This window comes from Pelodiscus sinensis, chromosome 5 (assembly GCF_049634645.1).
Source record: "Pelodiscus sinensis isolate JC-2024 chromosome 5, ASM4963464v1, whole genome shotgun sequence".
In the NCBI taxonomy this organism is placed as follows: domain Eukaryota; kingdom Metazoa; phylum Chordata; order Testudines; family Trionychidae; genus Pelodiscus; species Pelodiscus sinensis.
The window spans coordinates 71,246,195-71,318,283 of record NC_134715.1 but is presented as its reverse complement, the minus strand read 5'-3'; the positions used below and the strand labels follow the sequence as shown (position 1 = coordinate 71,318,283).

The window sequence follows — 72,089 nt, the reverse complement described above, 5'->3', positions numbered from 1 at the left end:
TAGGATAATTCATTAATCACATTATGCATATAGCATGTGCAAAATCCACTAGCATATTCAAGGCAGATTAATCTCTAAAATATGGGATTTTATAAAATATAATAATAGTCATACCTTGACAAAGAAGCGGTGTAAGAGGTATTTGCTCTGGGAGCTACTTGTGCCACCCATAAGTTTTTATGGAAAAATTAACTCCTGTTCACGTTGGATGGAATATTACCATACGTAAGATTTTTACAGTCTTCAAAAACTAGCAGTATAAACTTTGGAAATGCCACTTACTTCTCTCTCAAAAAAATAAAAAAGCCCCAAGCAGCAGAAGTACCCCTCATGGAATGGTGAATCCCTGCTGTAGCACTTCACTTCCCTTCTTTCAGGTGGACCCAGCTGTAGCAACTTGCTTTAATGCCCACTAACATGTGCCTAGTAATAAGCCAAACTAGCCATCTGCACCAGGTCTATTCTCCCACAGTTAAACTCCTGCCACTGTCTTTAGTCTTAATGACATAGCTGTGCAGGATTAATTGAAGCAACAGAAACTTAAACCTTCTTAGAGTTGGATTCATATAGCCCATCATACTAAAAGTAATACAAAGGAATTTCAGAAAGAGGTTAAAAAATTGTATACAAATTAAAAAAAAAACATTAAAAGACAGACTCATAATATATAGGAAGAGGTAGGGCTAGGCCAAAACTTGATGAGAGAGAAATAATAGGAGAGAAATACTGAGCAATTTAAATGGGAGAAAATAAACTGTTCATCTCTCCTCGTATAGATTTAATGGAAATTGTGAATAAAATAAAGTAAGCAGGATTTGATCCATAATGTTGGGCTAATCCTTCCCCCATTGAATTTAGTAGGGTTCCATTAGAAGCAGTATTGGTCCCTGCCAGGAGTAATTGAAATTAGTTTCTGGAAGTAGTTCAAGTGAGAGAGAACAAAAACAGGGTCTGAAATTCAATATTATGAAAGGAACAGAATATTAGACAAGCAATAAATTGATAGGATATAAAATACATCTAAGAGGTTGTGGAAAAGTAAAATGCCCTAAAGGCCATGATAGATTTTAAGTAGCTCCCCATACTGTGACGTTAGAAACATTAAGTGAACGGAATAAATCAGTCAGTAAAATACCTTACACAGAATGTGATAGGAAAACTGGAAAAGGAGCAAAGCTTCGTGTTAATTCTGAGTAACACAGATGACATGCTTGGAGAGTACAGCGGAAGTGAAGGAGTAGTTCAGCAACAGCAACCATAAACAAGTAATGTTTGTAATTAGGACTAAAATTACAGTACATAAGTAGAAATAAAGGGACTAAATGAATAGAGCAAATTTTGTAAAAATAGAGAAAATGCTGAGTGGAACTGGATGAGATAAAGTGAAAAGATACAGAAGGGCAGTGAGAAATATTCAAGGATAACGAATATAGGCCCAAGAGTTATGTGGCTCACCTAGCAATGAATAAACTACAAGTGAAAATTAACTAGCTGATGAACAAGGAAGCAGAAAAGTAATCAAGAATAAAATATGATATTAGGGAGACCTGGAAAGATTACAGCGTTAACTGAGAGCACACATAAATGGAGGGGAGGGAGATCACAGAAGAGGTTAACACAATACCTTTTAAATTTAATTATAGCAGGCTGGTAAGTTTGCCTTGTATGCACTATCCTCTTTACAGGTATTGAGCCTGATAAGAAAGGATTCAATGGATTTTACTGACTGAAGCAGGTGACTCATTAGTCCATACAGATAAAAAGGGAAGGATGGTTCTAGGTTATGAGCTAAGTATTTTTGAGGTAGGAACTGTTAAAATGCAATCACACAAAAAGAAAAAAAATCTCAATTTTTTCATTTGTTTATTCTGCATAGGACAGCATTTGAATAATCTACTTCATTGATTTATTAGCAGTAAACACCCTTTCCCAGGCTCTGAAAAAAGGGTATTTTTCAACAATGGCAGCAGCAAAGATGAAACTGAAGAGGAAGCAGGCAAAGTGCATAATATAATGAAGTTTTAATGATATTTGTTGAGAAAATGCAAGTTATCCTGCAAGCTGAGCACCATGTCATTACTGACTGACATGTCATGACATCACTTTGATTTTAGATGGTATGATCTCACCGAGACAACCGGTATAAGCTGAAAAGTTTTCACTTGTGAAAAGTTAGAAAACAAGTGCCACTGGAAAAATGTTGATAAACTCAGGAAAGGCCCAAACTGGCTGGTGTTGGAAAGGGAGAGGAAAAGTATGCCCTGCAAGGGCAGAGGGTTCCAGAGCCCAGGCTCCAGCCCAAGCTTGAATGGCTACACTGAAATTAAACCAGCCCTTAGCCTGAACCCAAGTCAGCTGGCAGAGGCAGCCACAGATGTCTAAGTGAAGTGTAGACATAATTCTATGTGGCTGTTTGCTGCATTAATTTTGCTCTGGTTTCAAATACAGCTCACCATCCTGGTCATTTAAGACAAGGGAGACTCATTTCCTACCCAAGAGGGTGCTCTCTTCCTTGCCTCTCTCTTCCCTACCCCATTTAATATTGGCCCTTTTTGGTTGATGGCATGGCATTTTTAACTTGCATCTTCAAGAATTGTAATATTTCAGCCTTTAGAACATATGGTTGTTTATCCTAAGGGCCACGGACTTAACAGGCTCTGACGATGCACAGAGCCCCATCACACATGATATATCATGCAGTAATTTTCAAGTTAACTTGCTCATGTAAAAAGACTGAGGTAAAAAGCAAGATTATAGTCAGTGATCTAGGGTAAAACCCCTAAAGCCACTAGCACAGAGCTTAATAGACTTGAAAACATGTAATACATAAGCTAAGGAATTAAATATAAAACCGAGAAACAGCTCTAGTGTAAATAAGGTACATTTTGGCTAATGGGAATAGTTCTGGTCACCTTATTATAGCAGTGGACAGACCCCATTGTCTAACATCCAACACAAGATGTTTTCAGATATCCACCTATTTCTTCCATTATTAATTCTGTGCCTGAGGGCAAATGCCAGTAGTGTTCATTTTAGTTTTTGCCTCCTGCTGCCATTTCAGGTGTCAGAGAGGCTGCAAGAATCAAAAGTGAAAAGAGCCACCTTAAAGAAATGTGGTGCCACTATGCCATTTTTAAACTGACAGCTCAGAGAAAGAAAAAAGGACTTTCATTTTAACCTCCCACCGCTGCTTTGACAAAGAAAGATATTCACCCATGTTTGAATGTTGGTGGGAGGCAAAAATGTAAAACTGCGGCACAGTGTTTGTAAGTCAGCTTTGCCTGCCCTAAGGAAGTATAAGCTGATTTAAAACAACTGGAAATCTAACCTTTGTTTACCATGTGGCAAAAAAAAAGAAAAATGCATCCACCTGACCAGAAGTAAATTATGTCATAGAATATAAGTGAATGCAGTGATACAAAAATTCAAAAATGTTAGTTCATCAGAAGTATGAAGCAGTTAGAGCAGGCCTGCACTGAATAAGAAAATGGTAGTTAAGAAGAAATGTCATTAAGCAATTACAATAAATAGATGGGGGAGAGGAGATTCTCATTTTGTTAATGCAAATATAAAAAAAAATCCTCAAAACAAGGAATCAGAAATTAAGCTAAAAATGAGTAAACAATATTTCTTCCACAGAGAGTAATTAATATAATAATAGGCTATCAAAGACAAAATATTTATGCTAGTAGAAGGAAAAATATTATGGAATGAAGAAACTTACTGAAAGGAAGGTATGTACCTAAGAAAGATTCTTCCTCACACATGCAGTCTTGATCTTATGTAATATTTATAAGAGACAGAAATTATCCATTACCTTACTTCTTTATCCAGTGCTTCATTTTGTGATTATCCCTTATATAAAGCTATCGTGCATGGATTATAGATTAATTGGAAGCTACAATATTATTTATGCAGAAGAAGCTAAGCTAGTATGATTTAAAACTATTGTTAATCTTGTATTCTTGTTTTGGGTGTTTGTTTCAAATGATGCTCATGACCTTGCATACAAAATATTTGGCTTCCAAGGACAGCATTGTAAAATGGGAAAAATATTGCCAAATGTGTTGTTAATTGAGATTGGACAGTTACAAAGCAGTCCTCTGAGAAATATGTATATTTACAAAAGGAAAGAGGCTGAGTTTTTTTTTGTATGAGAGTTCAGAAAACTGTGGCCTATAATTAAAGTGCTTCTTCAGCTATAATTTTAGTACAGAGCTCCTATCATGATTTAATTAATATTAGAGCATACCTCTAAGTGATGTTTTTTCATTTTTAAGAGCAATAGGCTATCCTTCTTGAAATGAGTATCTGGCAGTACGGGACAAGAAAGAAAACTGGCAGCATGTAATCTCTAGAAGAAGAAGAAGGCCAACTCAGGTTTCCCCCATTCATGTAGAGGCAAGTAACTGCTTTCAGGGTCTCTCCACAGGTACTGCGGTGAAGAATGCTGTGGCAGGGTTCTTTCAGGGAAGAAATCAGAAGGGAACACTATCTACCGGAAGGCATGGGATGCGTAGTCCTAGGGATGGGGGTTCCATGACCACCACCCGCAAAAGAAGAAGATGGGTGGTGGTGATCAGGGACTCCTTCCTAAGAGGGACTGAGTCATCCATCTGCTGTCCAGACCTGCAATCTCGAGAAATGTGCTGTTTACAAGGAGCTCGCATTCAGGATGTGACTGAGAATCTTCCAAAAGTGATTAAACCTTCAGATCACTACCCCTTCCTGCTTCTCCATGTAGGAACTAACCATACAGCCAAGAATGACCTTGAGAGGGTCACAGCAGATTATATAACGCTGGGAAGAAGGATCAAGGAATTTGAAGATCAAGTAGTATTCTCGTCCATCCTTTTGGTTGAAGGAAAGGGTCCAGGTAGGGATAGAGAAAGTAAATGCATGATTGCACTGGTGGTGTCAAAGAGAGGGCTTTGCTTTCTTCAACAATGGGACTCTGTTCCGGGCACAAGGATTGTTAGGAAGAGATGGGATCCACTTAGCCAAGAGAGGAAAGAGAATCTTTGCGGGCAGGCTTGCAAACCTAGTGAGGAAGGCTTTAAACTTGGTTCGTTGGGGGACAGTGACCAAAGTCCTGAGGTAAGTGAAGAAGTCGGATACAGGGAAGAAACACAAGGAGGAACAAGCAACAAAGGAGAACCCCTGACTCTAATGGAGAAGGTAGGGCGATCAACTGGCTATCTAAGGTGTTTGTACACAAATGCAAGAAGCCTGGGAAACAAACAGGAAAAATTAGAAGCGCTGGCCCAGTCAAAGAACTATGATTTGATTGGAATAACAGAGACTTGGTGGGATGACTCGCATGACTGGAGCACTGTCATAGAAGGGTACAAACTGTTCAGGAAGAACAGGCAGGGGAGAAAAAGAGCAGGAGTTGCACTGTATGTAAGAGAGCAGTACAATTGCTTGGAGCTCCAGTAGTTAGAGGGAGAAAAGTCTGTTGAGTGTGTATGGGTTACGTTTAAAGATGGAAGCAACACGATTGGTGTTGTGCTTGGTGCTATAGACCACCGGATCAGGTGAATGAGCTACGTGAGGCTTTCTTCGGACAACTGAGAGAAGCTTCCAGATCACAGGCCCTGGTTCTCATGGGGGACTTTAATCACCCTATCATCTGTTGGGAGACCAAAACAGCAGTTCAAAGACAATCCAGGAAATTTTTGGAGAATGTTGGGGATAACTTCTTGGTACAAGTGCTGAAGGAACTGACCAGGGGCCATGCACAGCTTGACCTGCTGCTCACAAACCGGGAGGAACTAGTAGGGGAAATAGAGGTGGGTGACAACCTGGGAAGCAGTGATCATGAGATGGTAGATTTCAGGATCCTGACCAAAGGAAGAAAGGAGAACAACAAAATACACACTCTGACTTCAGAAGAGCAGACTTTGACTCCCTCAGGGAACTGATGGGAAGGATTCCCTGGGATGCCTACATGAAGGGGAAAAGGAGTCCAGAAGAGCTGGAGGTATTTTAAAGAAGCTTTATTAAAGGCAAAGGAAGAAACCATCCCGATGCGCAGCAAGAAAAAAAAATATGGTAGGCAACCAGATTAGCTTGACAGGGACATCCTTGGTGATCTAAAACAGAAAAAGGAAGCTTACAAAAAGTGGAAACTTGGACAGATGACTAGGGAGGAGTATAAATATATTGCTCGAGAATGCAGGGGACTTATCAGGAAGGCAAAAGCGCAATTGGAATTGCTGCTAGCAAGGGATGTGAAGGGTAACAAGAAAGATTTCTACAGGCATGTTAGCAATAAGAGGGTGATCAAGAGAGTGTGGGGCCCTGATGAAGGAGGTAACCTAGTGACAGATGATGTGGGAAAAGCTGAAGTACTCAATGCTTTCTTTGCCTCTGTCTTTACGGACAAGGTCAACTCCCAGACAAATGCACTAGGCAACGCAGTATGGGAAGGAGGTGGACAGCCCTCGGTGGAGAAAGGACAAGTTAGGAACTATTTAGAAAAGCTAAACATACAAAAATCCATGAGCCCAGATTTAATGCATCCGAGGGTACTGAGGAAGTTGGCAAATGTCATTGTGGAGCCTTTGGCCATTATCTTTGAAAACTCATGGAGATCAGGAGAGATCCCAGATGATTGGAAAAAGGCAAATGTAGTGCCCATCTTTTAAAAAAAGGGAAGACGGACAATCCAGAGAACTACAGACCAGTCAGCCTTACCTCAGTCCCCAGAAAAATCATGGAGGGAATCCTCATGGAATCCATTTTGAAGCACTTGGAAGAGGGGAAAGTCATCAGGAATAGTCAACATGGATTCACAAAGGGCAAGTCCAATGCCTTACCAATCTGACTAGTTTCTATGATGGAGGTGGTGGAATTTCCATCCCTAGAGGTTTTTAAGTCTCGGCTTGACAAAGCCCTGGCTGGGTTGATTTAGTTGGGATTGGTCCTGCCTTAGGCAGGGGGCTGGACTTGATTACCTCCTGAGTCCTCTTCCAGGTATATGATTCAGGATTCATTTTTTTGCTTATAGTGATTCTGAAAGCTCAGTTATGTTAAGAATGTTTTATTTATTTACTTTTGAATTTTTTTTATTCCTTACCTTTGATGGCTTAACATGCAAAGCAAACCTCCTACAAACTGAACTCTCCCTACTATTCCCCAAGATATTCAATTGCTACCATGAGGTCAATCATCCTAAAACTATGCCCAAGGTCAGTCCTTTGCACTGGTCTGTCTTTCAAGTCTCATTTTTAACTAGTATTTCAAGACAAATAGCTACTTCACAACTTTATCTAACTGTGCTGGCTTTCTGCCTGGATAGTCTCTTGCTTTCAGTGCTCCTGGGCAAGGAACTGATCCAATCCCATTGAAATTAATAGAAGATTTTCCCTGGATAAGGCCTCAAAGGCCTATTTATGGCAACTGTTCATTATTACCACATTTAGCCTACAATTAGGCATCTTTGGTTCCTTGTTTGATCCCTGATGCATAGAGTAAGTGCCCCAAGTATTCCACAGCTGCAGCATTTGCTATTGAATTCATTGCTTCCTGCAGAATTGTGCTCCACAACCTTAGCTTGCATTAATACATATATTTTTCTAGCCCTTGTTGCAAGGAAAAGCCTAATGACACAAACCAAGCATAAACAGATATAATAGCTTTTTTACAGGTTTGCCGACAGTCTGAAACAGCAATTTCTTTCAAGCCTTAAGATGACAATAGGGAGCATATGAAACTAAAATATGTAGGACTGTGTTAAATAAACTTTAATATAACAATAAGTTATATGATGGCTATTGTATTGATTTCAATATTCACTTTCATATTGCATTCAATCACCTATTTCAAGACCATTTAACTGAAGCTAATTAATAATTTTCAATTTTTTTACCAGAATGCAACAGCATCTAGGGGCCTTGTGCTGCAGAATTAGGTACAGCTTGCTGTCTGTACATAGGAACTTGTATACAGTAAAGAATGCTACTGAAGGGCTTGTATTCAGCCTGTAAGCTCCATTAATAGCTACCTCGTTCATGATATTTTCTTATTCTACCTCCTTCATGATACTTTCTTATTCTGCAGAATCTAAAACTTTCATTTAAAAAGTCTCTATGGGTATGTCTACACTATCCTCCTAGTTCGAACTAGGAGGGTAATGTAGGCATACTGCACTTGCAAATGAAGCATACTGCACCGTGAAATGAGGAGTAATGGTAGTTCAAACTAGGAAGCCTAGTTCGAACTACCTAGTTCGGGCCCCGTGTAGCCGCGCTGCACGGGGTTCAAACCAGCGGGGTTTTAAAAATGGCGGCTCCCTGCTTATGCTAATGAAGCCCGGGAAATTCAAATCCCGGGCTTCATTTGCAAGTGCGGTATGCCTACATTACCCCGCTAGTTCGAACTAGCGGGGTAGTGTAGACATACCCTATGGTTGCTGAGGTAGCTTTGAACCTCAGTAACTCAATGGTGGTGGCTGTCCTATTCATCTCAAAGGGTACCAAAGCTTAGATTCTTTAAATGATCCATATGTCATTACGTATAGACTATTTCATTATTCAAAACATGTGAGAAAGAAGAGGGAGGACTATATTATTTTCACACCACAAGTTAGCAGACTTCAGCTGGAGTACCGTGAGGGTATTCTGGGTACTTGAGGAAGGATGTGCCTAATATGAAGGGAGTTCAAAGGAGAGCAATAAAAATGACCAGAAGTTTAGAAAATTTGACCGAGTCATGAGAAAAGACTGAGGGAGGATCTGATAACAGTCTCGTAAATTAACTGTGACTAACTCTAGAGGACAGTTCTCAATGTCTACTCAAGATAGGATAAGGAGCAATCAGCTTAATCTCCAGCAAGGGAGATTTAGGTTTGATATTAGGAAAAAAAATACCCCTATAGCGAGAAAGTTAATTACTGGAATAGGTTTCCAAGTGAGATTGTAGAATCCCGATCACTGCAGCTTTTTAAGAACAGGTTGGACAGCCACCCATCATGGTCTATGTTTACATAGTCCTGGCTCAGCATGGGGGGGGCTGGACTTGATTATCTGTCAAAGGCCCTTTCAACTCTACATTTCTGTGGTTTTAATTTGGAGGGATATTCCTGTGAAGAATGTGGAAATTGTCTGCCTTCATTTTATGGTTATGTGATTATATATGGGTGTGATGAACAATGTGTGTTGAGTGTTAAAGTGAGTTCTAGTTCGCTTTCAGGTTGCAGCAATCAAGTTAATGACTGCAGACAGTCTTTATTGACTGGTGCTCAATTGGAAATACCAGAAATACAGCACATGAAACTTGCACCAACCCCACTGCCAAATGCATACACCAATCTGGTCAGATTCCGGTACCCTGTTCCAAACCCCAGGATATCCTAAGCAAGAGATTTTCAGACAAAGAAATTGCAAGCAGTCAAAAAGCTAAGACACTGATTAGAGTGGGATGAAGGGAAGAGAAGTTATACAGGAGAAGGATATAGACTGACTCACTTCTACTCCTTATGTGTAACAAGCTTCCAAAAATAATTCAAAAGCAAGGACCAAATCCCCTAGGACCTACTGGAGGTTAATATGGTTGGTAAACAGGAGTAAACCCAGTGATAAACCCAGTGATCTGATCTAAAATGAGGTGAACCATAGGGTTTGACCCAGAGAAGTAAACATTGAGGATTTTCAATTTATTTAAGCATCCACAGAAACTGACAGATGCAGCTCAACCTTGGGACTTGTAATACTAACACTTGTCCTCAACCCCATTAAAGAAAAAGCCAAACTCCAGAAACAGAGCAAAGAATCAGAGTTCCCCCCAAAGTGGGACCAAGTTCAGGAAGCTGAGTGGGAAATAAACATAACCAAGGTGAACACAAACATGTGAAGCCAGCAGAGACCATGAATATATTTTGGAGGAGCCGAACACAAGGGCTGCATCTAGACTGGCATGATTTTGCAGAAATACTTTTAACAGAAAAGTTTTTCTGTTAAAAGTATTTCCGCAAAAGAGCGTCTAGATTGGCACGGATGCTTTTGCGCAAAAAGTGCTTTTGCGCAAACGCATCCATGGCCAGTATAGACGCACTTTTACACAAGAAAGCTCCGATGGCCATTTGAGCCATCAGGCTTTCTTGCACAAAAAATTAAGGTGCCTGCCTACACTGGCCCTCTTGCACAAGTATTCTTGCACAAGAGGGCATATCCCTGAGCGGGAGCATCAAAGAATTTGCGAAAGAAGCACTGAATTCTTACTTTAGAACATCAGTGCTCTTGCGCAAATTCAAGTGGCCAGTGTAGACAGCTGGCACAAAATCTTGCCAGTCTAGATGCACCAAGGAGTCCAGAAAATATGCAAGATCAGATTTGGAACATCTGCTTCTGGGAGCATGGAGCTAGGCCTCTCCCACACACACCTTGCCCAAGAGCCCAACAAGTCTGATGGCTTGCCTGCTTGTAGCTTGCTGGTTTTGGTAAATCCCTTCTTAGGTACTTTACTCTCCTCATGAAAGGTATAGGATCCCCAAAAAGCACGTCTGCATATTTAGATGCTGAAATGCCTTTAAAAATCTAGTTTCAACATCTTGACATGCTGAATGGATCAATATCTTAATACATTTAAGTTTTGGGGCCAAGTCACTAATCAGTCTATGCTCAGCTGTTGGCAATAACAAAAAAAAGAGGAAGAATATAGACACAATTTTTGGTTGCTGAGTTTGCATAGATGTCCCATAATAAGTACTTTAACTCATATTATGCAAAAATTCCGTAATGTTATTGATGCCTAGCAGCAATATTTTGACCAATCAGAAGTTTCTTCTATATATTATTACTGCTGTACGGGGACAAAATGAATCTCTCACAGCAAACAACCAGTAAATTTTTATCACTTTGTTTTCATAATCTTTGTTGAAATTCTAATTCATTATTTTAAATCTTATTTCTAGAGTACTTTTTAAAAATATAAATACCTTCACTATCCACTTAATCTCAGGTAATTTAATCATGCTTTCCAACTCTGGCCCTCATCTTGTAAAGCCTCAAAAGTAGTCCTGCTAATTTTAAGGGGACTATATGTGCAAGTAAGAATTATTTACTTGATTAAGGTTTTCAAGATGTTTGGAAAATTAGTCAGGCTCTATTATTAAAAAAATAAAACTAGCATATCAGGGATGTAAAATAACTTCAGTAATAGTGAGCCAAATTCATCCATGCTATAACTCCTGTGATTAAACTTCAGCAATAGGCTAGCCAAAAGTACTGTGACAACTGTTAAGAGTCAATCAGCTGCTGCTCTTTTCCTCTGGCTAAAGAAAGCAAGACTTGAAGCCAGACGGAGGCAGTTGTGTGGCAGCTGGGAGCGTGTTACAAGTGTGTCCAGGACCCTGAAAGGAGCTATGCTAAAGGCAACTGGGGAGTATGTATTCAAATATATCAGATGTTAAGCTTCGTCTAGACAGCAGGACTATTTCAGGATAGTCTGTTCAATATATTCATCAACAAGTTAGATATTGGCATAAAGAGTTCACTTATTAAGTTTTTAGGTGATACCAAGCTGGGAAGGGTTGCAACTGATTTGTAGGATAGTGTCATAATTCAAAATGATCTGGACAAACTGGAGAAATGGTCTGAGGTAAATAGGATGAAGTTTAATAAGGACAAATGCAAAATACTACACTTGAGAAGGAACAATCAGTTCTACACATACAGAATGGGAAGCAACTGTTTAGGAAGGAGTACTGCAGAAAGGGATCCACAGGTCATACTGGACCACAGGCTAAATATGAGCCAACAGTGTGATGCTGTTGCAAAAAAAGCAAACATGATTCTGGGATGCATTAACAGGAGTGCTGTGAGCAAGACATGAGAAGTCATTCTTCCACTCTACTTTGTGCTGATCAGGCCTCAATTGGAGTATTGTGTCCAGTTCCGGGAACCACATTTCAGAAAGATGTGGAGAAATTGGAGAAGGTCCAGGGAAGAGCAATAAGAATGATTAAAGGTCTAGAGAATATGACCTATGAAGGAAGACTGAAAAAATTGGGCTTGTTTAGTTTGGAAAGGAGAAGACTGAGAGGGGAACATGATAGCGGTTTTCAGGTATCTAAAAGGGTGTCACAAGGAGGAGGGAGAAAAATTGTTCTCCTTAGCCTCTGAGGATAGGACAAGAAGCAATGGGCTTAAACTGCAGCAAGGGAGGTTTAGGTTGGACATTAGGAAAAACTTTCTAATTGTCAGGGTGGTTAAACACTGGAAAAAGTTGCCTAAGGAGGTTGTGGAATCTCCTTCTCTGGTGATATTTAAGAGCAAGTTAGATAGACATCTATCAGGGATGGTCTATTCAGTACTGGGTCCTGCTGTGAGAGCAAGGAACTGGACTCAATGACCTCTTGAGGTCCCTTCCAGTTCTAATGTTCTATCCCAAAATAGCAATTCCATGACTTTAAATGTGCCCATTATTTTGAAATATATTTCAAAATAATGGGGGACCTATTCTGGCACTCTGTAGACAGCGCCAAATTTCGAAATAAGCTATTTTGAGGTAAGGGTGCTATGTGTAGATGCAACCTTAGTGCTCATACACCCTTAGCAGTTGACTGCCTACAACACTTACCTAAGGAAGGTTTATCTATAGCTTTACAGGTGCATCTACACAGCACTCTTACCATAGCCTTCCATATACCACAGGAAGTCAATGATTACACTTAATGTTTTTTTTTTCAAGAACAGGCAATCCGTCCACAACACATACACAGGTCCTATCAAATGCCATCTTTTGAGGGAGAATAGCCACATAATTAGCTTAATTCCCTGGTTTGTAGTAGATATCCAGATAAAGAGGATATTTGGTCTTGCTATGGATGAATTAGTTCCTATAAAATAATTCTGTACTTTCCTGTACTTTGTCCAAAACTGAACCTGAAGCTGAACTAAACATTTGACTGATTGTTAAATATTTTACCATTATTATTCCTTTTAATGTATTGTTCTTTTTCTGGGTTCCTGCTGAGAGCTCTCCTGCCAAAAAAGCAAACACCACTTAGTGAAAGCAGTGTAATATAGACAAAACCTTAGTATCACAAACCTCACTTATTTCTTCTACTTAGTGCTCTAATATGAGCACATAACAATGGGTATATTTAAATAATAAACAAAAAACAATAAAAAACAAGACACTCCACACACTTGTGCCTCTCAGAAAAGGATGAGAAATCAATCATGGGACAAAGAGCAGTAACACTGCTGAATGCAGTACTGAAAGGTGCTCAGATAGCATGGTGATAAACACAGTATAAAAATGGATACAGAATAGATTGGACCTTCCTGAGATCAGTGTAATTACTAGTATACTTGATACAGCAGTCCTTGAATGTGTTGCCATAATAATGTTAATATGGCACCCTCCATTCCAAATGATCCCAGGTTTAGAACTCTGGAACACAAACACATTACACAACAGTTTACAAAATGGTGAGAAGAATGATATCAAGCTGATATTATAGGAAACTTGTTTAGAAAAAAAAGTGAGCAGAATTGAACTATGTATAGAAGTTCTTTTGAGAAGTCCTTCATCTTTAATGATCAAATAAGGATCTCTCTTCAAGAACATCAGTTTTATACATCTTTGTTTGGGCAACAAACTAGTTAATATAACTTCCATAGTAGCAATTAATTTCAAATTTAGCCAGAAAAAACCCTCAACATAATAAATTCTGTAGCATTTACTGGTCACTACCAAAGTTTCCACCCGTGTGCAGATTTTTTTCCATCCATGTGCAGAATACATTTTTCTATGTGCACCATGCATGTGTGGTTGTGTGCCACTAGTAGAAACAAGCCCTACCTGTGGCACTCTGCTAATCAGCTGGGCGGCATTTGAATCTCTCCTGAGCAGCCGCCCAAGTTCACCTATAGGGAACTCTGATCACTATACATGACAGTATACTGAGAAATTACACCAGACACTGACTCCTGAGGCATTTATCTCTGTATGCAGGTCTGGAGTCTGCATAAGTGCTGAAAGCCTCCTTGAAGTGCTTGTGGTCTCAGAATATTTAAAGTCCACTGCATCTTTATTATCCTTTGGGAAAAGAACCTGGGAAACAAGTGATTGTTTATTTAGTAGTATACTCACACCTGACTAATTACATATAAACTTAAAAAACAACAAATGGTCTGGTAGCACTTTATAGACTAACAAAACATGTAGATGGTATCATCAGCTTTCGTGGGCACAGTCCACTTCTTCAGATGTGATAGATTTTCACTCCACATGGCTGAATCAGTGCCTTGCATGTTTGGACGCTTCAGGGGATAGCTTTCTTAATTACATATAGAAAGCATGCACATTCTTGGAGCTATCCAAATGAAGACAGTATTTTTAGAAGCAAATGTTATAAGTAATATTTTTAGGAACTAAAGATATAATTGCTATGCTTATTTTTGGACAGTTTAAATATATGAAGACATAAAGCTGTTGCACAGTTGTTATCTTCCTCTGTGAGGTTTCAGGCAGTGAGACAAAGGCCATGTCTACACTCGCAGATGTAAAGTGCTGGCAGTTACAGCACCACTCATAGAGTACAGCAGTGAAAACACTATTGAGTGTCCACACCATCAAGCACAATAATGTGACCACACTTGTAGCACTTGCAGTGGCTTTCAGAATGGTGCACTCTGGGCAGCTATGCCACAGAGGTTTGTGGGAAGGCAGGGCATCCCGGGTCCTGTCCCCATGCCTGGTGGTTCATTGTTTCACATCACAGAATCCCCTGTGCTTCCCTCCTCATTTTGGAACCATCTTTCAATAATTCCTGTGCTGTGCACTTTGTCTCCTTGGTCTCCTTGGTCTCCTTGGTCCCTCCTTGAGGGAAAGGATCCTCAGCTGTTGACAAAACTGCTGTTAGGTCTCACTAACATGTCACAAATGGTAGCTGAGTTATTCCTGAAGCTGTAAAGTGATGAAGAGAAGCCTATGCAGGAGTCACACAACATGAGATTGCTTGCGGCATTCATCGAGGTGCTGACCGCAATGGAATTGTCACTTTGAGGCTTGGGAAACAAGCACTGAGTCTTGGGATCATGCAAGCCTGGGATGACAATCAGTGGCTGCAAAACTTTCTGATGAGGAAAGCAGCTCTCATGGGACTATCTGTTCAGCTTGCTCCTACCCTATGGCACAAAGTCATGAGAATGAGAGCTGTCCTGCTGGTGGAGAAACATGCAGTGACTGCATTGTGGTGGGCAATAGACGGCACACACATTCCAATTCTGGCACCAGACCATCTAGCTTCCGAGTACATTAACTGCAAGGTGTATTTCTCCATGGTTCTTAAGGTGCCTGTGGATCATTTCATGGACATTAATGAAGGCTGATCTGGAAAGGAAAATGACACTCTCATCTTTCAGAACACTGGCCTTTTCAGGAAGCAGCAAGCAGGGTGTGACGGGGCGAGCCACTTCTACCCCGCAGAAGAGGGCCCGCCCTGCACTGATCCCGGGGTCACCCTCTCGCTCATGGGGGCAGCCCGGAGCGCACGTCGGCGTGTGGTCCTTGTAGCGCCGCCGACGCTCAGCTGAGTGGTGGGGGCAGGGCAGGCATGGGGCATCAGCCGGCGTGTGGGCGGGGGACAGGGGTTACGGAGCGCGGGACGTGCGCCGCGGCTGACGTCATGCGCTCCGGACGCCAGCGCAGGACATTTAAACCTGGAGCAAGGTCATGGGAACGGAGGAGAGACAGGAGAACCAAGGGGAGCAGGAGGAGAGACGGGAGCCGAGGAGAGAAGGAGAGGCAACGGAGCCACGGGAGTCGGGAGAGAGCACGGTGGGGAAAGACGGAGATGGAGTCTGGGTTCACGAGGAGACCGGGGTGTGGTGTAGGGAGGCACAGGTCTGGTAGGAAGTAGCCCAGGGTATGTCTACACTACAGCGCTAATTCGAACTAACTTAGCTAATTCAAACTAACGGATCCAGACTAAAAAACTAGTTTGAATTAGCATTTTGCTAATTCGAACTAGCATGTCCACACAGAGTGGACCCTGAACCGGGGTTAAGGATGGCCAGAAGCAGTGCCGGCAGGGCATCAGATGAGGACTTAGAGCGTGGAGCTGCTGTCTCAGGCTAGCCGAGGGCTGTGCTTAAAGGGACCCGACCCCCACCCCAGACAGACAGTTCTCAGGGTTCCCCACTTGCAAAGCAGTCCTGGCTTGGAGTGCCCTGAGTGCCCACACGCGGAATATCACAGCACTTGGCCATCAGCCAGGCTGCACTTTCCACAGGCTGCCATCCGGGGGCAGGAGGCAATCGGGGGGCTGCAGGAGAACTTCCACTCCAAGAAGCCCGCAGATCCAGCCCAGTCTTCCCCATCGGGGGCACGTACCCCATTCCTCCCTCACCTCCTTCCACTTATCCTTCCCTAGCCCCCCTTCCTGATGTACAAAATAAAGAAAACGTGTGGTCAAAAATAGAATCTCTCTTTATTGAACAAAACTGAGGGAGACTGGGAAAAACAGGTGGGAGAGGGGAAGAGAGAGGCTGGGAGAGGGGTGGGCAACTAAAATGATCAGGGGTTTGGAACAGGTCCCATATGAAGAGAGGCTAAAGAGACTGGGACTTTTCAGCTTAGAGAAGAGGAGACGGAGGGGGGATATGATAGAGGTCTATAAAAGCAAGAGTGGTGTGGAGAGGGTGCATAAAGAAAAGTTCTCCATTAGTTCCCATAATAGAAGGACTAGAGGACACCAAAGGAAAGGAATGGGTAGCAGGCTTCAAACTAATAACAGAAAGTTGTTGTTCACAAAGCAAAGAGTCAACCTGTGGAACTCCTTGCTGCAGGAGGCTGTGAAGGCTAGAACTAGAACAGAGTTTAAAGAGAAGTTAGATCAAGTCATGGAGGTTGGGGCATGGAGTGCTATTAGCCAGGGGTTAGAAATGGTGTCCCTGCCCAAAGTACGGCCATTCTAAGCTCAGGGCTCAGGGTCGGGGGTCTCAGTGGACCACCTTGATTTTCATGCAAACCTGCTCCTGGGTGGCTAGGCTGGCAGCTCTCCTGCCCTAGACGGCCACTTTCCTGTGTCTAGTGCGGATTTCATGGACAAGGTCCATGATGTCTGCACTAGACCAGGTGGGTGCCCGCCTCTTGCGGTCCTGGCCAGGCTCCCGAGAGCCACCAGCCTGGTCCCGGGAAGAGGCGGAGGGCTGGGGGGCATCGGGTGACTGGCTCATGGCATGCCAGGTGCAGGATCTGCTGGCTGGGTGCTGGCAGGCTTGCACCTGGCACGGGCACAGTAGCCAGCCCGTGCCCCTTTAAGGGCTCCGGGGCCGGGAGGAGGGCATACGAGTTTCCCTGGTGGTGCCCAGAGTGGCTACCAGGGAAAGCTGGGGAGGGCTAGCCTCCCACTAGTTCGAATTAAGGGGCTACACACCCCTTAATTCAAACTAGTAAGTTCGAACTAGGCTTAGTCCTCGTAGAATGAGGTTTACCTAGTTCGAACTAAGTGCTCCGCTAGTTCGAATTAAGTTCGAACTAGCGGAGCGCTAGTGTAGCGCCTATCAAAGTTAATTCGAACTAACGTCCGTTAGTTCGAATTAACTTTGTAGTGTAGACATACCCTGAGAGGAGTCACTCACAATTTCATTTCTCTTATGTGACACGGAGTTCATACACGCACAGGATTCTTTGTTTAATGAATTGCAGCAAAATTGCTGTTGCATTGCTAACTTGTTCAGTTAGTCTGGTAAAGAATTGCAATAGATACTGGATACTAACTTTGGGTAAATAGAAACGAGGTGTACCGGTAGTTCGGAATAGGAAGCCTAGTCTGAACTACCTAGTTCGAGCCCCGTGAACCGGGGTTAAGGATGGCCAGAAGCAGTGCCGGCAGGGCATCAGACGAGGACTTAGAGCGTGGAGCTGCTGCCTCAGGCTAGCCAAGGGCTGTGCTTAAAGGGACCCGACCCCCACCCCGGACAGACAGTTCTCAGGGGTTCCCCGCTCGCTTGTCTAACTCGATGAGGGACAGCAAAGGAGTCCTGGCTTGCAGTGCCCTGAATGCCCACACTTGGCACATCACAGCACTCGGCCATCAGGTATGCTAGTTCGAACCCGGGGTTCTTTTCAGAAGAAAAGATGAAGACCATAATACAAAGGTGGGTGCTTGGGTTGGTGGTGGTCTCCCAACAGTGCTCAGGAAAGAGGGGAAACTCCATCCTACCCAGGTAAAACAATGTCTCTTCTTCCCCTTCTTTGGGGTAGGATGATGTTGAGTGGGGGAGAGGAGGCTGAAGACTCCCATTACACTAAAAAACAGATTCTGGAACCTTTTCCACTTCAGAACAAGGAGGCAAAATAGGCTGCAAAAAGGTCTTTAAAACTCTTTTGATTAAGGAGATAATAAAATCTTTCCAGTCTCCTGAGAAGCAGAGTTTGCAATCCCTTTCTTTTTCAGAGAATAGAAAAAGTCAACCTTTTAAACAAATTGGTTTTAAAAAAAGTCTCAGAACAATCTTTAAACAAAGAAAGCTTATTAGAATACTAGCCAATTAGCTCATTATAAAACAGGATTTTCAGGTCTCTCCTCCACGTCCTATTCCCTTTCTATCTTGGTCTTCTCTCCTGAGCCTCCGGTCTCTCACTCCATTCTCTCTTTCTCTCTCCCCTCCTCCTACTGCCCCCCCCAGCTCTCCTCTCCCTCCTGCCTCTCATTCTCTCTTCTCCTTCTCCTGCCTCTCACTTTCTCTTCTTCTCTTCCCCCTACATGGGGAGCGCGGAGCCCAAATGGCTGTTTGCGCTGCTTACTCCCACATGGCAGCCCAGCTGAGCAGTTGCCTATGAGCTCCAGCTGCTCCCCTGCACCATTTCCCTTCACCCCAGCACTGATCCTGCAGCCTCCCAGTTGTCCTCCCCCTCCCCCTCCCTCTCGCTCCCCTTCCCTCCTCCCGGCCAGGATCTGTTCAGCTTGAATGCTGAAGAAAGGGAATTAAAACACCTCATGAGGAGAAAGAATTCCTAGGCTGCCTGAACTCGGATGTGCAAGGATTTCAAAGAATAAGCAGGTAGTCCCCAGTTGTTTTGCTTGGGTTATCTTTTAAGGATATACAATCTGCTCACTATAGAAGTTTCTATTGCCTTTTGAAACTTAATTCATTTGTGTATGTATGCTTACTTGCTTTAACATTGTAAATACTTAATTTCCTTTCCCTAGTTTATAAACCTTTAGTTAGTTTGTTACAGGATTGGGAACAAGTACACAAAGGTGTCTTATCCCAAAGGAACTGCTTTGAATAAATCCACATGTTCTGTGAATTGAAAAACAAAAAGGACTCCTACTAATGTATAGGCATCTCATTGAAGATCACAAAAATTTAGACAAATGAACTAATCTGTTGCTAAGTATGCTGATAGAATCCTTCAAGTATATCTTTCTTGGAATTTCAACATACATATTCACAATGCCAGAAAAATCAGAGCTCCTCATCTTCCATCCTGTATGGAAGCCATTGAGCTTTTACAAGGACTAACATTGTGTCCAACCAAGTCTGTGGGTCCATGCTAGATCCCATCTTGAGCTTAGGAGTAGACATTAGGAATATAACATTCTGATTCTGCATCTACCTTATGTAAGTGATCATAGCCTACCTTCCATCCCACAAAGGAGAAAAGGCTATTTCCCATGTACAGACTATAAATCCATCTAGTTTTCAGTATACCCTAAAATAGCAAATTCTCTTGCTATAAGGCTGCAGTGCTGACAAGACGTCTTAGCACTGTAACACCTGATGTCCATATACACTGACACCTTGACCCCAAACCTTCTGTGAATCATAGAGATCACACTGTGAATCATAGAGATCTTCATAACCAAAGAGCTACGTCAGATAGGCAGAAGAATGGAATGGAGATGGCACAAAATCCATTTTATTGTCACATCTCATAAAGGCATCCTCTGGAGCTTAGCCAAGAAAACAAAGATATCTTTCTTTTCAACCCAGAATCACAGTTTCAAACTCACAAATAGAAACAGGCTTCTGACAGCAGGGGGCAAAGAGGGCAACTGCCCCAGAACCCAGAGAGTCAAAAGGATACGGGGCTCCCAGGTGCCACCACTTCTGCTGGGCAGCACATCTCTGCCCCTTTCAGGAATGCAGAGCCACCTCCCATATCTTGCCCTGGGGCCCAGCAATTCTGTTATCCTCTGCCCCTTACTATAAGTACTGTTTGTCTTAGTGATCAGCATCTGTTTCATCTACTCTCATACTAAATCTTGCTGAAGTGAGACTCTATTTCTTCTTTCTTTTGGAAGCATCTGTCCTATGTTCATCAAAACATAAGCGATGAATTGGTGTAACCTATATATAAGGGAGCAGTGAAAAGACATAAACAAAAATAACATAGGGGTTTCTTAACTTACACTTTCATTCAGTTCCTTGGAATGTAAGTTACTGTCATATGACATTCCAAATAGCTTTATTAAAATATACTTATGATAAGAATGTCATAGCTGAGGTATGCTGTTTGTAAGATGGCTCACATGAGATATCACTGGAAATTATTGAATGTAATTATCCTATTTATATGCATGCATCACTTCTGTTTCTGTATTTAGGAATATGAATTGTAGATTTGTTCATACTGGGTGAAGCCTATTGCCTGCCCTTCAAGTTTTACAATGAAAAAGCCCAATAGTGCAGATGTCCAATTAACATGTAACAATGGCTTATAAAAGCCGTTCTTAGTCTTAGTGTTCTTGTGAATATGTGGCTCAGCCTGTGAAGAATGGCTACTGGGGCCCTACAGAGACATGTGACCATGTCACCTGATACTGGAACCCAGCTTGAATTCTGTACTTTTCCATGGAGGAGTGGGGAATCAAACAATGTGTTTCCTACCTTATGGAAATTCCATATAAGGTGAGGGAAGAAAAAAAAAAGATTATCTTCAGCTGACTTTTCATTAGCCTGCCCACCCAAAGAGATACTTGAAAATACCTGGAAACAGAAGTTCTGTAACTAAAGGGTAAAGGGAAGGAACTGCTGGACCAGGCCAAGAGATACCTGGCCTGTGACAAACTTTAGCTGAAGTAATGACATGGGAGAGAAATTATTATTTAAAATAATTTCTTAGCAAATCTAGCTTAGATTGAATATTTTGTATTATTTTCTTATTAATTTGCTTTGTTCTGTTTTGAGCTCTTAAAATATACCTTTTCATAGAATCACAGAATCAATCATATTTTGGGATAGAACACTAGAACCGGAAGGGGACCTTGAGAGGTCATCAAGTCCAGTCCCCTGCCCTCACGGCAGGACCCAGTACTGTCTAGACCATGCCTGATAGATGTCTATCTAACCTGCTCTTAAATATCACCAGAGATGGAGATTCCACAACCTCCCTAGGCAACTTAATCCAGTGTTTGACCATCCTGACAGTTAGGAACTTTTTCCTAATGTCCAACCTAAACCTTCCTTGCTGCAGTTTAAGACCATTGCTTCTTGTCCTATCCTCAGAGGCTAAGGAGAACAATTTTTCTCTCTCCTCCTTGTGACACCCTTTTAAATACCTGAAAACCACTATCATGTCCCCTCTCAGTCTTCTCCTTTCCAAACTAAACAAGCCCAATTCTTTCAGTCTTCCTTCATAGGTCATATTCTCTAGACCTTTAAACATTCTTATTGCTCTTCTCTGGACCTTCTCCAATTTCTCCACATCTTTCTTGAAATGTGGTGCCCGGAACTGGACACAATACTCCAAGTGAGGCCTAATCAGTGCAAAGTAGAGCAGAAGAATGACTTCTCATGTCTTGCTCACAACACTCCTGTTAATGCATCCCAGAATCATGTTTGCTTTTTTTTCAACAGTGTCACACTTTGACTGATATTTAGCTTGAGGTCCACTATTACCTCTAGATCTCTTTCTGCAGTACTCCTTCCTAGACAGTTGCTTCCCATTCTATATGTGTAACACTGATTGTTCCTTCCTAAGTGGTGTACTTTGCATTTTTCCTTATTAAATGTCATCCTATTTACCTCATAGTTATTCATAGCTAAGCAAAATTATTTCTGGTTTATATAATAATATAATCCAGTTTATGTAATTTCTGAGCGGGGAGGGGAGAGAAGCTGTGCATACCATTCTTCATGTTGAGGAAGAAGCGAAACTCATTTAATTTTAGGTTTATAATCCCAAGGAGATGGTTGAACATCTGAATACTGGAGTAAATTCCTTAAGATGAATCCTCCCAGAGATGATCTCAGTATCTATATTTGCAGCTGATTGTAGCTTTGCCTGTGGGTTGTGCTTGAGGATCTGGGTCATATAAAAGGGGACCTAGGCTGACAGAGAAGGGGGCTCAGTGGTTTCTAAGCACCTCAGGTGACATCCCAGGGGTCTCAACCTGTCACAGTTTCATCGACAGACTGCCTGACACATTAAGGCTATGTCAACACAGCTTCCTTCTTCTGCCTAAGCCAATGCAAATGGAGCATGGATTAGCATATTGCCATGCTTCGTTTGCATAATTAATTAGGAGCCAGTATTGCACAAGAGGTTTTTCTTCCTGAAAAAATGAGGAAGAACAGCTCTTGCGCAAGATGGGGGTTTTGCGCAAAAAGGCACTGTATAGATGGCGCTTTTTTGCGCACTAACCTCTTGCTCAAAACCAGCTCCTAATTAATTATGCAAATGAAGCACAGCAATATGCTAATCCATGCTTCATTTGCATTGGCTTTTGCGAAAGAAGGAAGCTGCATAGCTGTAGCATAAGAGAAATGGTCTAAGTGTATCTAGCAGAGACTGAGTGTAAGGAGGCCAGCGTATATTGGGCTCTAAATAAGTGGAATTGGTTATAACACTCATTGCATAGATCCAGTGCATCAGTAAAGGACAAAAGCGCTTGTGGAAGAACTGTGAATATGCAATGACAGTACAAAAGGAGAAAAGGAGAAACAAGAATGGAATATATCCTACCTTACATTCAGGGTCACACTCTCTTGGAAAAAAATAAACGTTTTACGAAAGAAATCCAATAAATCCAATAGGATGGTTGATAAGAAAGTGCTTCCAAATCACAAGACACTAAAAACCTTTGAAACACAGACCTCTTTAACACAAGTACAGATAAGAGGACAAAAGATGAGATGTTGAAGAAAATCTACAAAGCTAATGGTGACAATGATTTTTATAACAGGTCTACAGAGCTGTTTCTTAGCCTTTAGTATACTCATAAGATTGGGAAAGGACATGTTGGTAGACTCCCTTAAAACCATCCTGCAGTTTAAAGAAGTCCAGCACTGTTTTTAAGTATTTAGAGTGCACAAGTAGCAGTTGCTTCAGCTCCGTTAATAATGGTATTAAACCAGTAACTGTGTATCTACCTGTGTTTACCTTCTATCATATATCACCAACAGTAGCTAAAGTCAAATGACAGAATGACAGTTTCTCTCTTCTACAAATAATATTCCAGAATTGCAACTGCCCAGAAATAACTAGACAGTGGGTTAAATGACAGGGACCCCGCATAATTTCCACCTGGAAAAAGTCATGATATATATTTAATTGAATACCAACTGTTGTCAAATGCCAATAGCTGTATATCGGAAGTGAAATGACAGAGAACAGCAGTAAAGAAATATAACATCCCTTGTCAGACTGAAAACTAATATAAGTGTACTTAACATGCACTTGAATTTTATGTTTTCAAAACCTTTTACTAAAACCTAGATTTCTGAGTGACCCTATGGCCCACAAGTTTTCAGTAGTGATACCATTCTGAAATAAGACTATTACCATTATGGATATACACTGAGTACTTCAGGTCACTAAGCAATGCATCTACAAGTATCTCTAATAGTTGGCAAAGTGTTGAATCAAGGACTGTATAGTGTGTCTACACTGCACCATTTCCTCAAAATAAGCTACGCAATTTACACTAACAAATTGCATAGTTTATTTTGAAATTTCACACTGTCTCCACAGCACCAAATTTTGAAATAAACCACTATTCCAAAACGTCTCTTAGCCCTCGTGGAACGAGGTTTACAGGGACATCAGAATAGTGAGCCTGTTATATTTCAAAATAACAGGCACACTCAAAAGACATGGAATAGCTATTTCAGGATACTTCTGGTATCCCAAAACAGCACCACAGTGGTAGACATAACCTATGTGACAAGGAATATTGTAACCAAAGAGGAAAAGGAAAGAGACTGCCACTAAAATGCAGGACTGAATCAGGTCGTTAGTTGTAATCATGAAAGAGGAAGGTGTTTTGTAAGTTGCAAACAAAAAAACAAAACAAAACAAAAGGTTTAACTTAGCGGATGTCCACTTACAGTTGCACTGAGAATTATGCAGCTGTTGACACATAGCCATTTGCACAGTGAGAGTCAGACTGCACCCAGCCCTGCTTAGGAGCATGGCTTACATAATCTCCTGTGTCATAGTAAGCTTCCTCAAAAATATGCAACTGGATACTCCTCCTACATGCTCTTAACATATTAATAAGCCGGCATATAATATTTGATACTCTTTCAAATGGACATTTGTATATCATATAGTCTTATTACCCAGGGATACCTTGAGATGTCAAGTAAAGAGTTCATATAGCCTTATTACAGGCATTGAAAATTCCCTTTAGAAGTATTGGAAAAGTCTTAGAATATGTCAGTAAATATGTCCTAATGTAACCCACACACCTTCTGGGTGTGATGTACTATCCCATTTAGTAGCACTAAGACCACTGACAGAGAGAATACTGAGTCTGCTCTACATCCTTAACTAAAAAGCAGTTGGCTTTTAGCTCATGCAGTAGAGGCTCATACACTAAACTCCAGTAGGTCCCAGGTTTAATTCTGCTTCTATTGGTGGTTCACATCAGCATTTGTCCTGGTGCACATAACAAAATGTATTCTTCACATGAATGGAAAAAATTAGAGGGAACATTGGCAGGCACTCCTTTTCTGTCAGCCCCCCACTGTGCTAGGCTTTTTCACTTAATATTTCACAGCAAGCCTGGCACCTATTCAGGTGTAGAAGGGTGTCTTATTAGCCATTTCCTGGCCAACATAAGGTTTGTATTGTCCTACCACATCTATCAGTAAAAAATATTAGAACAATAGTCACCGTGAGTCACCACATCTCAGTTCAGGGATGGGGAACCTACAGTCCATGGGCCTGATGTAGCTCACAGCTTACTTTGATCTGGCCAACAGCAAGGTTTGGGGCTTCCACACGCAGCAGCAAGTCTCTGATCCTCAGCAGCTCTCCATGGGGCTGGAGCATGAGCAGACCTCTAAGTGCTCTGATTTGAGTGTGAGTGAAATGAGTCTCTCTCTCTCTCTCTCTCTCTCTTTCTCTCTCTCTCTCTGGCTATGTCTACACTACACTTCTTTTTTGGAAAAAGGTATGCAAATTGCACTCCGCAATTTACGTACCTTTTTCCAATTCTTTTTTTGGAAGATGCCTTTCCAAAATTTGGTCTGTCTACGCTGGGCCAAATTTTGGAAAAACATCTTCTTTTGGAAGAGCCCTTCTTCCTCATGAAACGAGGTTTGCAGGGCTTCCAAAACACGTCTGCTCTTCCAAAAAAAAATTCGGAAGAGCAGACACATTACCTGGACATGGCGGAGTGTTTTCAGGATACCTCTGGTATCCCAGAAAAACTAGGTAGTGTAGACGTAGCCTCTCTCTCTCTCTTTTTTTTTTCTCCTCACTTATGTGGCCTAACTGAATTATCTATTGGTCAGTGGCCCTCAACTGAAAATTTTTTCCCACCTCTGCCTTAGATCATTGCTAAAAATGATCAAATGACACTTATCATTTCCCTCAATCTTTATATATTTTTGTTTTGGTTCATCATATAAAATTTTTAATTTAATATAGACATATAACTTTAATGTGGGTATGTTGCATATATAAAAACACACACAAATATTACTTATTCAAACACCATTGCATCTTCGTAAAATATACCAGTATTTGAAATTGCTAATTTTAGCTGCTTTTATCATCTTGTATCTTTCACTCAGAACAGTTTTCCCCCATTCTGCATTTTCTCTTTTACAAAGTCATAAGGCTGGTGAAATATATCAGAAGTTCTGCTCAGGTCAATAAATATAGATCCAAAGATAACGAAAAACAAGCTCGAGTGATTGTTATTACCAGTTTACGCTCCATAAAGAACATCTGTTATCAATACTCAAAACCACTAAGAATCTTGGCAGTAGCTGCTTATCAGTTTATTTACCTATATATTTCAGGAGAACCACAATTGTTATATTTCAAGATTCACATTCCAACCATATTTCTTTTTCCGCTATGTAGTATTTGTATATTTTATAAGATAGTTCCTTCTTTCACCACTAAAAGGCAGTACATTTATCTCAGTTCCATAGAATTGTTACTGAAATCAACAAAACACAAAAACAAGGTTCCAGTTGTGCAAGAACACGCTTTACCAAAACCTGACTTCAGTAGGACTACCCATCAGTAACACTGTAACATTCTAAGCATTCCAAAGCCATACATCAGCCAGCTCCAAAAACATTAGATTAGTTTAAAACCATAAAGCAGTGGCCCCAAGGCAGTGCCCTGGGGTGCCATGGCGTCCGCCGGGACATTTATGTGCACCCACCTAGTGACCAGGGCTGGCCCAAACCATTCTTACACCCCGGGCCCCAAGTGCCCAGTGCATGCGCAGCCCCCGCCCCAGGTGCGTGGTGCATGTGCGGCCCCGTCCCCGCGTGCCCGGCAGCCCCAGAAGGTTGGGAACCACTGCCATAAAGCTTTAAAAATACAGGTTGAACCACTCTAGTCCAGCACTCTTGGGACCTAACTGGTCCCAAACCAGAGAATTTGTTGAACCACGTGAGGTCAATATTGTCCAACAGTATTACCAACACTTCCATTGCTTACTGGGCTCTTAGATGATATTTAGGGGTAAATTAGAGCTAAATTATAGCACAAAACATTGACACTCAAGTCTGGTGGCTGAAAACTAACTTTTTAGGACTGCAGGAAATTTGGCTACATCCATAATAAGTGGACATCCTGCTAACTAAAATCATACTGGACCACGTGTGTTGCCAGACCAGAAAAGTACAGCTCTAGAGGGGTTCAACCTGTATTAGATTTGGGGGTATTTTTACTTGCTGTTTGGCTTTTGAACCTTTAAGTTATATTCTTAAAGTCACATTTTCAAGCTTTTCTCTACAGCCATAAGGGTTAGGGTACGTCTATACCACAGCGTTAATTCGAGATATCTTAATTCAAAATAGTTAATTAGAATTAAGCTAATTCGAATTAACGCATCTACACACAAAAACTATTTTGAAATAGAGTTTTGCTATTTTGAAATAGTGCGTCCACACTACGTGGACCCTGAATGGAAGTTAAGGCTGGCTGGAAGCAGTGCCGGCAGAGCATCAGGTTAGGACTTAGCATGGGAGACTCCTGCCTGAGGCTAACTGAGCTCCATGCTTAAAGGGACCCTACTCCCCACGCCGGACAGACAGTTCTCAGGGTTCCCCACTTGCTTGTCTACCTCGATGAGGGACAGCAAAGCAGTCCTGTCTTAGAGTGCCCTGAGTGCCTGCACTTGGGACACCACAGCACTAGGCCACATGGAGCCAGAGCTACCTCTGGGCATGCTGGTGCATCTCGTGGGGTCGTTGCCATCAGCCCGACTGCACTTGCTGCAGGCTGCCATCCGGGGATCCCATCGGGGGGGGGGCTATCAGGATCCAAGGGGCCCTGCGGGAGAGCGTCCACTCTGAGGAGCCCTCAGAGCCTCCCCAATCCTCCCCACTGGGGGCTCGTGTCACATTCCTCCCTCACATCTTTCCACTTACCCCTCCCTAGCTCCCCTTCCTGATGTACAAAATAAAGGACACGTGTGTTCAAAAATAGAAACTGGGTTTATTGAACAAAACTGGAGGGGGTGGGATGAACCTCTGGAGAGACTGAGAAAAGGAGGTGCGAGAGGGGAAGAGAGAGAGTGGAAGAGGGGAGGGGTAACCTGGGAGGAGGGAACTGGAAGGGGGAAGCAAAGGGAAGAAGGGGGAGGGGAAGCTCAGGGCTCAGGGTTGGGGGTCTCACCGGACCAACTTGAGTTTCATGCAAACCTGGGTTCACACGTGGCCTTTGGTGGCCAGGCTGGCAGCTATCCTGCCATAGACAGCCATTTTCCTCTGTCTAGTGCGGAGATCATGGACATTGGGGGCATCCCTCCCAAACCTGAATAAGGTCCATAATCTCCACCCTGAACCAGGAAGGCACCTGCCTTCTCCAACCCCTGGCAAGCTCCTGGGAGCTGGCAGACTGAAAATGTACGTGCTTCATTTAAATCTTTGCTCTGGGGGGTGGGATTGGGGATCAGGGGTTCAGTATGCTGGCTGCCCTGGCGAAAGAGGACTATCCAAGCCCTCTCTTACTGCAGCAGCTTGGGGCCAGGTGAGAAGTGCCTCTCCATGGCCACTGCAGCTCCAGTAGGTACAGCTAGGGGTAGGATGCAGGTCCTTCAGCTGAAGAAGGTCCAAATTCATCTATCCCCTGTGCTCCTCAGCCAGAGTGAGGAATGCAGCAAACTCTGCACTTTCTCTTCACCTCCAGATGAAGGGGAACAGCCAGCAATGTTCCTGTATGAATTGGGGGAGAGGGTGAGTGTTATTCCCTCCTGCCCTCTATATAGGGTTCCTGGGAAGAGGAAGGCTCAGAGCAGGCATAGTCCTGGACAGGGAAGGTGACATGCCCCTTGCCAGCACCTTTTACTTGCCTGGTGATTCTATCTCTTTTCTGTATGGTTTTATGAGAAGCAATCTCATTCCAGGCACATCCCATTGTCCTGGCACAACCAAATCCTTACCTTCCTTTAAGGCATGATAAGAGGAAGCTGAATACAAAATTTGGTCATCCTAGCTCTTACCATTTAGGAAGAGTTCTTGAACAACCAGACAAACAAAGTCATTCGTATATTTGCAAGCCAGGCAAAGAAGTACTACACCATAAAATAAATTGGTTTAAGGCCAGATTGGGAATCCTTTTACTCATACTGGAGAGTAAGCAGTCCCACAGCACTAATAGGATTGCTCACGTGAGTTTAGGAAAACCGTAGACACAATCTAGCCCTTAGTAATCAAACTGTAAACAAACAAACAAACAACTAATATATAATTATACATTCACGCAAAAGATTCAGACTGTAAAATGTTAACAACATAATCACCCAGATTAATAGTTCGGGCTGTTAGTCAGTTTTTCAAATGAGCTAGTTTTGATTCTGTGATTGAAATTTGATGTGATAGTGAGTATAAAAGACTATTAAGAATAGTTAAATGATATCCTACTTTTAGTTTTGACCATATGTACAAATAATTATTTAATTATTTTATTGGGCAACTCATAGAAACTCTTAGCTAATTTACACCATAGCTAAGGCCAGGAGAATTTTGCACAAAATGCTGGCATGATTTGAGATGTTATCATACAAACTGGCAGATTTCAAGAAATATGGCATTTTGTAGTAATGTGCCCTCTTCTGTGTCAGTAGCTCAATCCCTCTGAAGAAATTTGGATGGGATAATGTGTCATATTAACAAGGACTCAAATAAGAATGTCAAAACACTGTTTTGTATGTGTTGTAAGAGTTTTTCAAAGTGACTTTTTTACTTTTAGTATATAACAGTAAAATCTAAAGAGAATGTGAGCACAAAATGCTCAGCAAATTCTGCTGAGTTATAATATGCATTTTATGGTTTATCTATAGGTAGTTCCAAACCAACAATAAAGGAAATTAACAAACAGTGGAAACTTGAACATGCACTACAGCTTGAGTCTTTCCATAATTAATGTACCTGATCTATAAGTGTCGCTAAGGAATTAGGAATCCACCTGACAATTACAGCAGAGGCACAATCCACCAAAGTAATATAGAAATAATAGAGGCAATTTGATAGAATGCAATCAGTCCAAGCTGACACTAGGTCAGGCAGAATAAAACACCAGTATTAGATGAAGCACCATGGCAGCATTGGCATCTAAACATAAACATTGTCTATTGCCTGAGAGTAATAGAATGAACAGTTTAAAGCACAGCAAATTAACCAATGAAATTTATATAATGAAAATTAAGACAGCAGAAGGCTGCTCACAGTGAAATGAACAGGCATTTAGCTCACATGAGATCACTCTAAAAAAGCTGGAATATTGCATCTATCTGATCCAGAACATTTCACTTGTACACAAAACAAATTAGAAAGAAAACAGTTTGGCCATATAAAATGTGATATCTTTTTTTCCACTCCATAAAGCTGTGCTATTTATTAAAGAAGGATTTAATATTCAAATGATCAAATTGTTCAAGGAACAGGAAGTTGAGGTTTCCTCTACCCATTAAAGAGCAACCATTTGTGAGTTTAGAAACCTTAGAATGGGAAAGGAAATGTACTCTATATACCCTTTCTTCTTACTGGGGTGGATAAGCTTTCTTTTTTGAAGTCAGCATTTAAATTCAACATGAGTACCTGTTATAGTGTTTGACCAAGTGAGTTTCAAAGTAAAAAGAATATGATGATGGATTAATCAGCATTTGTTCATTGCAATGCAGCACCTTAAGGCAGCTATTTCCTCTTTAGCATCCAATAGTGGCACAGAAAATATGTAAAATATATATTATTTAAATGTGGGAGTTACAGAACTTTCTCACCACAAATTATATGGTATTGTGCCACCTACTGATCAAACTTGGAAAATAAAATCAGAGGCTGTGCAGCTATATTTTAAGAATGAGACATACATGTGAAAGGTTGCCAAGATCCATGTTTACATTATCTCTGTTTATCTATATACATCAATAACATTTATAACTGTTGCATTTACTCACTGGGGTGGTAAAGAGAGCTCCATCATCTCAGGAGGAACTTTATATGGGACTGTTCCTCCCAGAGGCAGAATTCCTCCATAACTGGCCTGATATTGAGGGTAGTTTGTGACAGCACCATCCTTGAAGATGTTGCTGCCTGCTCCCCTGGATGGTGGGAAACTGGCCCTGATCTCTCATTTCCCCACCCTTGGAACAAAAGGGCAAATCCCTTTTTCCCTGGGCCACGCCAGAACCCACTCCACCACCTTACCTACAGGGCGTCCCTTATCCCACCTCCCTCCGGGTTGGCCTGGGTGTTGCCTGTCCCTTCACCGGGGGGGGGGGGAGGGGAGGGAGGAAGGAGGATTTGAACCTACTAATGATAGCACTCAGATAAGTGCAGGAGGCTGCTCAGAAAGTCTCCTTGAGCATTCCCCTTCTTCTACCCCTACTCATCTCATATTCATGTGAAAGCCAGCAATAATCTAGCCTTCAGTTTGTATGATGGACTTTCAGTTCCACCATTGCTGAGATTGTAATGAGAATTGTGCTTTATACTGTGAGGAAAAATAATGTTTAGTGTGCTTTCTTTATCAGCTAGATGCTGAAAGCACTTCCCTATGAGTATATGGAATCTTTCACTGTTGGTGGAAACAATAGGATATGGTTAAGAGGAGTCCCATAATTTATGTTCTTATTCTTTAGAGCTGAATTGGAGAACACTTCACTTAGCCCATGTTAATCTCCTTTAAATTAAGTTTTAGTTTATGGAATCTACACGTTTTAAATCTCAAGAACAGAAGTGAGCAGGAGGGCCAAAGGCAGGTCTTCAAGTTGTGTGAATTGTTACTAAGTCATCTGTTGATCAGTGATCATTCTGAATGGGGTAATTCCATGGTTGAGTTGATTCTTATTGGTCTGAAAATTGTCAGAAGCACTACAATTGAATAGGCCTGGTGCATTGCACCAGCTGTTCAAATAATGTTCAAATAATGACAAACTCTACTTAAGAATCCACACACATCTTCTAATGTGAAATGTGAAGGAAGTTCCACATCCCATCTGGTTTTCAAATGACTTTGATTACTTCTCTTAGCTGCCTTTTTAAGCTTCTGAAGATAATGTTTATTGCATGGAATAAGTTGTAACCTCATATCCCCTCCACAGTAACTTATTTTATTCATTTATACACTGAAATATACACTATTTCATTGCCAATTCTTACATACTGTAGATGGATTCATAATTTGATCATTTTAATAGCCTGGCACAGATTGCTACTCCAGAAATAAACAAAAATATGCAAACTTAATGAATTCAAGTTCAATAGCACAAGCAGAAGCATTACTTATAATCAGTCCCTGTTTATTTTTAGGGATATAACTCCATCACAAAAGACACCTGAGTTGGAATAATTTTTTGCTGCAGAAAAAAATTGCATAAAAAAGGGCATTCCAAACTTTAAAAACTATTTCTTAACCTATTTAAAATATAATGATTTTTCTAGCAACATCAAAATAAGTTTCTTATTTACACTGTTTTAAAAACTTCCTAAAACTTCCCAGTTTACTGAATCACTACTACGTTATTTTCCAGCTTGTATAATTTTTCCTATCATGATTTAGATTTTGCAATTTATTTGCCTTCCGTTATGCATGCCATACCTATTCTCCAACTTGCTTCAGTAGAACTTCTGTCTTCAGAGTCAAAGTAAAATTTAGCATCTGTTGTTACCAAATGTCCTCTAAAAACAATTATACAAATTCAACATGAAAATCTAACTCCTGAACCACTTTCATGGAACACGTACATATCTCAGATTTTCAAATATTTTATGTGACTTGGGCAATGTGACTCTGTTTCTTATGTGTACAATATTTTACAGTGTTTCTTTTGGAAAAGAATTGCCATCTTGTTTTTTTATTATTATTATTGCACCACAAAATATGTACACCACTAAAAATTACGGCGGGAATCACACAATATGTAGATTAGTTAAAACAAGCTACCTTTTTCTCCTCATTGTCTAAAAATATGGATGCACACCTATTTATACATTATTTTATGTGTGATATGCTAAATACTCCTTTTTTATTATTATTTATTTGTATTCAGGTAGCACCTAGAATTCCAGTTAGAACTGGTTGGAAAATCAGTGGAGTGGGAGAAGAGGAAGAAATTACAAATATTTTTGAAAAAAATAGCCCTTTTGTTGAACACCAGCCATGGAGTGGTTCCCCATGGTCTTTGAAAAGGGCAGTCCCAAAGAACTTAGAATTGTGGTTACAGTATTTGGTAACAGCCTGTTGCCACAGAAACATTCATCCTCCACCTTCTGGATATTACAGATTGTAAGCAGAACAGAAATGTCATCACACAAAATAGCATTCAAAGGAGATGTCTGAGGAAAAGAAAAAACAAATAGTGAGGTTTAACTCTGTATCCATGAACTGCCAAAATGTAAGTTACAGTGCAGCTAACTACTTACAGGAACTGAATGGCATGCTAAATTATACAGCTAAAGGAATGGTTAAAATCCACACCTAACTCAGTCAGAAGCACTTCATGAAGTTGCTATGTATGCAGGGCTTAATTCTAACATCTGAGGGGAGATCTTATGTCAAGATTTATCAATATGTATGTTTGAACAAGTTAACAGGGGAAAATTCCTTGAAGGACACAACACATCATAAAACCTCCTAGTCTAGGCAATTAGAAGGAAAAAAAAAAGAAACACTGTTTCAGTATATCTCCAGACTCAAGTCTTGGATACAGTTTTGTTTTTCTTTTTTCACAAAATCAATAGGGAATCTTAGCACATTTCCAGTGCTGAAGATTTTACTTAAATTTGACAGTTGTACTTTAATCTATGGTTATATAATATTTGAAATCGTGGCAACCATGTATATTTTCTAAAAAGTTTAATCACAAAAGTAGTCACTATTCAGGTCTCAAAATTACCATGAGCATCCCTCAGCCTCTAGATTAGGGTTGATTAGAACTGACTAACAGTGGTTACCTAAGATCTCTAGACAATACAATTTCCTTCTAAGCAATATTGTAATATCCATTTTGATTCTAATCTCCTGAATTCTATCATATGCATGGCAGTTTATGAAAAATGGAGTTAAGATAACACTTAATGCCTTAAAGATCTTAGAGTCTAATATAGATCAAAGATCCACAATGAAGCATAGCACAGATAAGGAAAGGTGTAAAGATATTATTGATGTGGCAAAAAGGAAGGGTTTTGGAAATCAATATTAAAATGGTTTCTGTAGGAGGAAAAAAGGTTACTAAGTTTACGATGTCAGGGATAATTGTTGTCATGCCAAAAGTGCTCTCTAAGCTCTACGGGGACATTCCTAAAGTTCTTAGTCAGACAAAATTCCTGCTAACTTTGGCCCACAGAAGGCTGCCAGCCTCAGACTTACTCCACAGTGGTAACATACTACTTACCATGAGTAGGTGGCCAAATCATAACATTAGTTTATAAAATCATTGGTACATAAGCTATGTCTTCTTTGTATGTATTGTAAAGCATCAAGTTCACTCTTGGTGATCAACACACATGACAAAAGTAATAGTAATAACAACACTTTGTCATTAAAGTATTTTAAAAATGTTTTATATAAAAATCCTTTCCTCCCTTTAGGTGAAAACATAAACAATAAACTGAAAGAAATAATTTTGATTTTTAAAAGCCTGAAGATATAATTCAAAATGATTAAGAAGCAGTAAGGGGAAAAGGAGAATCTATTTAAAACAAATGAATTTCTACCACATTATCCCACTGTTTGTTTCAGGAAACTTATTACCCCTCATTTTGATATTTTCTCCCTTTCCTACCCCAAAACTCAATCTATGTTAATCACTAATTATTAAATTATCTTTATGAAATCTGCCAGGGCTAAGATTTAGTGTAGGCCATTAAACTAAAAAAATAATAATAATCTCTGAACACATTTTTTCATAGAAAGATGGGGGAAATACAAAGAATAAATATGAATATTGAGGATTGAATTATAAACTATGGGCAATGAGAGGGAGAGAGAGAGAGAGAGAGAGAGAGAGAGGCCTTCCCATAGTTAACTGTAATACCATCACACCCTTTACAGGGGCATGAATAGGAAAGAAGTCGTGTCTCTTCTTTAGCTACTTACATGTTAATCCTTTTATTCTCATTTTCCCCAGTAAAATGTTTCATCCACTGTGCAGTAAATCGTTTATTTCAATGAATAAGTCCCCTAGTGCACTTTTTAAATTGCCTTCTAGGTAATATTCCTGGATTGTGTACATTCTCAAAATAGACTTGGAAGGGGAATTCTGAGGAAAAAAAATTATTTGGACCTTGCTGTACCAATGCCACATTCTACTCTTCAGAAAAAGCAGTAGCAGTGTTGATTGATTGTTGAAGCTCTTCCTAATACAGTGGATCATAATCAAGAAATATACAGCCCAGTCCTTTATTAAGTTTCAGAGATGGGGAACTTTTGGAGGGGTGGGGGGCTGCTGATCCACAGAAAAATCAGTCAGGAGTGCACGTAAGTGAGAAGCAAAAAAGAAACACCAGCCCCTCACTGAAGTGGCCCCTGATAGACAAGGAGAAAGACACTCCCCACATTCCCCTTGCACACCAGAGCCTAGGTGGGCCCAAGCTACTACATTTTGTGTGTTCCAGCCCCACAGTGGGTCAATGGGAAGGGGATGAGCTGGAACACCACTCAAAATGGCCTTTTCAAAGAAAAGTAATTTAAGATCATGGATCATTTGAGTATCTCTGGAGTGTTTAAGTCTTAGTATCAGTGTTTGCGCTCACTAAATTTAAAATGTGTTCTAAATAGGATCAAAATCACACCAATGTGACTCTGACTTGAGCAGAGTCACACATATGATGCATTGGTGACAATATGAGCAATAACTAGAGAAGGCATATACATGATGTTCTTCCAGTGAACATCTTTCAGTGAAAACCTTAATCCAAGCAACATTGCTTAATCTATTATTGTAAAAATGCATCTCAGTGTAACAGCCCAATGGAATAATTTCTGAGGAGTAATATGCATCCCTCAATTTCTGTTGTCATTGCTGGATATGAATTTAAATCTCCAGCTGGAATTCAATCAACTAGAACCAAGCACCAGATGTGTATCTCCACTATCACCGAACAGATGTGTCCCGAGTTGCACAGCTGCTCTTCCATATTTGGATGACAATATTTTAATGTTAAAAATATGTAATACAGAAAACATGGCTGGACATCCAGGGTGGAGAAGACTGGATTACATAGTTCTTCTCAATTATAAATATGTAGTATAAACTACTGATTTTAAATACTAACATTTGTGTTTATTGGCTTTGATTAGAAAATGCAGGTTAACAAGTGGACCACATCCAGTATCAGTCACATTGTACATCTTCCTGTTTCTAATGGTTGCTTTGGGTAAACATCACAGTAGGTTTCCTTTTTTTATAAGAATAAGAATAACACAGTTTCTATATTGAAACTGGATCATGTTAAAATGAGTCATAATGAATAGATTTTTCTGCCAGACCAGCAGGAAATTCGAGAGTCATTTGGAAAGAGGCATGTATAGTAACTTCAGCATTTCTAGTGTAGTATTATTCATTTTTCATCAAGTCTCAGAATATTCCTGCTGTTACACTTAACAAAACAAAGTGTTTAAATAGATTCCTGGCTTTTCTGTAACATGATCCGCAAAACATATAAAAGGCAATCCCTATAAGGCAAAATCTGTTTATATTTTCCTTTAGACACAAATAAAACATTTGCCATATTTCTAATAGCAGATGGTTAATTGAGTTGTGTGCAGTGCTACAACTAGTAAAATAGTAAATAGCAGTGCATTTTCTATTCATAATTTTTTACAAAGCTTCTGAAACATGATAAACAAACTCTCGGCAATTATGCACAAATTCTATAAGCCTGTCCAGGCAAACCTCTTTTTAATCACAAGGGACATGAAACTAGAGAACAAAAGTCTGATTCTCCAATCCATTGCACCAGTTTTACACCAGTGTAAATCACTTTCATTAATGAAGTTAAGATGGTAAAGTTGGGGTAACGGAATGGAGACTCAAACAATGCGGAGGAACCAAGGGTAAATGTAAAACGCAGAGACAATAATTAGAGTAATAAGTATATAATAAAAATACACTGCTTATATTATAAACAAATAAAAATTAAACAGGAAATATCAAGAAATAGAGGCAAACCTTTTAAATAAAAAATAAGTAAAAAGCCATCACAATGTGCTTTAATAGCATATCATTGCTACAATTCAAGAATTGATAGAGTTACTGCATTCATGGTCAGGATTCCTTTCTAGACAAAGAGAAAACAGGTATTAGACAAATAAGGGGAAAATAGATATTTTTGATAAAGATATATTTGTTAATTTTATGTAATTCTTTTCTGAAAATGTGTCCAAATATTTATATATGAAGGACTGGCAACTACAAATGATTTTCAGAAAAGTAGAATTATGCAATTATTCAGAAACTGCATTTAAGCCTGCTGACTCTTACAACTGAGAGAAACAGATTTCTCTGAATAATAAAAATGAAGCCTATTGGACCATCCACTAAAGCAAGAATCAGGCCTGTTATTATTAATTTGCAATCTGCATTAGTGATTCCCCTTGTTGTGCTCTACGATGAAAGCCTGGAAGTGAGGAAAATATTTTGCCCGAAACTTATGATGATTTTAATTCAACAAATTATTTCTGAGGATAAATATCAAAGATAATCAGTAAATGTGTAAAATAATTACATCTGTAGGTTGAATGCTGTCAAAGTTTCAGAAGGTATTAGATATTATTAAAACACACAAAAATACTGAGTACAATTCTTTATTACACCTACCCAAGCACTAAATTCAATGAAGTTGCACTGATGTGACTGAGCAGAATGTAGCTTAATATACTCAAAGACTCAGACTAAATCCTCATAAAGCAAGGAATTCAGATCGACAGCTGCTATTTAATCCTTACTTTGCCCCCATTTAGTCCAAGCATTGGACATTTCTTCTAATAATTTTTCATATGGGATTCCCACAGCTCCCATTGACTGGGAATGGTGATCCACAGTTAACAGGAGTTGCAATTGCCCTTACTTGCAGGGGCACAGGTAAATACAGCAGTGAGGCCCTCCAGGTGCTAACCCTAGTGAACCACCACCATTTTATTGTCTACCTCTGGCATAAAATCAGCATCAGAAGCAGGCATCTGCAACTGTCTCTTTTGTAGCCCACAACCCCACAGCTAAAATCTAGACCTAAATCTCTTAGCAGCTACAAAGGTATTTTCCAAATAAGCTAAAACTCACTGATTAATAGGTAACTAACTTATTCTAAAATATATTTTTTATTAGTACTCATGAGAAATGAATTCTGAGAAAATAGCATTGTTTGCCATTTCCTTCATCAAGCATCCTGCACAGAACAATGGGAAAAGAGTTTTATTTTAAAAAATAGATTTTTTTTTCCAAAATTCAAAAAGGGACAAAGACTTTTTGGGGCCCTATCCTGAAATAAGAACAACACAGAAAGAATGAATTTATTTCAAAGGTGTTCTGCTTTGTGGTCCACCCACACACGTACATTTCCAAGTTCAAGACCTAAGTATTATATGTTAACCTCTAGGGTAATTTCTTATTGCATTTGGATACTAGATCCACAAAACATCAGTGGAACATATTATCTGATGTATGTTTGTTTTCCAGTGTTGAATGCATTCTTAATTCAGTGAAGTCCCCTATAAATTTACTGATACCATAACCAAATCATAACAAAGTTACATAAAGTGCGTGCAGATCTCATGAACTGCTACTTTTATTCACAAATATAATTATAGAACATGATTATAGCTGGATAATACAACTATCTTTCTGGTTACCTCAATATCAACATTGTCATAGTAAGTAAACTCAACTGCCAATGCCAAAGTAACTTTTCAGAGTTCGGGGTAGAAAACAGTAAGTTGCAAAAAATGTCTGACAACTTTATTATGCAATGGATCACACTAATGAGGACATAAAGTTACAAACTGTTGTAATAAAAAAAAGCAGTACTAACAATGTAAAGTGGTCAATTTCATGTTCAGTATGACAACTTTATTGCTGCAGTGGACTAGTATTGCAATTACAAATGGGATATATATTACACATAGCTTCTTTGGAGACAAAAGAGCACAATAGGCCAACATATTATTGTAAGAACACATAAGACACAATAATTACTTTGAACAGTTACAAAAACAAAAAAGTGAGCCATTATTATCTAGCATTCTGGTACAACCATTTTTCTTTAAAAAAATGAAACAATATTTCCAACAGTAGCAGGAAGGAAAGAAAACATGATTTCTTTCAATTTAGATTTTATTGCAGACTAATGGAGGACAACTATATCCACAAAAACTAGACCAAGATAACATAATATGGCAATAAAAATTCTTTTCAATTAGTAGCAAGATGGATTTAATTTAAAAATGGCTTATGTGTCACAAATCTTCAATGTTAGTAAAAATATACAGCTATACAATTTTCAACAAGTGCTAATCAAACAGTAATTATCTCTTTTGTTTCACTCAAGAAAAATATTCTCTAGTTCGGTCTTTTCATCTGTGTCTGAGTGTGTTAATTTTATAAAGTCATAAAACCAAATCAAGTTTAAAAACATCAACAAATTACAAACTACAAATACAGAAATCAATTGGATTTAATGGCATCTGAACGTGAAACATTAGACAAACAAAAAGTGGTTAAGTATGAAGTTTTTGAACAATCTCAAATGATACTAGACAGTTGTAACTTGCAGCAGAATCTCTTAGTGGGAGAGGTGAGTTTCTCACTGTTTTTATTATTCAGTCAATACCAGCAAAGCAAGGAGTTGACTTGTGCACATCTTACTGTGAACTATGGATTATTGCAAAGTCTTTCTCCAGAAAAGTGGTTTACACACTGTGGGGTGCGGCTGCCTTTGAGGGCTGGCTTAAACTTGCTAGAACTGGGGCTGAATCCTGAGCCCCGCTGCACAGGGACAAAGCCAAAGCCTGAAGGTTTCAATGCTGGACAGCAGAGCTCAGGTTACAGGCCCCCAGCTTCAGCCTTGGCCCCCCTACCCAAAACAATGAGGCTCAGGCTTTGGGCCCCTGGGACAATGGTCTTGGGTAGGCACAGGCTTCAGTCCTCACACTTGAGATTATGATGTAATTTTTGTTGTCAGAAGGGAGTTGTGGTGCAATGAAGTTTAAGAACTCCTGCGCTACAATATTCTTATAACTTACTAATAGGATTCAGCCCCTGGAATCATCATTTTGTTGTGGCATCTCTTACCTCTACTACTATTTTAGCTTAGCTATGGTCTGTAGACTCCAATTGACACTTGAGATAGCAGCAGGCTGAGGTGAGGTTCCATTAATCAAGAAAGGAAATCAGAATCAGATTATAGTCAATGTCTATGGAGATACAAATAAGTTTTAAAGGCAACAATATTTTTAAATAGTTTACAGCAGAGGTAGAATCAAAATCAAAATCAAGTACTCAAATAACCTAGTAGATTGGAAGTAGCTGGCCCTGAGAGAAACTAGTTAAATTTTGCTTTTAGTTTTACTGATGTAATCCATATTACTCTATTAACTTTACAATTGGATTTACACTGGTATTAGGTTAGGCCAGAATATGATCCTGTGCACACCTGCGCACAACAGCCTTATTTCAGAATAACTGATGTTATTCTAAAATAACATACAAGTCTTTATTTCAAAATAATATCGAGCTGGAGGACTTCTTACTCTGACTCATGATAACCCTCATTTCATGAAGAGTAAGAAAAGTTGAAGAAAGAGTGTTCTTCCTTCGACTTGCTGCTATGTAGACAGCGCCAAAAGACGAATTAAGCTATTTTGACTTAAGCTACTCAACTGACCTAGCTAAAGTTGCATAGTTTAATTCAACTTTAGCCCTGCTGTGTAGATGTACCCTGTGTGTTTGTATGGTCACTAGTACAAAGGAGCATTTCAATACAAATAATAAATTAGAACATGTTTATAGCATGAGATAAATGAATGATTGTGTTAACTCCTGTTTTCAGCTGTTACTAAATTTTGAATACAAAGCATTGTCATAGAAACAAAACCCAACAAAATCTACCCTTAAACAAACATTATGACCCAATGACATGCTGTTATGTGTCCTAACAAATGTTCAAGCTCCTTAAATATTCTGCCCTCCAGGCTTGCATGATGTAGATGCATCCATCTTGATCAGTATTTTCCTGAGAACAAAAGCTATATAGGCAAGGTCTTCATTACATCATAATTGTCCATATTCCTCTTTTAATTTATCGTGTTAAAAGATGAACTATGCAAGCTATTCAGTAAGTTATAGTAACATGGCCAATTTAGAATAGTGGTTAATTTTGTCTTCCTTTTCATTTATTAACAAGCCTACTTTCTTAGTAGTCATTTTTTCTCTTTATTCCCTTAAGCTAGCAGTAACTCAAACTTTCTTGCCCTTATATTTTCCCTGCAACCTTATAAAGAGATATATAGCAGAAATAAGAACTTTAATATCAGAAATGAATTAGCTAACTGGGTATTTACCTGAATAAGGTTTCTTGTAGTTTTACTCTTGGGAAATCTTGGAAGCTAAAGTCAAATTATTCTTGTGTCTAGACTCAATATTTTAAGTGTATTTTATTATGTTGTTGACTTTTGTAATAAAGGATAATACTATTGCTTGGCGACTACAATAGCCTTCCAAAGTTTGTGGATTGTTTTGTCATAATAATAATAATAAAGCTTCAGGCTTTTTAAACCAACTTGGGTGTACTGTCAATTTATAAATGCCTACATATGTGACCTTGTCATATGTAAGATCCAGACATCTAATTTCCCTCTTTCTAATGAATTGAATAGCTATACAAGGCCAAGTACATTCCTGGTAAAAGTTCACTGAATTTGGCCCAGGATGTATTCCAGAAGACCAATGACATAGAGTGGAAAAGTATATACCTTTATAACATCCCAGTTCTGAACAGCAGCAGTTGTTTTTTTCTTGTTGTTAATTAAGAAATAACTGATTGCTTGAATGCAATTATTCTGAATACAGTGTCTTGTATTGACTGTATATCTGAGCACATGCTACCATCAGGTAAGCCAGGTGCATTAAAATAATTCAAACTCCTATAATATCATGTTAAAGACTTTTAAACCATTTGTTGTAGGTGTTTTTGAATCAGTACACTTTGAGCACAACTGGCATGACTATGAAATTATGTGATATAAATTGTGATTGTTTTTCTTTTAAAAAGAGAAACATAAATGATTTGCCATGACAGTAAAAATCATAGAAATTGGTTGAAGTCAGGGGCGGCCCGTGAGCCTAGGCAAACTAGGCAGCTGCCTAAGGCACCGATGGCCTGGGCGCCCAATCATGATGTCATGGCCATTGACGGCCATGCAGGCAGGTGCGCCGATTGCGCCGCCCCACCTAGGGCGCCAGCTGTTCCAGCCAGCCTCGGGCCGCTCTTGGTTGAAGTCCATCACAGAAACACTCCCATTCTGGAAGAAATTGTGCCAATTTGATCTGAGGAAGTGGGTCCAGCCCACGAAAGCTCATCACCTAATAAACCATCTTGTTAGTCTTTAAAGTGCTACATAGTCCTGTTTTTTGTATCTGCTAGAAGAGACACTCATATAAAAGCAGAGTGGACCAAGAACCTGAGTCTTGCAATCATATATAAAAAGAGCCTAACTTTTCTCATAGGAACCTGATTCTTAATCTATGTGTATTCTTAATCTATGACAAAAAAATAAGATTTAAAAATAAGAAGTTGTGAATGCTTTTTGTCTTCTGGTTTGTGAGAATTTAGGTTTCCCTTTTCAAGTTTTTGTCCGCAACCATGATGGCTAAAATACTATTTTTTAATGACACATGATATTGCCCTGGTAACCACAACTCCTGGCGTTGCTGTTTTCAGCAAAGATCAAATATTATGAGAGCTGGCAACAGCAGCAGTGTGGTGCCGCAATAAAAAGGATGTTAAATAATGGTTAATTGACTACATGAGTAGTCGATAGGCACTTCAACATTCCTCCTTTGAAATGTACAAGAGCCCCTACTGGGCCCTACTGGGGCTCTTGTAAATTTCAAAGGAGGAATACAGAACTCTGCATGCAGCCCAGGGTCAGCAGGAAGTTCTGCTGTCTCCGAGCTTCACATGGGCATGCCAGCTTTGAAATGTCCAAGAGTCCCCAGAAGGGGCTCTTGTGCATTTCAAAGCGGCAGCACAGCATGGAGTCCGTGGGACTTCCGCCACCTCGGCGTTTCAAAACAGCAGCACCGCACAGCTGATCCCGGGCTCAGCCATGCGGCACTGCCGCTTTGAAGTACCCTTTGTTCCCCCCCTTTGCTGCCTCTATCAGATAGAAGCAGCAAGGGGGGATCGACTAGTCGACTGACTATTCAATAAGCATTGGCTTATCAGATAGTACACTTGTCGACTAATCCTTAATATCCCTATTACAAAGCATAATTATTGAAACAAACAACACACATTCCGATTTCAGATGGGGGTAGTCCACTGCTCTGTGCCTTGCTTAGGGTTGCCAGGTATCCGGTATTGAACTGGACAGCCCAGTATTTGCGCCTTCTGTCTGGTAAAAAAATTCAAAAAATACCAGATATCTAAAATGTCCGGTATTTTCTATTTTTCTCAAAGCCCGGCTTGGGTGCCCGACAGAAGGCTTCTTGGAACATGCAGCAACTCACGCTGGCTGGGGTGGGGGGAATGGCCCAGGAATTAATGAGGCCACAACTGCATTTTGCCTCTGGTACTTTTTTTTTTCCTCAACAGAATTTTTTTCCTTGCATTTTTTGGTGGGGGTTCGGTATTTTTTGCTAAGAGTCATTGTAGCCAGACATGAACCCCATCTTGTTTCCCCCCTCCGCCAGAGAGCAAGAGAAAGGCAGTCAGCCTTTGATGCCCTGGGAACGCAGGTGTGCTGCCTGTCCCTGACTCTACCATAGTACTAGACTCTACTCTAGTACCAGTAATTGACACGCCTGCACTGTCCCAGGAGAGGAATCTTCGCCCATCACATACCAGAGGTGCACATTGTCTGCATTTTCCCAGGTGTCAATTATGCTTTGCACCCTTTGTGGGAAACTTGGCATTCAAAGCCATTTTTCCTAATTGGACACTTGAGCCCAGGAAGAAGCCTACATGACCCAAGGAGTATAAAAAGAGGTTTAGTAGCCCACCCCATTTGAGCTCCAATCATCTATACTTGCTGGCAGGTATTGATTGTCTCCCGAGGTCTGTGGGACGCCCAACCTCGCCCTACTTCTTCCCGAGGGATTGAGAGAAAGACGCTGGCCACGCCAAGTCTGGAACACAGGGGTGAGAATATATACCTGCTATGTGTCTATTTTGCATGCATTTAATAAGAGCTCAGAGAACCAAAAGGGGTTTCATGGTACCTATAAGTAACTTATTAGTGTAATTTCTGTCCTGTCCTTTGTAGTGACTGTGTTATCTGTAACACATCAGTAGCATTTAACAACTAAGTTTACCCTGTAACAATAAAATAGTAACTGTTTAAGCTTTAACCTGACTCCTTCAGTTGCTGTAACAGAACCAGGCACAATTTAAAGAACTTTAGCCGGTCTTAAGGGACAGATATAGGGAGAGCTTGGGCGTTTGGATTTGTGTCACTCCCAGGTGGCAAATCCGTTGGGGCACTTCTCAGCCTCCCCCAGGCTGCCCAATGCGAAGGAATCACGGATTCTAGCAGCTAAAATCTGAAGTGTAATAAGATCTCCCTGTAAACTTATTGGGGCGCCCGTCAACCTCTTCCAGGTTGCCCACTACAAGGGACCCCGGTCTCAGCAGTTGAAGTCCTGGGTGTATAGCGTGCACGCGCACACACACACACACCACTCACTGCCCTGAGCATGGGCTGACAGTCATCCATGTGGCACAGGTGCTTTCCTGGCTGGCAGCATGCCTGCCCACAGCTTATCCTGGCCTGAGAGAGTAGGCTCCCAATGCCTGGGTCCTAAGGCAGCACCTGGAGGCCATTTCCCAGGAGCCACCTCTAACCCACGGATTTCGGGTGAGGAACCACGGGCAGCTCCACCCCAGGGAGCTGGCGTGTGCACCTGGTGCAGGCCTGTCCCATCGGCACCACCAGCCGCGGGACCTGCCGCCCAGCTCAGCAGCACGCGGCCTCTCCCGGAGGGCGGGGGTTAGGTGGCGGTGATAGCACTGCTCGCGAGCGAGGAGGGAGGGAGCACGCAACGGCGACGAGGGGCGGGGCCATTCGCTCAGTCTTGATAGCTCCTCCCCGGCCGCTCGCGCACGAGCGTCCCTGGAGGTGCGGCGCGTCCTCCGCAGGGATTGTGAAATTGTGGTCTCGTGATTAAGTCACGAGCGCGGGAATGCGGAAGCTGGGCCGCTCGCGCGCCGCCCGGATGATGCATGAATGCTGCCGGCGCGCGGCCATGGGGTTCGGCCACTGTCGAGCGCTGCTAGTCTTGCTGCTGCTGCTGCCTGTGCCCGGGGCGGCGCGCGCCGGTGCAGCTGCGCTGCCTCTAGTCGTCAACACCTGGGCGTTTCGGAAAGCGACGGAAACAGGTGTCCTGGCTCCGGGCGGGCGGGTCAGAGGGGCGCTCCTGTTCTCCTTCCTTCCCGCAGCGGGGCGGCTGCGACCCTGGTCTTGCACCGCTGCCTGTGAGCGCGGGGGGAGGACGGAAGCGACGCGTCTCTGTGTCGCTCTTACAGTTTAGTAAAATATTTGCAAACTGAAGAACGAGCGGAGTGGTTTTTCACTGCTGCTTTTGCCCATACTTTTAAGAAGAACCTGCCCTTCCCCACCAGTGTTTGAAAACCAAATAGCGCTCCATTAGGAACATGCACACACAGGACATTTTAAAAATGTTCTCACTTTGAACTAGGAAACACCCGAAATTGCGACACACTTGAGTTTTTTACATGCCTTTCACTTCTCACCATCTGAATAGATTTTAGTAACAAGTATTAAAAGTAGAGTTATAAGAGGTAACTGCTGAAAATCTTAGAGGTTACACAATTACCACTGCTTAAATAAGCCTTATATAATATTGCAGAGCCCTCAGCAAAGTCTACTCAGTAGCAGGGCTGCCCAGCGCCTGGAGGAGTGGGGTCAGATTTGCCACAGACAGGGCTTCTGCCAGCTGCAGTAGCCTCTGTCTGTGGTGGACCCTGTGGGGCTGGAGCAATCCCCCACAGGATGGGCCAGGAGCTTCTCCAGCCACTAGGGTTAACCCTAGGGTGGTAACCATTTAGGGTGATGTTTACTGGTTAGCCACTTAGCCTGTTAACCTTTAACCTTTCACATTCCTAATTAAGTGTGCTTAAAATATATTTTCCTAAAAATTCAGTGTCTCTTTAGAATCCATCCCAAATATTCTTTAGACAGCAGCAGTTCTGAACATCATCATATTTTTCGATGTTGTGTTTATCTGCTGTTGGGTGTACGTTGTAACTTACAGAGGAGTATTCATTCTTACTGTCATCTACAAAGATGGGAACAGATTGTAGAGATGGATTTTTAAAAAGCAACCAAGCTAAACAATAGTTTTGAAATTGTTTCCTTTATTAATTGTTAGTTAAGTGAGTTATCCATTTTTTCAGCAACGAAATATCACACTTCCAGCGTAAGGCCTGTTTCACAAATGCACATACTTAAGCTGATTATTTTTGAGATGCATCACAAAAACAACCCTTGGAAATTCTCAGAATAGTAAGGTTTGAGCATGGCATCACTGTTGTCTAGTGGAGGTCACAATTGAGAGTACCAGTATCAGATAAAAAGCTTCAGGGGATAGCTGAGTTAGTCTGTACAGGATAAACTAAAAAACAACATATTGAATATTAGATCAGACTGGCCAAACTTGGCAAACACTCCCAAAGTGGTGGTGTAACCTATAGTTAGATTTAGTCAAACCTGAGTCACTTTACTTGCCATAAAACCACTAAATGTCTTTAGCTAGTCCCCTTAGTGCTCCAGTCTCATTTACTGCCCAATCAAAAATTGTCACATGCTGCTTTCTTCCAGCCCTCAAAAGCCAGTTGCTTACCACCAAATCAAGGTACTCTTCAGATCTCATCAAATGCAATGCTGCAGCTAGTCCTTTAGTAAACTAACTAAAGATTTATTAACTAAGAAAAGAAATAAGTTATGCAGAAACGTAAAACAGGTAAATTACTGCCCAAATTCAGTCCTGTATTCAGAATTTTTCTTCTGAAAGTTCAATACTCAAGAAATGTGGTAGGAAAGAAGAAAGAGGTAAAAGGTGCTTTTGTTCTTGTCTTTCCTAGCTTGACCTCTTTTCTGGCAAATCCTAGCTGTTTAATGGAGTTGAGATGGCTTCATTGCCTAGCAGGTATAGGCTCTGCAGTTCTTCATGTGAATTGCAAATTCTGCTTACACCTTTTGACTGCGTCTAGACTGGCATAATTTTCCGCAAATGCTTTCAACGGAAAAGTTTTCCCGTTAAAAGCATTTGCGGAAAAGAGCGTCTAGATTGCCATGGATGCTTTTGCGCAAAAGCACTTTTTGCGGAAAAGCGTCCGTGCCAATCTAGACGCAGTTTTGCGCAAGAAAGCCCCGATCGCCATATTCACCATCGGGGCTTTTTTGCGCAAAACACTTTTTAGCTGTCTACACTGGCCCTTTTGCGCAAATATATTTGTGCAAGAGGGCTTTTTCCGGAACGGGAGCAGCATAGTATTTGCGCAAGAACACTGACAATCTTATATTAGATTGTCAGTGTTCTTGCGCAAATTCTAGCGGTCAGTGTAAACAGCTGGCAAGTTTTTCTTGCGGAAAAACTTGCCAATCTAGACGCAGCCTTTGTGTGCCTCTGCTAATGTGTCTTCAGATATACAGAGGCTCAAATTCACAGCTCTTTTTGTATTCCTGAAGGACTAACTTGTGGGTGCTTCTAAAAGGGTATATTTTGCACAAGTTTTATCACAATTTTGCAGAAGTGATGACCTATTTGTGTAGTCAATTACCTTCCTCACTATACAGCATCATGTGCACATAAATATTTACAGGATGTCTTAATCCTGCCATTTGTTTGTAGAAGAGTGGATCCCTACATTCATGCTGGACTCCCTTTACTTCATTGTGGCTTTAGAATAGATAGACTCGGAATTCTGATCCCATGAAGCAGTTTGTGGAATCAAGTCCCATAAATCAAGTTCAGCTGAGCCATTTGTATGACTCACATAAAAAACCTTTTTGGATCCACAAACTAGATCTCAAAAGGCAGATGACAGCAACGGTGCTGGGTAAAATATGGTTATGTTTATTGATGCATAAATGCTATTTTTAGTTCCTGTTTGTTTATATACCTTTAAACACTGATGGGTTTAATTTTGTGCTTTGCATGTTTTATGGTTCATTCTCTCTGAAATGGCTGTTAGGAAATGTTTTTAACATAACTTGTTTTTATGGCATATTGTAAGGTTTTTTTTTAAGTGTACATGATCTTACATTGCTAAACAGACTTAATTTAGATTTCATGTGGGCTTGGATACCTGTGTGAAAGTTTGTGTGTGTATACTTAGTGCCCGTCACACTTTGGAGAGGAATGCTTGATTACACAACAATCAATTATTGTTTTTTTTTTAACGTAGAATTAAATACACTATAGTTGTAGATAATGTTCAGTGGGAAGTTATCCCCTACAAATATATTTCTGTGCTTTCCTTTCAGAAACAGTAGCCAATAATGCAAAAAATGTTGACTTTTTTTATATCCCAAATAACACTTTCTCTAGATTTCATCTAAGAATTGTAACACATTATACAATTTCTTTTACCTCCATATAGGTGTATTTTTCTTGTGTGTTTTTAAAATTTTAAATTACAGATTAGACAATAATTATTTTTACTTAAGTTGTTTGTGTTGATTACAGCATGGTGTACCTTAAAGTCAGGAGGCTCTGAGCTGGATGCAGTAGAGAGAGGCTGTGGTCAGTGTGAGATTGAACAGTGTGATGGAACTGTAGGGTTTGGAGGAAGTCCAGATGAACACGGAGAAACAACATTAGATGCCATGATTATGGACGGGTAAGAAAGCTACACCAATGTAAAGAGTGATCCTAAGAATTTTTAGCACAGTTCCGACTGATGTAAGAATGTTAACATGTGGTTATCAGGCTAATCATATAGTCGGACCACTAGTTACGAACCTGGGGGGGGACCCCGCTAGTGCGGGGTGCCTCCCCCACTGTCGCCGGGAGACACGGAGCTAGCGCCCCCCCCAGCAGACCGCATCTCCCTGGTCTGCTGGGGGTGGGGAGGCGCAGCTAGTGCGCCCCCCTCGCCCCCAGCAGACCAGGCTTTTCTCGCCGTGGAGGACGTGGACGGCGGGACCATGGCGTGTCTCGGCGGTCCCGCCGCCTGCATCCTCCACGGCGAGAAAAGCCGCTCCGCGTCTCCCTGGTCTGCTGGGGGGAGGGGGGGGCGCAGCTGCTGCGCTCCTCTCCCCCACCCAGCAGGCAAGCCTTTTCTCACCGAAGCCTGGGGTAGAGCAGCTGGGGGGCTGCCGGGTTGGTCCAGTAGCGCCGCACCTTGGTGCTGTGGGACCAACCCGGCAGCGCCCCTGCTGCTCTGTCCCAGGCGTCCAGATTCAGCCTCTGTTGAAACTGATCAGCGGCTGATTCCAGGAAGCCCAGGGCAGAGCAACTCTGCCTCCGGCTTCCTGTAGTCAGCCGCTGGTCAGTTTCAGTAGTGGCTGACTTGGGAACACCTGGGGCAGAGCTGCTGGGTTGCTGCCGTGTTGGCCCCAGGCGTGTCCGATTCAGCCGCTGCTGGTCAGTTTGAACAGCGGCTGAATCTGGACACCAGTTCCGACTTGCATACAAATTCAACTTAACAACAAACCTACAGTCCCTATCTTGTACGTAACCCGGGGACTGCCTGTATACAATTTGTTGATAGGATGGCTCTGCAGAGCCACAGTGATGGTAGCTCCAGGAGACAGCTCAGCCTGGGACTGAGCAGTCCCGGCTCGTGCCAGCTCCGGGAGCCACCCGTGCTGTGCAATGGCAGTCAAAAAGGCAAATAGGTTGTTAGGAATGATTAAAAAAGGGATAGAAAATAAGATGAATATCTTGCTGCCCCTATATAAAACTATGGTACGCCCACATCTTGATTACAGCGTACAGATGTGATCTCCTCACCTCAGAAAAGATATTTTGGCATTAGAAAAGGTTCAGAAAAGGGCAACTAAAATGATTAGGGTCCCATATGAGGAGAGGCTAAAGAGACTGGGACTTTTCTGTTTAGAAAAGAGGAGACTGAGGAGGGATATGATAGAGATATATAAAATCATGAGTGGCGTGCAGAGGGTGAATAAAGTAAAGTTACAGGGGATAGCCGCGTTAGTCTGTTACAGAAAAAAACAGCAAATGGTCCGGTAGCACTTTCTAGACTAACAAAACATGTAGATGGTATCATGAGCTTTCGTGGGTACTGAAGAAGTGGCTGTGCCCACAAAAGCTCATGATACCATCTACATGTTTTGTTAGTCTAGAAAGTGCTACCGGACCATTTGTTGTTTTTAAAGAAAAGTTATTTACTTGTTCCCATAATGTAAGAACTAGAGGACACCAAATGAAATTAAAGGGTAGCAGGTTTAAAACTAATAAAAGAAAGTTCTTCACACAGTGCACAGTCAACCAATGGAACTCTTTGCCAAAGGAGGCTGTGAAGGCTAGGACTATAACAGAGTTTTAAAAAGACCTAGATAAATTCATATAGGTTAGCCAGGGGAGAAGGAATGGTGTCCCTGGCCTCTGTTTGTCAAAGGCTGGAGATGGATGGCAGGAGACAAATCGCTTGATTGTTGTCTTCGGTCCACCCCCTCTGGGACACCTGGCACTGGCTGCTGTCAGCAGACAGGATACTTGGGTGGATGGACCTTTGGTCTGACCCAGTATGGCCGTTCTTATGTGTCTCTGTGTTTTAAATGTACTAAGAGCCGCAGGGCTTTTACTACATTTAAAATGCAGAGGCACAGCAGTCCGTGTAAGCCAGGACTGCTCGATTCTGGCTAGCGCCGAATCCAGCAGCTCCTGTTGGTGGCAGCCAGCCCTGTCTGCTGGAAACGGGGGCTGGTCCTGAGCAGACTCTGTTCGCATTGGACAAGGCTGGCTGCCACAAACGGGCTGCTTGGTGGTAGCAACCCCTATTCACAGGGGGCGGGGAAGGGGCAGCTCCCCACTGGGGCCCCTACGGACAGGGGCTGCTTCACAGCAGCCGTCCCTATCTCCTCTCTCCCCCCCCGCCTCCCCTGCCCACCATGCCGTCTCTGAGAGTGGCAGCAGAAGAAGGAGCAGGTAGCACCCTGGAGATGGTGCTTTGGGGAACCAGCTTTTAAGCCAACTGCTGCCCCAGCACCAGCTCCTGTTCTTCCCCTTGCTGCTGCTTATTGAGGCAGCAAGGGGGGGGGGGGTGCCACTGGGAGCAGGGCACTACTTAGGTAGTGCCCTGCTCCCCTGTGTTCCCACTGCGGCCACTTCAGCCTTTGAAATGTACAAGAGCCATGCTGATAGAGGCAGCAAGGGAAGGGGGAAGTCAAGTTACTGCTCAGCTGTCTGATAAGCTTATGCTTATCGGATAGTCTTCTAGTCACTTTCATCCCTAGTCTGTTGTAAGCATTGTTATATGTACCATTCCATTGTGTTGATGTGCTCAATAGCGTTTACATTACACTCAAACTGTGATGTTAACTGATAATCTTGGTTACAATAGAAAGAAAGACAGAAAGAAAGATCCAGCCAAGCAGGGAATAAATTGCCATGACATGTTTCAAATTTAACTAAACATTTTTCTTTTTTTGTGTGCAGTCCCTGACATTCATTTCCGATAGCCGGGTTGACACATATGGTAGCTCAGGGAAGCATATGGAGTCCCTGGGTGTTGTAGAGATTCTCCTTGAAAATGAAATTTAGTGTACTGTACATATACAGCAGTTTGTCTGAAGCAGCAGTGTGGCTTATTTTGAAGGATTGGAGTAATCTTAATAGAGAACCATTTTCTCTTTAATTTCAATACAAATTTTATTTGCCTGACAATTTTGTTCTGACTTTAAGATGCTTCAGGGGGTAGCTGAGTTAGTGTGTACAGGATAAACTTAAACAACAAATGGTCTGGTTTATAGTCTACCACTATAAAGTCCTACCAGACCCTTTGTTGTTTTTTAAGTTTATCTTTTATATGTTGTTCATTGTTTAAGTCTGGCCTATACCCCTGTACTTAGAAGTCTAACTGGTTTGCTTAGGGGTGTATTTATTTATATCTGAAATATTTACACTAGTAAAACATGAATATGGATGTACAAAAGCTTCAGAAGGGTAGTCAAGTTAGTCTGTAACTGGAAAAACTTAAAAAAACAACAAATCGTCTACAGCACCTTTAAAGACTAACAAAACATGTGGATGGTATCATAAGCTTTCATGGGCACAACCCACTTCTTCACATGACTGGAGTATTGAAAGTCTAGATTCAAGAATAAATAAGGGAAGGCGAGGGTGGAAAAAGGAGTGTGTGGGGGGAGGAAGCTGACAACCAAACAAAGGGTACTTAAAGAGGTGCAAATTGTTCTTAAGTCATTAGGATGTGGAAGGTATATAGTTATACTAGTACAACAATGATTTCCACCAGTACAGAATAATGTACCATTATAGCGATATAACTGCATTCAAGGGTGTTAGACTACTCAAACTATACTAATATAGATAAAATGGTACAACTTCCTAGTGTAGACAAATACCAAGCATATATAGCAAAAGATATATAATTGTTTTATTATCTTTTGTTACTGTTTAATGTATGCACACCTTAAATATTTTTCACTTCCATATTCTTCTTGTTTCAGCAACACCATGGAAGTTGGAGCAGTTGCAGATCTCAGACGTATAAAAAATGCTATTGGTGTGGCACGGAAAGTGATTCAGCACACTAAGCACACGTTATTAGTGGGCGAGTCAGGTAAATATTTCCGTTATTTCTGAATCTTACTCTTGTCTTAATTATCACTGTTGAGTAAAGAGGCTTATGATTGATCAGTCTTGATATTGAGGGTATCCCCACCATTATTCATAAGAATGCTGTTAAGTAATCCAAATGCATTTATCCTCCTTTAAAAGTATCAAATATCTACAAATTATCAGGGTTTTTTATTCTGCTATTTCTGCTTTAATTAAATGAAGGATTTATATTCCCTCTACAGACTCAGCTGCAATGATAATATCTCTGAAAATACAGATACTAAGTACAGATGTTTCGCCATCATAAGGAACTATGTAAATAGAAGCTACTGTTTGCTAATATTACTTTTAAAATAAAAGGCCAGCTTTGTTAAAAAACGAAGGCAGTATTGGTACCTACGTTTATTTTAAAGTTCATTTTCATATTCAGTGAGCACAGTCATTGTATTTTGCAGTTTAAAAACATACATTAAAACTTCCTGCCTCAAAGAGTTTGTAAATAAATTAGGTACTGTACAGGTGGGCACAACACACTGGGTGGTGATAAATTCTATAAACATTGGAGGTTTCATCTTTTAAGATAGCATAATACTTTATTGGTGGATTAATATATTTAGACTTTATGGAAGAAAATATTTCTAGGAAGACTATGAATAGAGAATGGAAGATTAATTGATTTAAGGGTTTTTTAAGTGTAGGGGGCTGCATGGAGGAAGTCATGAAGGCAAAGATGAAACTTAAAAAGAGATGATGTCATCAGAGGAGAGGAAGGTGAGTTTGGCAGCAGCATTTTGGATGGAATGGGGAAATGAGACAAGTCATAGAAGATTTTGTTGTAGTTGATGTAAGGACTCATTTACGTCTGATGAAGGAAGGCTGGAGTTTAAGATGCTTTATAGAAACTTTTGATTTGATCAGGAGGAGGTCACTAATGGTAATGGCCATGGTAGGAGGAGTATCCATAACATGTAAGAGATTCAGGAGGGAATGAGAAGAGTGGGAAGTAAAGATAGTCACAGAAGAATTTGTGCTTTAAGGTAAAATGGAGGTTTGGGATGGGGTAAAGTAATAGATGTTGGGAAATAGCAGCACAATCTGGAATACTAGGAATTAAGTCTGATAATGACTGAGAACTAGGGAGATTTATTACATGTGGGTATAATTAAGGAACTGGAAGCTGCTAGCAAGATAGCTTTACAATGGGAATTCAGGGTATAAAAAGGAAGTAGGGAACTTTTTTGGGGGGTGGAGGTCACCAGCCCACAGATACATCAGTTGGGTGCCACACAAGTGAGAACCAAAAAAAAACCAAAAGCACACACACATACCCCTCACTCCTCCTTCCCCCAACTAAGAAGCAGAAAGACACTTCCCCACATTCCTCTGGCTTTGGCTAATAGATTTTGTCGAGAAAAAGCCTCCAGGCAGTGCTGTAGTTTACCAGCAAGGGGCAGACGGAGAGACAGCACCCAGAGTCACTTCTTCCTCTTGCCAGTCAGAGCTGGTGGGTCAGATCCAACTCTGGTTTGCCTGACTGCAGCCTGTGTGGCTAGGGACTTTTTCCCCACAGCAGGAAGCCAATGCTGGCATGCCAGTCCCCCAGGGGAAGCTGCAGGATGGGAGGTAGGGCTGGAGCAATCAACTGGGGCTCCCCAATGCTGAGGGGGAGCCTTGGGTGCCAGATCCTCGCCTTAGGTTTCCTACCCCTGGTATAAAAGGATTTCCTCATAGGTAGAAATGTCATGTGGTGGGGAGGGTAGAAAGCTTATACAAGAGCCAGGTTTTTTGGAAGAAAGAAATTAGCTAAATTTAGGAGCAGATTTGGTGTGAGATGGTGGTAGGTTTGAAGAGAGAGTCAGAGAGGTGACAAGCTTCAGTGTCATGTGTAAGATAGGAATGTGAACGTATAACTGTGTACATGGTTATCCAATGACCCTGGGCTCATCAGTTACCATTTAGAGTTACAAGTAGGCTCCCAGTACACGTGGGGAGCCACCTTAAAAGATGGCTCCCTGCACATGCAGGCTCCCAGGTAGTTGTCTGCCCCCTAGTGCTGCTGCCTCTGAATCAGTCTGGCTTAAAAGCTGGTTCCCTGCTTGCAGCAGCTCCCATGGAGCTGACTGCCACCCTGCGTGTAACTATGTAACCGCTGAATAAGTAACCTGTAACTGCTGAATTTAACACATTTTAACATCCCTAGTGTCAGAAGGATGAGTTCACAATGGGATGAGCATTGGGATGATGGAAACCAATATTCAGAATGATGCTAGGGATTGGTAAGGCAAACAGTTATGGGAGAATCATGGTCTGGTAGAACCTTATAGACTAACAAAACATGTAGATGGTATCATGAGCTTTCGTGGGCACAACCCACGTCTTCAGATAACCGGAGTTATGATTAGAGGATAAGGAAACTCGAAATATATAGGACTTAATGGGCTATGGAGCTGAACTTTAAAGTCAATTGGTTGAAGAAAGGAATGTGAATTTCTATTCCGCACAAAGTAATAAAAACAATTTTTTAAATTGTCTTTAAAATATGACTTTTTGTAAGAGTTTCTCCACAGCATTGTTTTTGCTTTTTATCAAAGCTACATAGTCAGGTACACATAGTTTACATATTTCTCCTCATTTGGAGAATAAATGATGAAAATATTTGAAACTAAAATAGTGTCCTTTAGTTTTGTTTTTTTTTCCGAACAATTTTTATGAATGAATGACAGAGAAATAAGAATACAATCATGCTCTTAACTGTTCAACATTATATACAACTTACTATAATTTGTTGTTTTAATGTGTGGAAAGTACAGTTTATTGTTCCTGGCTCTAAAATTTTAATGGGAATTCATGTTTCTTCTGGTTTTCAGTACTGAAAATAATTGAATCTTATATTTCTGACTTCCTAAACAGTCTTCAGAGTCTTTTTCAGTTTAAGTGCCTCCAAATTATATCAGGTAGGGAGTATGATGGATGGTGGGTTTTTTGCAAAAACATGCTACATTAGTGCACGTTTCCAAACAGCTTTTACTTCTGGAATAAAAACAAGCTACAGAAGTCATACAGGAGGATCAATATACATGGATAAGCAGACTTTCCTTAACTCAGTTGTTCTCTTACTCATTTACTAGCATTCCAGTATCTAAACATTTAATACCATGACTATTGCTCATAAAACTCCTAATACATGTATCGGGTTAGAAAAGCAATACAAAATTAACTTCTAAATTAATGAGAGGTTTTTTGTAATATTTGGATAAGAGCAAATGCCTAAAAACTTCATAAAACTGCATTAGGTGCACATAAATCTCAAATAGTAATAGAAATGTAGTCGTGTTAGTCTGGTGTAGCTGAAGCAAAATACAGGACTATGTAGTACTTTAAAGACTAACAAGATGGTTTATTAGATGATGAGCTTTTGTGGGCCAGACCCACTTCCTCAGATCAAATAGTGAAAGAAAATAGTCACAACCATATATACCAAAGGATACAATTTAAAAAAATGAACACATATGAAAAGGACAAATCACATTTCAGAACAGAAGGGGGATGCGGGGGGGTGGAGGGAGGCAAGGTAAGTGTCTGTACAAAATGGAAGAGATTGGCAACTTCCAAACCTGCAAACAAGTCTATCTGAATTTGATTTCTTCAAATCTGATAATGCCGAAGATTACTATAACTAAAAAATGAATAAGCGGCGAGGAGTCCTATAGCACCTTACAGACTAACTGAAGTGTTGGAGCATAAGCTTTTGTGGGCAAAGACCCACTTCGTCAGAGGCATGTAGTAGAAATTTCCAGAGGCAGGTATAAATATGCAGGCCAGAATCAGGCTGGAGATGATGAGGTGGATCCAATCAAGGAGGATGAGGCCCACTTCTAGTAGCTGATCTGGAGGTGTGAATTCCAAGAGAGGAGAAGCTGCTTTTGTAGTTAGCAAGCCATTCACAGTCTTTGTTTAATCCCGAGTTGATTGTGTCAAACTTGAAGATGAACTGTAGCTCAGCAGTTTCTCTTTGAAGTCTGGTCCTGAAGTTTTTTTGCTGCAGGATGGCTGCCTTTAGATCTGCAATTGTGTGTCCAGGAAGATTGAAGATTCCCCTACAGGTTTTTGTATGTTGTCATTCCTAATATCTGATTTGTGTCCATTGATTCTTTTACGCAGGGACTGTCCAGTTTGGCCAATGTGTACGTTGGGGCATTGTTGGCACATGATGGCATATATTACGTTAGTAGATGTGCAGGAGAATGAACCAGTGACAGTATGGCTGATCTGGTTAGGTCCTGTGATGGTGGTGTTGGTGTATATATGTGGGCAGAGTTGGCACCGAGGTTTGTTACATGGATTGGTTCCTGAGTTAGAGTTATTATGGTGCGGTGTGTAGTTGCTGGTGAGAATATGCTTCGGGTTGGCGGGTTGTCTGTGGGCAAGGACCGGCCTACCTCCCAAGGCCTGTGAAAGCGAGGGATCATTGTCCAGGATGGGTTGAAGATCACTAATGATGCGTTGGAGAGGTTTTAGCTGGGGACTGTAGGTGATGGCCAGTGGTGTTCTGTTGGTTTCTTTCTTGGGCTTGTCCTGAAGCAGGAGGCTTCTGGGTACACGTCTGGCTCTGTCAATCTGTCTCCTCACTTCTTCGTGTGGGTATTGTAGTTTACAGAATGCTTGTTGAAGATCTTGTAGGTGTAGGTCTCTGTCTGAGGGGTTGGAGCATATGCGGTTGTACCTCAGTGCTTGGCTGTAAACAATGGATCATGTGGTATGTCCAGGATGGAAGCTGAAGGCATGCAGGTAAGCATAGCGGTTGGTAGGCTTTCGGTATAGGGTGGTGTTTATGTGACCGTCACTTATTTGCACCGTGGTGTCCAGGAAATGGACCTCCTGTGTAAACTGGTCCATGCTGAGGTTGATGGTGGGGTGGAAGCTGTTGAAATCATGGTGAAATTCTTCCAGAGTCTCCTTGCCATGGGTCCAGATGATGATGTCATCGATGTAGCGTAGGTAGAGATGGGGCATAAGTGGACGAGAGCTGAGGAAGCGTTGTTCCAGGTCGGCCATAAAAATGTTGGCGTATTGTGGGGCCATGCGGGTGCCCATAGCAGTGCCACTGGTCTGGAGTTTATCCTCACACACAACTATTTCAGATTTGGTGACAATATATATCTCCAGACCAGTGGCACTGCTATGGGCACTCTGTGACAGCTGCTCTCATTCTTTTCAGTTTCCCCTGCTATTGATGTTTGTTTTCACACTATGACAATTATAAAAAAATTAGTAATAAAATTTAAATTTTAGGAAAGTGTTAGTAAAGCTTGAGAAATTGTCAGAGTTGTTCACAAGAGGTATTGATATCTGAGTCTTTCTCTGCTTACCTCATATTTTAAAATGTCTACATAGTAAATTGATAGTATTTTTGTAATTAATGTGCTAGTTTCAGATTTTTGCCTGCTTAAATTATATTTTGCCTGTTAGCACATTTTCTTTTGCTTTTAGTTGGTGGTAGTTAAGTTTGCTCCTCTTGTACAGCAACACATCTGAAGTGAAAGATCTTTGATCACAGTCATAGAGAACATGTATTTAAATGAAGGGACAACATATGTAGTTGACAGCATCTTTTATAAGTGTGGGATATAGTGTGAATTAATTGGATAAATGATTAATTGGATTGTGATGATGTATCAGATATTACACGGATATACCATTTATTTGAGGAACAATATGCTATACAGGCAGTTCCCGGGTTACATACAAGATAGGGACTGTAGCTTTGTTCTTAAGTTGAATCTGTATGTAAGTTGGAACTGGCGTCCAGATTCAGCCGCTGCTGAAACTGACCGCCAGTTCTGACTTACATACAGATTAAACTTAAGAACCCCAAGTCAGCTGCTGCTGAAACTGATCAGCAGCTGATTCCAGGAAGCCCGGGGCAGAGCAACTGTGCCTCGGGCTTCCTGTAGTCAGCGCTGGTCAATTTCAGCAACTGCTGACTTGGAGACGTCTGGGGCAGAGCAGCTGGGGTGCTGCTGGGTTGCTCCAGTAGCACCGCTCCTCGGCGCTACTGGACCAACCCAGCAGCACCCCAGCTGCTCTGCCCCAGGAGTCCTGATTCAGCCACTGCTGAAACTGACCAGCAGCGGCTGAATCAGGACGCCTGGGGCAGAGCAGTTGGGGTGCTGCCGGGTTGGTCCAGTAGTGCCCAGAGCGGCGCTGCGGGACCAACCGGCAGCGCCCCAGCTGCTCTGCCCCAGGGTCCACAACAAAAGCCTGGTCTGCTGGGGGGGCGCACACTAGCTGCAAAGCCTCTGGCAAAAGCGGGACCCCCCCCCCCGCTGCTGCAGGTTTGCTCGCGGTGTCCCTGGTCTGCTGGAGACGGTCCCCAGCAGACCAGGGGCACCGGGAGCAGCTTTTCTTGCCCCGGAGCTCGAGGAGGCTGACCGCTGCCTGTGAGCTCTGGGGCGAGAAAGCCCCGTTCGTAAGTGCGGATCCGCGTAAGTCGGGGGCTGCCTGTAGTTTCAAGGAGATGAGCTGTGTATCAACTAATAGGCCATCTTGATCATAGCATATATTTTATGATAAACTAAATATATTCATATTATAATATTGATTAATTTGTCTTTTTACCTGTTAAAGCCTCATTTTTTGCAGAAAGCATGGGTTTTCAATGTGAAGATTTAACCACCCAGAATTCTCTTTCAATATATTTAAGGTGGCTTAATCAAAGCTGTCAGCCAAACTACTGGAAGGTACAGCTTTATTTTATTTTATTATTTTATTTTAGAAATGTTATCACTCAACATTTCTCATTACTCTTGACTTTTATTAAAGAAAGAAATACTTCATATATATTGAACAAAGAATGATCCATTAAATGTTTTTAAAAATTCTAGAATTCTCTCTTACTTAATAAACATGGGAATGGGAAGCCAGTTTACTATCTGAGTTGCAGAATCCTGTTAAACATTGTTAGAACATTGATTTTTCATTTCTGAGTTTGGGAGCCAATCCTAACTCTCAACAAGGGATAATTTCTCAGTCAGGCATCAAAATTAAGTCTCTAAATGAAATCCTTTACTGGCAGTTAAGACCTGGATCTTGCAGGTATTTAAGCACGAGTGACTTTTACACATGGAAGTAGTCCCCTTAAAATCATAGGACTACTCTTATACTTAATTCTTTCCTAAATTGAAGCCTACATTGGTAGCTGTCAATGATAAACATAATTAGTATGCTTGTCTCTGTACATAGTCTGTTACATACTTGCAGAAGCCAGTCACCTGTAGGTTGTGTTGTCTTTCTAGAATCTGAAGTGATGTGGAATTGACATTTTAATTTGGTACATATTCTCTTGCCTATTCATTTACTTGAAAAAATGTCCTGCCTGGAGTATTGCTTTTAACCACCTTTAGTCATCTAAAGTACAGGAGATTCACTTTATCTCTTAATGTGGTACTAACAGCAACTTAGCTTTTTTTGGTTTCTTTATCTTGTTGAAGGATGCAAACAACTTTTGACTAAAGAATGAGTCTCATGAGTGTTCTGCTATTTTAAACTGAAAGCACCTGTTAGAGAAACAGATTTTGTACTGCACAGTATTGAAAGCCAATCAATGTTTCTCTTAATAAGAATATTCATAGCTTTTGTAACTTCAGTACAACTGTGTATTAGATATCTTAAAATATTGTACAGCTGTAGTTTTATAGTGGATTTTAGATTTGTTAAAGCATCTTGTTTAAAATGCATCTTTACTGAAATGTTGATTACAGAACGTAATACCAGATGCTTCAAAATCCTGTGGACCATACAAACAGGCTAAACAATTTAATAGTGAAGAATGGATCAACTCACAGAGAAGAATAAATATTCATAATCATGATACGATTGGTAACTCTCTTTGGTTATTTTATGCTAAAAGATGTATTTTTTTTTTTTAACTTCATGATCAACTTAATTGTACTGAGTTCAAAGAAAAATTATTTCAAACTTCAGTAAAACTCTGATGGTCCAGCATCTGATGGTCCGGCACTCCTGATGGTCCGGCACCATCAGGAACCCGGAAGTGCTCCAGGCAGCCGGACCATTGGAGCTGCTCTGCCCCAGCTTCCCAGCTTCAGCTGCTGCTAAAACTGACCAGCGGCTGAATTCGGGAAGCTGGGGGCAAAGCAGCTGGAGTGCTGCCGGGTTGGTCCCGTAGTGCTGCCCCTCGGGGCTGCGGAACCAACCTGGCAGCGCCCCAGCTGTCCCCGATTCAGCCACTGCTGAAACTGATCAGTGGCTGACTACAGGAAGCCCAAGGTAGAGCTGCTTTGCCCCGGGCTACCTGGAATCAGCCCCTTATCAGTTTCAGCAGCAGCTGACCTGGGTGCACTTGGGACAGAGCAGCTGGGGCGCTGCCAGGTTGGTCCCCGCAGCGCCGAGGTGCGGCGCTACTGGACCAACCCCGCAGCGCCCCAGCTGCTCTTTCCCAGGTGTCCCGATTCAGCTGCGGCTCAGGGGCACCGGGAGCAGCTTTTCTCGCCCCGAAGTTCAAGATGGCGGACTGCTGCCTCAAGCTCCAGGGCGAGAAAGCCCCGTTCGTAAGTGAGGATCCGACATAAGTCGGATCCGCGTAAGTCGAGGACTGCCTGTATTTCATGGTTAATTTTTCACATGCTGTCAGCATAGCAAACACTCCAGAACTGCAGAATATGGGGACACATTTCCAAACAATCAGTTACATTTTATCTTCTGAGTTTTGGACTGGATCTTTGCCAACTTGGTAATTGTCAGGGGAAAAAAACTCTTCAAAAACGTTCATTACCAAGGAATTACCATTTAAATGTTACGTTCTGAGACATGCAAACATATTGATCAAACTGCTTGGGAACAAGCAAAATTGACTTCAGTGGACTACTTAATTGCTTTAAGAATCTCTCTGAAATGAGGCTGAAATTCCATAATTTCTGGAAGTAAAGGGGTCCCAAAGTTGGTGGATCATATATTGAAATGGCATGTCTTCTCTTCATTTGTACTTGGTTAAGATTATAAAACTTTATTAATGTACAAATTCTCTAAATCACTAGAGGCTTTTTGGATTCTTTGAAATCTGGATAAAATAAACATTCACTAAAGTATTATGCACATTGTTTCTAATTATTTTACCAGGAATGATGATCTATGGCCCAGTTTTCAAATGTTTTAAAATATCAATGTTTAGATTCCTCTGAAAATGTCAATTCAGGTCTGAAATAGGGAAGTTAAATTTAGATAAATTAACTAATCAAATAGTCAATGGGATTTCCATTGACTGTTTGATTAGTTGATAAGGGCACCTTCGTCTTTGAACTGTAGCAAGAGCCCTGCCGGACTCTAGCTACAGTTCAAAAGCAGAAGCCCAGCAGGGAGCGAGGGACCAGTGGGGTGCTGGTACCATGCTCTCTGTGGGCCTTCTGCTTTTGAAATGTGCAGGAACCCTGCCAGGGCTCAGAAGCAGAATCGCAGCAGAACCAGTGCGAGTGGAGACTACTTCAGTCCCCACTTGCGCCATTTCCCACTGTGTCTTTACCTCTCCTGCTCCCCCCCCACCTTCCGGCCAGAGTTTGGTGCTGTGGGAAACCAGCTTTTAAGCCAGCTCCCCCCGCACTGGCTCCTGCTTCTCCCCTTGCTGCCTCTCTCTGATAGAAAGGCAGCTTATACTTATTGGATAGTTAACAAGTTGCTTCCATCCTTAGTGTAAAACTTCAGTTTGAAAATAGGGCCTTTACAACAGCTTTCAAAATATCAGTTTTCATGCTGCTGAATGGTAACACTGATGTATTAACAAATATATTAGAAATTATTTTTAGTAAGCTTTGCCATTGTTTATATCTACAGGCATGATTGTAATTGGTACTTCTGGAAATGTTGCAGTGGGGACATCTACAAATGGTGCAGTCCACAAAATGCAAGGGTTAGTATTTGTAACTCGAGAAAAATGCATATGGTATGCATAATGCTTGATTTCTTGTAATTATTTGTGTTGGCAAAGTGATATTTTGCTTATCTAAATGATTATGTTTATTCAGGGACTACCACAACAGGGCTATTTTCTGGTGGATCTTGTAGGTGCTGCTGTAATTACAATTTGTAATGCGCTTGTTTTTTCAATTTTGTATATAAATATAGTAGAACTGACTTTAGGTCTTCCCTTTTTTACTTTTGTTTTTAAATGGGAGCAAGAATTGGTTCTTTAGGAGCATTGTTTAAAGAATCTGTGGATGTAGCATTACCGTCTTTTAGTGAATATACCCTGCACCCGAATATACCCCACGGTTTTTGCCGTTTGAGTTTAGAAATCCCTATATACCCTGCGCACGAGTAAACCCCGTCCCCCCGGGCTATATTCGGGTGCGGATATATTCCTGCCTGCCCCTGCTCCTGTGCACCATGGCCGCCTGCAGCCTCCTTTTGCTGCTGCTGGCCACCGACCCCCGCGCCCGCAGCTGCTCCGAGGTGTGGTAAAGGGGCTACAAGGAGGATTTGCAAGGGGGTGCAGGGAAGATTGCAAGCAGGTTGCCAGGGGGCACGGGCGATTTGCAGCGATCTGCAGCGTGGGCCACCCACCGCCTGGGCTGGGAGTCTCCCACCTTGCACCTCTGCTGGGGATGCCTCTGCCCTGGCTCCGGAGCATTCCCAGAGAGCAAGCTGGGCTCTTGGGCAGACTTTGCCCCCACTCCCTCTTCTGGGAGAGCCACGCCGGGAAAAAGTTACTGGGCTGCACCCGTCCCTCCCCCACCTTGTAAGTCTCCCCATGTTGTTCAGCCGCAGGCTGTTCAATTTGGCCCCGGCTCTCTGCGGTGGCAAAGGTGTTTGCAGCTCTTCACCCCAGCCTGGCAAAGATTCAGCTGGGAGGGGCTCTGAGTGGGGGAGGAGCATTCTCCAAGGCATGTAGTGCATGGCCTGCCCGGCACTGCGCCCCGTGATGCCTGCCTGTGAGCCTGATCTGGGCAGGGGAGCACTCACCTCCCTGGTAGCTTTTAGAGGCCAATCCTCCCGGAGGGGAAACACTCACCTCCCGTTTCCCGCGCAGCTGCATTCACCCCCAGGAGAGTAAAAAAAAATGTTGTATACCCCACACCCAAGTATACCCCGTGGGGAAGGGTGCGGAGTTTGTAAAAACGATATAACCCGCGGGTTATATTCGCTAAAACACGGTACTCTGTATATGTGATGTTGAATTTAATTTGTTGTTTCATGCTTGTGTTAACTTGTTGGCCCTTTTTAAAAATATGGTAAATGACATGCCTTTTCACTCTTTGAAGTTTAAAAAAAATAAAAAATGCATGTCAGTAATAAGTTTGATTTGACCAATAAATATCTTCTGAATTTTAGGAGTCACAACAGGATTGAGAAATGAGGACTTGTTTATAGATTGACCTATTCCTGAATAATTCTGTATGAACTCTTATTAGGAATGGGTGATTTTTTTTCAAAATTTGCTTAAATCACCATGGAAGTGGACTGACTTGAACCAGAAACCTTCTGTATCTTGAAGGAAGAATACTCAGGAGGTCTAAACCTGTAGTGCAGTCATTATTTCATCAGATGGTTTTGCTTTTTTTCTGGCAATGTTTTGGAGCGTCCAAATGTCTTGTCTATCTTATTACTGAATAGAATGTTCTCATTACCATGGTGTAAATTTAGAAGTTTTTTTTGAAATGTGAAACTGTAAAATCCTGTGGTTCTTATTGCTGTTATTGATTTAAACAAGAACCCTGTTTAAGAAGTTGCCTTTAAATATTGAATCTAGTTCTGCTCTGGTACACTAATGCAACCCTACTGGCATTAATCAAGTTACGCACTAGTGTAACAGTGATCACAGTTTGGTCCATTATAAATAAATGTCTTCATTTTAACTTGGTGCATTTCTTTTCCTTTTTCCCTCTCTAGTCGTGTAGGGGACGCTCCAATAGCTGGAGCTGGAGCATATGCTGACAGTACAGCTGGAGGAGCTGCAGCCACTGGAGATGGTGATATCATGATGCGCTTTTTACCCAGGTTTGTCCGTTTGGGGAAGATTGCATACATTTTTGCCAGAGAATTCCTGTGAAGCAAATTAACAAAGTGATGAATTAATACAATTATTGGTTTTATTGGCTGCTTATACATATTTGGCCATGAGTTGCTTTTTTTATTTATGCCAATCAACATGGCTGTAACCAGATAAGGTCCACTATTATAGACAATGAATCACTTACTGATTCTTAAACATGTTTTCTGCTATCTCATTGCAAATCCAAAATGACAGAAGGAATGAGTAACTTCCATATGTAAATGCAGTCCACCAAAAATGGCTTGTGTCCTGCAGTTTCATTTGTGAGAACAAACACATAAGCATTAGAAAGAAGAGAAAATGGTCTCAGTTGGCTATTTTCTTCCCGATTGTACTTTATAGATAGTGAGCATCTTAATTTCTACCTGCTCCTTTTTATTACTAGAAATGATGTAGTCTGCTTAAAATCTGGGTGTCTGAATTTTGCAAATGATCTTCACGTGTAGTCCCAAATAGAATACACTACAGTATTCTCTTCCAGATGATAGAGGCATTTCTATTTATAAAATAGAGTAGTGATCCAAACTACTCAGATAACTGAACTGCTCAGTCTAAAACTGGCTATACAAATCCTGCTAGCTCGTATTCACTTGTAAATGTTGTAGACCTCAGTAGATCTTGAGTTACCTCAAATCAGTCTTGAAATAAGAGAGAACATTAGGGGTGTGTCTAGACTACAGGGTTTTGTCGACAAAACTATACCTGCATCTACACTACCGCCATGTTCTGTTGACAATAAATTGACAGAATGCAGCAGTTTTGTCGATGGCAGTAAACTTCATTCTACGAGGAATAACGCCTTTTTTTGATAGTACTCTGTTGAAAAAAGGCATTTTTGCATGCAAACTGCTTTTTCGAAAGAGAGCATCTAGACTGTCGAAAAAGCGGCTTCCTTTGTCAACAGTACTGGTTGTACTCTAGACGCTCTTTTTTGACAGAGGCTTTGTCAACAGTATCTGTCAAAAAAAAAGCCTGTAGTCTAGACGTACCCTTGCATAGTTCATTGAGTTAGTCTGAAACGTGTATCTCTGTGACAGAAGATATAGAGTCAAGGGACAAGGAAATGTGATAGTACTTCTCTTCCAGAATGCCAGAATTAAAGATTGTTCCTTGCTTAATTGAGGTTTTCTTATTGTAACAAGACACAGTGGCTTCATATAAGTACATGTTTCTTGAAAGGAAAACAATACTCTTAGGCCCAAGTTGTGGTGGTGTTCAAAATTGTTGACTTTGAGAGTGTGCACTGTAGGACTGCTCAGAAGTATCATTAGTCTAATGATATGTGTTTGATATTGTTGTTACTAATATGAAGGTATTTAAATTTGGTTTTGCATTTAAAATAAAACACCTCAACAAAAAAATCTTTGGTTCTCTGGCAAATCTGAGTCAATTAAAAAAACACCTTCATTATAACAAATGGAAGGGGAGTTGGATAACATGTGTCTCTCTGCATGCATGCTCCCTCTTGGACTTGTGTAAGAAAAGTTAATATTCTTTTACCACATTCTTTCTGACTACTTTTAGCGGAAATTCATTATTTTCTAATTCACCTCTTCAAAAAACAAAAACAGACAAACAGAAAGAAGCCAACTTTGAAAGCCTAAATTTTTAAAGCTAGGTCTGTTTATAAGCCTTTTAGAAACTAGCAGTAAGATGAGGATTGGAGTATTGTGTTCAATCATGTAATGAGGAGAAACAGCAATTCTTGGGGTTCTGTTACAAACTTCAAACAGAAGGTTGTCGATCAGTAGCTTAGTCTTCAATTTTTATTTGTGTTCCAATAAATTATTTTGCTTTGTTCATAAGTGGGCATATAGCCCATGTTTTTGTAGCACTAACTGGATACCATAATATTTTCAACATGGAGTTTGTTCAGTAGTTACTTTTTCAGTGTACTGTCATATTTTAGAAGGTCTTCTGATAATAGTCACAGAGAGTAAAACTTCCAATTTGTTTCCTAAATCAGCTATCAAGCAGTGGAGTATATGAGGACAGGAACAGATCCAACTATAGCTTGCCAAAAAGTTATTTCCAGGATCCGGAAGTATGCTCCATTCTTCTTTGGTGCTGTTATATGTGCCAACACTACTGGAAGCTATGGTAAATCTTCCTGTTATATTTTGTTCAACACAGAGAACTTTGACACAGGCAAGTGAAACATAGAGGTTGATTAAGAAGCAGGCCACAACATTTTTTAACTTTAACCATTGTTGGGGGGAATTGCACTCTCACTGTCAAATACCAGGCATTTTATTAGGTCCAAAGGTATATGATTAAATGATAGCTTGCCAAATACCCAGGGAATCCAGGTTGTTCTTCAGCCTAATATCTAAGATTTGCAGAGAACTTTCCTGGGGGAGTTAATAAATACTTAACATTTACAGCTCCCATTTTCTAATACTTTTATAGGTATGATTAATTTTAAGGGTTTTTTTTTTAAACCATACTTCTTTGGGACATGACATAAGGCAGTCCAAATGTGACTGTAGCAGAGTTTCAGAATGGTACAAGATCAGTCATTGTGCTGGACATCTCATTAGTGAACTATTATGGCTTGTCTACGCTATTGCTTTACAGCACAGTAACTTTCTTGCTTAGGGGTGGGACTTCCCCCACCAATTGCAGCAAGTCTTAGTGCTATCAAGAGCCAGTGTAAACAGACTCCCAGTGCTGGGAGCTGTGCTCCCTCATGGAGTTGGCTTACCTAGAGCCCTCAGAAAGCTCTATCCCAGCACCGGTGCTGTAACCACACTGCTGCGTTAAAGCTGTGCTTTGCCAGCACTTTAAACTTAGAAGTGTAGACAAAGCCTTAGGATAAGTAGAAAATAAAATTTGCTGATCAGTATGGCTTCTATATCTTACTTCCCATAGTTCTGTGTTTGAGAGATTCGAGTTGGAGGAGAACATTATATTCATCAATGTAAAGATATATCTTTCTAATTTACATTACTAAGTTTATTAAGTGCATTAGTAATGAGCATACTGTTTACTTCTAGTAAAATGCTTTTGAGAAATCTAAAAAAAAATTTACATTTTTAGCAAAATTAGTAATTGGATCTTTAGAACATTAAATATGAAAAAAAATACTAATCTTACAATATTCCCTGTAAGTCACTTTTGGTGTTTGTTTGTTTGTTGACTTTCTCAGGTGCTGCCTGCAATAAAGTTCCAGGATTCACTCGTTTTCCCTTCATGGTCTATAGTCCTATGCTAAATCATTCATCTGAACAAGTAGTAGACTGCATTTAGTTCTTTCACTTTTTTTTTCTGTGCCAACTGCATTTATACTTAAAAGACCACGGAGAAAAAGAAAGTGGAAAAGGCTCACTGCCATTTCCTTTTTTATGGATACGTGAGTACGTGGAGTAATATATGTGGAGAAAGCATCTCTCTCTCTCCTCGTTTTAACGTTTTTTGGTTTATAAGCATGCCACCAGTATGTTAGTAAACTTAATCTTTTCTCAATCTAGCAAACTAATTTAATAATCTGGTGGGTTATATCCAAATTCTGGTGGGCAGTTTGGTTTCATCTACCAGATGAATAAATGTATCTATTTTTAGATTACACGATATTGCGTAGAGATCAAAAATATCTATTGATGATAAAGTGGGATTTAAATACTTTACTGATGTATATGGGTGATTATGTTTTAAAATGGAAAATACCTTTTGGAATCAGTCTCAAAAACTGAAAGTTTGCATGACTTTTGTTTCAAGAAGAACTGGAAAGAACAATTTCGTGGCTGATCGGAGAGCAACAAAGTAAGTTGCTTCTTTTGTGGTGATACATCATCATTCTGTGATGTTCAGTCACAGTAATGCAGTGCATTGCAAATGTTATCCTGAAAAGTCAGGAAGTTACTTTATTTGTATCTTTTTGTGACTCAGGTATGCTATATCTTCTCTTCCTTTTTACTTTTACTTCTGGGAACAAATGGAGATGTTTCAATCACAAAGTGTTGGGTAGGATCCCAACAGCTGATAGACACATTTTCAGACGATGGTTTCCATACTGTACTTCTCATTTCATTTCCTATGTTGTGTTCTGTCATTGAGGGCAGTGCTTCTGTGATCAGCATTCCATTGTTGCCTAACATATACAGATTTCAGGCCTACAGGACAGATCCAGAAGAACTGTGGGTGGAATGACTTACTTTTCTGTATTAAATATTCTACAAAATGAATTATGGCTAGTGAAATCTCTTCATTTTAACAGACCTTTTTGGCAACCAAGTCCCAAATTCTTGAAGCTTCTGGTGACTAATTATGGAAATACAGTATTTTCTCCAATGTTTCCTCACTTGTCATTATGTAAAAACTTACACTGACTGGTCTGCTGTCTGTGGTCTTTGAATACAGAGTATTACTTGGAATGTATAGATTTGTTTTTTCTCAAATTAGTAATCACCAGTAATCAGCCACAGTTTAAGATATATTCCAATGATTCAACTTATAAAACTGGCAAAATGACGTACCTTTGGTTTTTTCAACTGGTATTTATTTGTTCAGTAGTTGTAGTTTAGTAAGCAATTTTCTTTAAACTTTCCCTAGTCACAAGCAGTCTGCTACTTCAAATATGTCACTCCCTTAAAAACTTGTTACTGTTCTTGTGGTTACTTCATTTTTTAAAATCAGTTTCTTCTCCTTAATTCCCCTAATACCTTTACCTGATGGTGCTCAAATACACCCATTTGCACAAATTTTTAAGTATTTGCTGCTTCTTGCAGCATCAATTTTCTCCGTCTAATCAACATTTTCCTATTCCCAAACTGCCACCAGTATTGAAAATTGAATTATGAAGTTCAATCTGTTCTGTTTTCAGAATGCTTAGTAAAGGAAAATGCTCCCTTTGTCCTTTTTCTCTTCTGTGCGTGACCTGCCCTCCACAACTGTAAAGGAATAATTGCATCCAATGGAATTTATCTTTAGGGAACAAATATTTTAATTCCTAGCATCCTACAAAATTGCTGTTTCTAACTTTTTCTCCTACTGCATCTCACTTGTGGATACCAAGTTTAATTTATAATGTATTTCCATGTACTGTGACTTTTTCCCCAGTTTTTTGAAGATCTGTTTAAAGGCTCTTTTATCTGCCTTCTAATTTGGCAGACTTGCCAATCAGTTTAATTAAATCAAGAGCTTGAGATTGATAAGGAAACTGAAAGGGAAAAAAGTTAAAATGGCCATGTTATACCATAAATATTTCAATGAGCTATCTCTGCTTGAGTAAAAACACAGGGGGGGGGGGGGGGGACAGAATAATGCAAGTTTACTTTAGTGTAACTTAATAATTAACTTTTTGGTATCCTTGTATACTTTGTCTTAAAATGACCATCGCCTTATGCTCTTATCTATGATTTAAAAGCTGGAAAAGCTTCCAGACAAGAAATGGCTGTTGTTTTCATTAATCGTACTGTTGATGAAGTTAATTTGGAGGATTCATTTCCTTTTCTGGATGTTAAATGCTAGATGAAAACATACTTTGAGAATGTTTGTGGCAGATTTGCATTGATTTGAATTACTCTGCTCATAATGCTGTTCTGGAAAAGTTAGTTCTCTCTACATCTCATTTTTATGCAGAGAAGTAGTCAAAGGGCTAGATAAATAATGGAACATAGGCAGGTAAGGCCAACATTTAAGCACAGCTTAGATCCTGAAATCACTGTTCAGCTGCTGCTTAACTCTATAAGTACCTAAATTCCATAAATTTCCACCAGTGAGAATGTACAGAACCCTCAGTTCTGCTGACACAAAAAACAGGACTATGTAGCACTTTAAAGACTAGCAAGATAGTTTATTAGGTGATGAGCTTTCGTGGGCCAGACCCACTTCCTCAGATCAAATAGTGGAAGAAAATTGGCACAACCATATATACCAAAGGATACAATAAAAAAAAATGCACACACATGAAAAGGACAAATCAAATTTCAGAACAGAAAGGGAATGGAGGGGGGAAGAGGTAAATGTCTGTGAGCTAATGATATTAGAGGTGATAATTGGGGGAGCTATCTTTGTAATGGGTAAGATAATTAATGTCTTTGTTTAGACCTAGGCGTAAAGTGTCGAATTTAAGCATGAATGACAGTTCAGAGGATTCTCTTTCAAGTCTGGTGTGAAAAGGTCTTTGAAGCAGGATGCAGGTAATCAAGTTGTTGAGACAATGCCCGTTCTGGTTGAAATGGCAAGAAACTGTTTTTTCTTTGTGATCCTGTCTAATATCTGTTTTGTGGGCATTGATTCTTTGGCAAAGTGTCTGAGACGTTTGTCCAATGTACATAGCAGACAGATACTTCCAGCACATGATAGTATAAATTATATTTCTGGATGCGCAGGAATATGTGTTCTTGATCTTATAACTCACTTGGTTAGGTCCAATAATGGTATCAGCAGAGTGAATATGTGGACAAAGCTGGCAAGTAATGCAATGGGACCTCTTCCGAGTTCTTTCCATTTGAGATATTATGAAGAGGCTTGAATATGCCAGAGAGAGGTCTGCTGAGCACTTCGGTTTGGCTCTCCCTTGGCAGAAGTTGGCTGTTTCTCAGTAGGACATGGATACTAGTTATGTGGAATCTGTCTGCACTGTAACATGCCTTGAGGCCGTAATAATATTGCTTCAATTTAAATTTAACCTGTAACCTAAACGTAGTCAACTTTATACTATTTTTAGGAACAAGTTATTGTGAGGATATAAGAACTTAGTTCCTCTGATGGGAGTGGGATAAAAAGTGTTTGTAACCTTATCTGTGGAATTCCTGATAATGCCTCCATAATAAGAATTGTGTGCGCCACTCTGAAAATCTATCATGAGAGCATAAGTGTGATATTTGGTGATTAACTATCTGTTGGCAAAATAAATCCTGAGCAAATGAGTTTTAAAAGGTGAACATATATTCATAAAAACCATTTCCTAAACAAATGGAATTCGCTCTTCCATATGAAATTGAGGGTCATCCGGTCAAGAACTGCCATAGTTGACTGTTGTGTTTTCCTGTAAAGAATGTGTTAAAAGATTAAAACTAAAGATTAATAGAGGCAGAAGACCAGGATTCCATTTATTTTATTAATGCTTCAAGACTAGTACTTAGAAAAGTTTACTTGTCCCAAAAATTCTTATACTGATCAGACACAATG

The 72,089-nt window shown here is 40.8% G+C and overlaps 1 protein-coding gene across 2 annotated transcripts; it reads left to right on the top strand.

Annotated features, from left to right (window-relative positions):
- Nucleotides 1-45,213: 45,213 nt before the first annotated feature.
- Nucleotides 45,214-69,139, top strand: AGA (aspartylglucosaminidase). 2 transcript variants are annotated; one of them, XM_075930243.1, is made up of 9 exons: nucleotides 45,214-45,479; nucleotides 48,812-48,965; nucleotides 52,780-52,892; nucleotides 59,534-59,631; nucleotides 60,652-60,769; nucleotides 62,738-62,813; nucleotides 64,793-64,900; nucleotides 66,922-67,055; nucleotides 68,104-69,139. In XM_075930243.1, the coding sequence occupies exons 1-9, from the start codon at nucleotides 45,284-45,286 to the stop codon at nucleotides 68,202-68,204; spliced, it is 1,098 nt and encodes a 365-aa protein (XP_075786358.1). In that variant the 5' UTR covers nucleotides 45,214-45,283; the 3' UTR covers nucleotides 68,205-69,139. The 2 variants fall into 2 exon arrangements, with proteins under 2 accessions (XP_075786358.1, XP_075786357.1); XM_075930242.1 differs by having other exon boundaries at nucleotides 45,215-45,479; nucleotides 59,519-59,631.
- The last annotated feature ends 2,950 nt before the right edge of the window (nucleotides 69,140-72,089 follow it).

Bases quoted from the DNA above. Each gene is read 5' to 3' on its own strand.
- AGA (XM_075930242.1), top strand. From the start codon at position 45,284: ATGCGGAAGCTGGGCCGCTCGCGCGCCGCCCGGATGATGCATGAATGC. The intron at 62,814-64,792 runs GTTAGTATTTGT...TTCCCTCTCTAG, and splicing joins GCAGTCCACAAAATGCAAGG to TCGTGTAGGGGACGCTCCAA. The intron at 64,901-66,921 runs GTTTGTCCGTTT...TTCCTAAATCAG, and splicing joins ATGATGCGCTTTTTACCCAG to CTATCAAGCAGTGGAGTATA.